Source organism: Primulina tabacum, chromosome 17, assembly GCF_025594145.1.
Source record: "Primulina tabacum isolate GXHZ01 chromosome 17, ASM2559414v2, whole genome shotgun sequence".
Lineage (NCBI taxonomy): Eukaryota > Viridiplantae > Streptophyta > Magnoliopsida > Lamiales > Gesneriaceae > Primulina > Primulina tabacum.
The window spans coordinates 19,913,237-19,985,325 of NC_134566.1; the positions used below are offsets into that span (position 1 = coordinate 19,913,237).

The following is a 72,089-nucleotide window of genomic DNA, read 5'->3' on the forward strand; positions in this document are numbered from 1 at the left end:
TTACCCTACCCACGATCTAGAGTTGGCCGCCGTAGTATTTTCCTTGTAGATTTGGAGGCATTATTTGTACGGAGAGAAGTGCTAGATCTTTAACGACCATAAGAGCCTCAAGTACTTTTTTACGCAGAAAGAGTTGTATATGCGTCAGAGGCGTTGGTTGGAGCAAGTGAAGGACTATGACTGTGACATTAGCTACCACCCTGGCAAAGCTAATGTAGTTGCGGATGCGTTGAGCAGGAAAGTCGCAATGACGGCTCATTTGGTGATTCCGAGACCCCTTCATTTTGAGATGCAGAGGTTTGATCTAGAGACATATCCTCGAGGTAGAGTTCCCCATCTATCTGCTCTGACGATTCAGTCTTCTCTTCTAGACCGTATTCACAGTGGACAGCCAACAGATGAGCAGTTGGCGTAGTGGAGGCAGAGAGATAAGGCCAAGGGCAGTATCTTGTATACAGTTAGCGACGGTATTGTGAGATATTGAGACAGAATGTGGGTTCCTAGCAGCGATTCTATTCGAGCGGATATTTTATCTGAGGCACATATGTCGTCGTACTCTATTCACCCTGGGAGTACGAAGATGTAGAAAGATCTGCAGTTATTGTATTGGTGGCCCGAGATGAAGAAGGATATCAGACGTTTTGTATCCGAGTGTCTGACGTGTCAGCTAGTGAAAGCGGAACATCAGAGACCAGCAGGTATGCTCAAGCCTCTTCCTATTCCTGAATGGAAGTGGGAGAATGTTACCATGGACTTCGTTGTCGGTTTGCCGAAGTCAGTCAGAGGGTCAAATGCTATCTGGGTGATTGTTCATCGTCTTACCAAATCAGCGCATTTCTTGCCTATTAAGACTACTTTCACCATGATTCAGTATGCAGAGTTGTATATCCGAGAGATAGTCAGACTTCATGGTATTCCCGTTTCGATAGTGTCAGACCGAGATCCTAGATTCATTTCCTCCTTTTGGAAGACTGTGCATTCAGCTATAGGTACGAAGTTGTTGTTTAGCACATCTTTCCACCCTCAGACGGATGGTCAGTCAGAGAGAGTTATCCAAATTTTTGAGGATCTTCTCCGTGCATGTGTCATCGATTTTTCAGAGAGTTGGGAGTCGAAGTTGCCATTGGTGGAATTTACATATAACAACAGTTTTCAGTCGTCTATATGTATGGCTCCATATCTTCAGTGTACGGTCATAAGTGTAGATCGACTATTCATTGGGATGAAGTAGGGGAAAGATCAGAATTGGGTCCGGAGATTATTCATCAGACTGCCGATGTAATGCCCGAGATTTTGATTATTGTAATCTGAAATGAATTGTTGATAATTGAGGTGATTATAGATGGAACGGATCAGACCGGGAAAGTCGGATGGAAGAATTAAATTATGTGCGAGGATGAGCCTCGCGCATATGCGCCACCCAGCCAGGCGCATATGCGCGAGGTAGGCAGAGAACCTCGCGCATATGCGCGACATGAACTTGCGCATGTGCGTGAGAGTGGTAGAGAGTGGTGAAGAAACTCGCGCATATACGCCGAGTGAGGGCGCGCATATGCGCGAGATGCCGTGAGGATGACGCGCCGAGACATAGTGTCTCGCGCATATGTGCCGAGGATAGTTGCGCATATGCGCGAGACGTGCAGAATGAAAAATAAGCCATGTGTCCTTGTCATGCATTTAGAAGTGTACACCTCTTCAGTTCCATACAATTTTTCAGTTGAAGAACGAGACTCCATGAAGAAAACCTCCTCAAGCTCCAAGATATATTAGAAACTTGGTTGTGCAACATCTAACCATCCGAATTGTGATCCGAGCTTAGATTCTTGCTCCTTGCATCATAAGCTTCTAAAGGATGTAAGTTTTATTGTTTTCTAGCATGGTTTGAAATTCAGATGTTGGGGAAATCATAGTTTGATTGATGATATATGTTCTTGAGTTTATGGTAAACGTATAATCGAAAACAGGTTGAAGAAAAGATACTGTATGTGATTGTTCTCATTTTCCAGCTTATATGGTATGAGTTGTACAGAATTTTGGGGTTATGATAGGCATATGATTGTTGTTATGGATTGGTGATATTGATTTTATGATGTTTAAGTTGCCGGTATATCAAGACTACAACGTTATGCCGTAGAAATGCATCGAAATTTTATATCGATATTCCTACATTGAGTTGGAGGTTGATATAGTGCATCTTATACATGTATTTCAGATTTGTATTGAAGGTTTTGAAGATTGGGATTGATTTCATCCAGCCAAACACCAAACAAAAAAAGGTATAAATCAATGTTGAACTGGGAGATACGACTCGAGTCAGATTGGACTAGAGTTCCCTAAACCACATACTAGATTGTTTATGCATTGATATGTGTATACATTGTTTATTGAGTATAGAAATGCACTTGAGATAGATGTATCATTGGAAGAAGTACCAAGTTACTAGATGTTCGGTGACATCGAATTGCATAGGAGAAGATCGATTCCAATTGTAGATGTTCGATACAGAAAGGACCGAAGTCTAGGAATAAGACGTACCGCCACCCCGATTGGGAGAGTAGTGGGAGATTTGTTACGTCTTATTCACACTGGGATCCCTAGACTTAGATGTGAGTCGAGTCAAGAGTTTTATCTGCATTCACTAATGTGTCATAAAATCATGATTCATGTTCTTGATACATGGTTTATGTCTTGTATATGATCTTATGCATTGCATGTATACATGTTTTATACTGGGATTTATTCTCACCGGAGTTTTCGGCTATTGTCGTGTTTGTATGTGTGCATGGCAACAGGTGGGACATGATCAGTACCGAGAAGAGTTTGAACGAGTGATGATTAGCGTGGTGATCCGGGCTTAGATATGAAACTGGTGGTTTATTCCTAGACGTGTATTGATGGAAACAAACATTAGTTAGATGTTTTGTAAATGGAATAAATTTGCAAGTTAATCATGTGTTGTAGACTTTACATTTGATCTTGTACAATAAATAAACTTAACTTGTTGTATGCTTGTATACACTTTTAAATAGCAATGCTTGGATATTATAAATTTTATTTTATCAAAGAAGCATACACAATTGATCCATTTAGTCCCAAATGATTAAAGAAGATGAGTTAGCACCCGGGTCCCACAACAAGTGGTATCAGAGCAATAGGTCTGTAGACTGAGATAGAAGAGAGTGAGCGGGGTAGATTGAGTCTTTTCCTTGCTTACTTGTTGATACTAGCCTGAGAATATTGTATTGTTCTTATACTTATGTTCTATGCTAACATGAAAGCATGTTTTATAGCTTTGAAAGTACATGTTTGCTTGGTTTATTTAGTAATTGCAATGTGTACTTGTAAAGAAAGAATCAGAACCGATTCTGGATCAGAAGTAAGATGATCAGAGGAGGACTGAGACTGGTTGTATGTATTGGAAAACTAATCATTTTGATAATCAGATATGCCTCCTCGAAGAGCAGCAGTCAAGGCGCCAGAACAGGGCAGTACATCCAATGATCCTATGGATGTGACAGCTACACCAATGGAAACATTGCTGAAACGGTTTTAGTCATTCAGACCACCGACACTGAAAGGCACCGAGAATTCTGTTGATTGTGAAAGATGGTTAGATGATATCGAGATGTTGTTTGATTACCTCGACTATACAGATGAACGAAGAGTGAAACTGATTGGGCATCAATTGCAAGATGTTGCAAAGAATTGGTGGATTACTACCAAGAGAGCATTGGAACAGAAAGGTACAGAAGTTACTTGGAAATTTTTTAAAACTGAGTTTTATCAGCGTTTCTATCCAGTGTCATACCAGAAGGACAAGGGGGCAGAATTTGCAAACTTGAGGCAAGAGCAGTTGAACATTGAAGAATGTGTTGCCAAATTCTCTACATTGCTACGTTTTGCTCCACACGTGGCAGAGAATGACGAAGCTGTGGCTGATCAGTTTATTAACGGCTTAAATCCTGACATTTTTACATTGGTGAATACGGGACGACCAAACAACTTTGTTGATGCTTTGAACAGGGCGAAAGGTGCTGAAGCTGGCTTGATTAAGCAGCGAGGGGCATCGTATATTGCTCAGACCCCAAGAGCTCCACAGCCTACCCCACAGTTTTCACAACCTCCTCCTAGATTCGAGAGAGGTGGTAGCAGCAGTGGTAAGAAAGATTGTTTGAAAGCCAGAGGAAAACAGTTCAAGAGATCAGACAGTAATTCATCCAGTTCCAGTGGCCCGAGACAGAGTGGTCCTAGCCAGCGTTACACAGGTGTGTATTGCACTACTTGCGGTGGAAGGCATCCCACAGAGCAGTGCCAAGGAGTGGCTGGTAGATGCAACGTCTGCAAACAACCGAGACATTTCGCTAAAGTCTGCCCACAGAGAGGTGCACAGCGATCTCAGAATGTGGGATCATCCGGTTCAGTAGCTCAGACAGAGAGACGGGCATCTTCTGTACACTCTTTTCAGCTGGCACCTGCACAGTCCCAGTCAAGGCCAGGAGGAAGCTAGACGGCGAGCCAACCTCCGAACAGCAGGCCCGTGTGTTTGCATTGACTGAAGAACAGGCTCAGGACGCACCTGATGAGTTTATTGCAGGTAACTGTTTCCTTTGTGGTTACCTTGCTCATGTATTAATAGATACTGGTGCATCCCATACATTTATAGCTGAACGATTTGCATTGATACATGCATTGCCTGTAGAATCATTATCTACTGTAGTATCTGTTTCTTCTCCTTTGGGGAGTGGTTTGATATCAGTGACTTCTGTTAGAAATTGTATGCTACAGTTTGAGGGTAATGAGATTGAGTTAGATTGCATTGTACGTGGGTTGTCTGATTTTGACTGTATTATCGGTATTGATATGCTGACCAAGTACAGAGCTACCGTAGACTGTTTTCACAAGATTGTCAGGTTCAGACCGGAGATGGCTGATGAGTGGAAATTCTACGGTAAAGGTTCCAGATCTCGGATTCCTTTAATATCAGGGTTAGCTATGACTCGATTACTGCAGAAAAGAGCAGAGGGATTCCTTGTATATTCAGTATATGTACTGAAAACGAGCCCCTCATTGGCAGATTTGCCAGTGGTGTGTGAGTTCGCTGACGTTTTTCCGGATGAGATTCCAGGATTACCTTCAGCTCGAGAGATAGACTTCAGTATTGATCTCATACCAGGTACTGTTCCTATATCCAGAGCTCCGTACAGAATGGCGCCAATAGAACTAAAAGAATTAAAGACTCAGTTAGAAGATCTTCTGGCCAAGGGGTACATCAGACCGAGTGTTTCTCCTTGGGGCGCTCCAGTATTATTTGTTAGAAAGAAAGACGGTTCCATGAGGCTCTGTGTAGATTACCGACAACTGAACAAGGCTACGGTAAAGGATAAATACCCTTTACCTCGTATAGATGATTTATTTGATCAGTTACATGGTTCCTCTGTTTATTCCAAGATCGATCTGAGATCTGGATATCATCAGCTGAGAGTCAGAGATTTTGACATATCGAAAATAGCGTTCAGAACCAGGTATGGACATTATGAGTTTATTGCCATGCCTCATTTGATTTGACGAATGCTCCAGCTGTATTTATGGGTCTGATGAACCGTGTGTTTCAGAGGTATCTCGATGATTTCGTAATTATTTTTATCGATGATATTTTGATATACTCAAAGAATATGATTGAGCATGCTGAGCATTTGTGAACTGTGTTACGAATTTTAAGGGCTGAGAAATTGTATGCAAAACTGTCGAAATATGAATTCTGGTTGAGACAAGTTGTATTTTTGGGTCATATCATATCCGGAGATGGTATATCAGTGGATCTTAGCAAGGTTGAAGTCGTGATTTCTTGGCCGAGACCGACATCCGTGCCGGAGATTCGCAGTTTTATGGGTTTGGCAGGATACTATCGACGATTCATCAAGGATTTCTCCAGTATTGCGAAGCCGATTACACAACTGACTCAGAAGAATGCTCCGTTTGTTTGGTTTGAAGATTGTGAGTCCAGTTTTCGTGAATTGAAGAAGAGACTGACCAGTGCACCGATACTGACTATCCCCTCAGGTACTGGTGATTTCATTGTTTATTGTGACGCTTCTCACAGAGGATTGGGTTGCGTGTTGATGCAACGAGGTCATGTTATCGCTTATGCTTCACGACAACTGAAGACACACGAGACTCGCTTCCCAATTCATGATCTTAAATTGGCGGCCATTGTTTTTTCTTTGAAGATATGGCGACATTATCTTTACGGTGAGAAGTTTGAGATTTATTCTGATCATAAAAGCCTGAAATATCTGTTTTCACAGTCTGAGTTGAATATGAGACAACGAAGATGGCTTGATTTATTGAAGGATTTCGATTGTGAAATCTAATACTACCCAGGAAAGTCCAATGCAGCAGCTGATGCATTAATTCGTAAGGTATGTTCTTTATCATTATCGACTATTGGCGTTTCGAATTTGATAGAAGATTGCTATTTGTCTGGGATGGTATTTGAGACAGATCGTAGACCAATGCAATTATATGTTGTTCAAGTCGAACCCGAGTTGATATTGAGAATTAAAGAAGCACAGAAAAGTAATCAAAATATTCAGAAGTCGATTGAGATGGTCAGATCAGGGCATCAATCTGAATATCAGGTTCGTGATCTTGTGTTATATGTGAATAACCATTTTGTGGTGCCAGATGTTTCAGACTTGAAGGAACAGATTTTGACAGAAGCACATTGTAGTCGGTTTAGTATTCATCCTGGTTGCAAGAAGATGTACAATGATCTGAAGAAACAGTTTTGGTAGAAACAAATGAAATCAGACATTGCAGAGTTCGTGTCTAGATGTTTGAATTGCCAACAGGTGAAAGCAGAAAGGAAGAAACCCGGGGATTTACTACAGAGTTTATCCATTCCAGAATGGAAATGGGATCACATTTCCATGGATTTCGTTACGAAACTACCACGTTCTTCCCGAGGCTGTGATGCGATTTCGGTGGTGATTGACAGATTGAAAAAATCAGCATGCTTTATTCCGTAAAGAATGACGTACAGATATGATCAAATGGCAGAAATCGATGTCCGAGAGGTAGTTCGATTGCATGGTGTGCCGAAGTCTATCGTATCAGATCGCGATCCGCGATTTACTTCACATTTTTGGCACAGTTTACAGCAAGCTCTAGGTACGAAGTTACATCTGAGTACCGCATATCATCCACAGACAGACGGACAGTCAGAGCGGACTATCCAGACACTGAAGTATATGCTTAGAGCTGTAGTACTAGATTTTGGCACTAGTTGGCAAGATTCATTACCTCTTTGTGAATTCTCGTACAACAACAGCTATCAGAAGAGCATAGAGATGGCACCATTTGAAGCATTGTACGGCAAAAAGTGCAGATCTCCTCTGTATTGGGATGATATCTCCGAGGTACCTGATATTGGGCCTTATATGATTCGAGATATGACGGAAAAAGTGAAGTTGATTCAGCAGAAAATGAAGATGGCTCAAGATCGACAAGCCAAATATGCGAATATTCGACGTAGACCGTTAACGTTTGAGCAGGGGGATAGAGTATTCTTGAAGATTTCTCCGTTTAGAGGTATTGTCAGATTTGGCAAGCGAGGAAAGTTGTCTCCTCGTCATATCGGTCCGTATGAGATTCTCGAGAAGATAGAAGATCGTGCCTATCGACTCGCATTACCGCCTTATTTATCTGCGATACATGATGTCTTTCATGTATCTTTATTGAGGAAATATCTTCCCGATGCTTCACATATTATTCATCCAGATAAGGCAGAACTTGACAACACTCTGAGTTATATTGAAAAACCGATTCAGATTCTTGATCGTATGGAAAAACAGCTCAGAACGAAGACTATTCCGCTAGCGAAGATTCAATGGAGTCGTCATGGCATTGAGGAAGCTACCTAGGAGACTGAGCCAGATACGAGACAGATATTCCCAGAGTTATTTCACTGATGTGAGTTTCTATTCATTTTCTGTTATACCTTCTTGTTGATATATTTTGATTGCCTGTGATTTCGGGGACGAAATCGTATCTTGGGGGGGAGAAATGTAATGCCCGAGATTTTGATTATTGTAATCTGAAATGAATTGTTGATAATTGAGGTGATTATAGACGGAACGGATCAGACCGGGAAAGCCGGAAAAAAGATTTAAATTATGTACGAGGATGAGCCTCGCGCATATGCGCGACCCAGCCGGGCGCAAATGCGCGAGGTAGGCAGAGAACCTCGCGCATATACGCGACATGAACTCGCGCATGTGCGTGAGGGTGGCAGAGAGTTGTGAAGAACCTCGCGCATATGCGCCGAGTGAGGGCGCGCATATGCGCGAGATGCCGTGAGGATGACGCGCCGAAACATAGTGTCTCGCGCATATGCGCCGAGGATAGTCGCGCATATGCGCGAGACGTGCAGAATGAAAAATAAGCCATGTTTCCTTGCCATGCATTTAGAAGTGTACACCTCTTCATTTTCTTACCATTTTTCAGTTGAAGAACGAGACTCCATGAAGAAAACCTCCTCAAGCTCCAGATATATTAGAAACTTGGTTGTGCAACATCTTACAATCCGAATTGTGATCCGAGCTTAGATTCTTGCTCCTTGCATCATAAGCTTCTAAAGAATGTAAGTTTTATTGTTGTCTAGCATGGTTTGAAATTCAGATGTTGGGGGAATCATAGTTTGATTGATGATATATGTTCTTGAGTTTACGCTAACCGAACAGATTGAAAAAAAGATACCGTATGTGATTGTTCTCATTTTCCAGCTTATATGGTATGAGTTGTACAGAATTTTGGGGTTATGATAGGCATATGATTGTTGTTATGAATTGGTGATATTTATTTTATGATGTTTAAGTTGCCGGTATATCAAGACTACACCGTTATGCCGTAGAAATGCATCGAGATTTTATATCGGTATTCCTACGTTGAGTTGGAGGTTGATATAGTGCATTTTATACATGTATTTCAGATTTGTATTGAAGGTTTTGAAGATTGGGATTGATTTCATCCAACCAAACACCAAACAAAGAAAGGTATAAATCAATATTGAACTGGGAGATACGACTCGAGTCAGATTGGACTAGAGTTCCCTAAACCACATACTAGATTGTTTATGCATTGATATGTGTACTTTGTTTATTGAGTGTAGAAATGCACTTGAGATAGATGTATCATTGGGAGAAGTGCCAAGTTACTAGATGTTCGGTGGTATCGAATTGCATAGGAAGAACATCGATTCCTATTGTAGATGTTCGATACAGAAAGGACTGAAGTCTAGGAATAATACGTACCGCCACCCCGATTGGGAGAGTAGGTGGGAGATTTGTTACGTCTTATTCTCACCGGGATCCCTAGACTTAGATGTGAGTCGAGTCAAGAGTTTTATCTTTATTCACTAATGTGTCATAAAATCATGATTCATGTTCTTGATACATGGTTTATGTTTTGTATATGATCTTATGCATTGCATGTATACATGTTTTATACTGGGATTTATTCTCACCGGAGTTTCCGGCTGTTGTCGTGTTTGTATGTGTGCATGGCAACAGGTGGGACATGATCAGTACCGAGAAGAGCTTGAACGAGTGATGATTAGCGTGGTGATCCGGGCTTAGATATGAAACTGGTGGTTTATTCTTAGACGTGTATTGATGGAAACAAACACTAGTTAGATGGTTTGAAAATGGAATAAATTTGCAAGTTGATCATGTGTTGTATACTTTACATTTGATCTTGTACAATAAATAAACTTAACTTGTTGTATGCTTGTATACACTTTTAATTAGCAATGCTTGGATATTATAAAAAAAAATTTTATCAAAGAAACATACACAATTGATCTATTTAGTCTCAAATATTTAAAGAAGATGAGTTAGCACCCGGGTCCCCACAGCAGACGTAGTAGTCAAGATTCGTGATAGAATGAGGACTGCTCAGAGTCGTCAGAAGAGTTATGCGGATCAGAGGAGGAGAGATCTAGAGTTTGCCGTTGGCGACCATGTTTTCGTGAAGATAGCACCTATGAAAGGTGTCATGCGGTTCGGGAAGAAAGGAAAGCTTAGTCCGAGATTCATTGGACCATTCGAGATCCTTGACAGAGTTGGGACGTTAGCTTATCGTGTTGCTCTTCCGGCGAATCTGGCCGGAGTACACAACGTGTTCCACGTATCTATGCTGAGGAAGTATATGGCGAATCCTTCGAATGTCTTGAACTTCGAACCGTTGCAGCTCACTCTGAACCTGTCTTATGAAGAAATACCAGTGCAAATCTTAGACAGACAGGAGAAAAAGCTTCGAAACAAACTAGTGAAGCTAGTGAAGGTCAAATGGCTCAATCATTCGGAGGAGGAGGCTACGTGGGAATCGGAGCCAGAGGTGAAGAGTCGATGCCCCGATTTATTGGTAATTTTTAATTTCGAGGACGAAATTTCTTTTGGGGGGGGTGGGGGGGGGGGAGAAGTTGTAGAACCCGAAAAATCATATTACTTATAAGCCATGCATAATTGCTATTATTTAAATTAAAAACGATTTTTATATTTATGAAGGGTTTATTCCATTTTAAAATTTGTTAAGTTACGGTCATTTATTTTAAATGCAGAGGTCTAGTTTTATTTTTTCGGTTAAATACGCGAGGCCGGACTGGAGTTTGGAGTGTGGAGATAAAATTAATAATAAGAAAATATTCCTAAATTTAATTTAAGCCAAAGAATAATTTATTGTAACGTTAAAGAAGATTTATTAAGTTAATTGGAGTTAAGTTATTAAATAAGTTCTTCTATGTCAATATTTAGTTAAAAGCCTAAATTAGAATGTGCAATCAATTGGGATAATTTAATCTAGGCCTACAATATTCAAGAAATTATAACCTAACATTTTAATAATTTATTTTAAATACTAGCCATGTCATGCAAGAAATTGTTGTACTAATATAATTTATTAATTTACTAAAATACATTATGGATGTTTAAAACTTTGAAAATTTAAAATACAAGACTTAAGCAATATTTTACCTTGCAATTAATAGTAAATTTCGGCCACCCCCATAAGTCAATTCATATATGTTTGGCAACTCTCCATTCTAGACTACTTTCAATGACCATTCATGGTATGATATCTCCTCACCTTTAAATCACCAATTGGTGATAATTCAAACACCATTATTCACGTAATTTCCCTCAACCTACTAATCTAGCATACCAATCCCCACACATCTCGTGCAACAAGAAAGGGAAGGGAACATTTCAATTGTCATTCAAACTCCTCACTTGTAACCTCCCTCTAGATGCATTTCTTGACTCATTTATCACCCCTAGTAACCTCCACCTCCATTACTAATATCCCTTCATCATATCTTCGAAATTATCAGCATAGTTTAGCAGCATAATCGTGAATTAGCAGCAAGAAAAAAAGAGAGAAAAGAAACTCCGACTCCGCCGTGACGTGTTCGTCGTATTGGTTTCTTTTCTCCAAAAACCGATTTCCGAGCATGTATATATTGTTCATTTCTCTTCATTCAAGTCCTATAGATATTTTAAAACATTATATGTTCATGATTTAATGAGCAAAAAACCGAAAATGACAGTAACTTTGAAAAAATTATGTATAGGCCTTCTCGGCCATTTCTTCTAAGCTTCACGATTTGGGTGTTTTTTGTGATTTCAGGAGGATGACTCGGTTCCAGGCACTCAAGGCTGAATCTAGGCATGTATTAGAGTGTGTTAGAGTCATGTTGGTTCATTGGTTTCAGCCCATGCACTCAGGGTAAGGACTTGACAGCAAATCTCCCCATAGATGCAAGTTGGGGTCTCGATCTTGTTGTTTGGTCGCCTAAGATGAAGGTTCGAATCTTGGTTGGCCCAGGGCCTGTAACCATGGTTGGAACCCTCCCTTGGCATGTCTAGGATGTGACCAAGACAACCTTTCAAGGCTTGGTTCACGGATCCATCAAGTTTATACAACAACAATGCTTAGTGCCCCACGGTTTCCATTTCTGATTTCTGTGTGAGTTGGCTTTCGGTTTTGGGTGATTGGGTCGATCGTGGCTGGCTTTTAGCTCTTAGCCATGGTTCATACAATACCTCATCCTTTCTAGATCGAGCCATGGTTGATCATATGGCCACTGGAACGATGCAAGACAACAAACAATTCGATACATCACGGTACAGAGTTTTAGAGTTCTCGGTTTGAGCTTTGTGTTGTCCTAGGTGTTTGCTTGAATTGTGGTTGGCCTAGTGCCCTTAGCCATGGTTCACGCCACATCTTAGGATGTTGGTAAGAGACTCTGACCGGTGGTTAAATCCCCAAGGGCCATTGGTTTCATAAATTGATCAAACAAGCACAGCTGCTGCCACTGTGTTATGACAGCAGCATGTCTTCGGTTCAGAGGTCATGTTTGAGTTCTTGGTTGGCTTTTAGCCTATGGTCTTGGACTGGACAGTACCTCAATGAGTTAGGAAGGTCAAGTTTTTGGCCGTTTGTGATTTTGTTAAGTTTAGAGGTCGTACGATAATTTACGGTGCAATGTGCCAAAGTGATTCTCGAAAGAGCGTTTTATGATTTTGGCCTCCATTCACTATTTTCGTGTATTACAGTTTTTTGAAACATTATTTCATTATGTTAGGTGCATTTTGATCATGACTAAACGATGGTTCGATGTTGGTTCGGGTTGGTACGAAGTCATGGTTGGAAATTAGATTGTTGGTCTCGGTTGTCTCGTTTTTGGTTCGGATATGAAGTTTTTGTCAAGTTGAGATTATTTGCATTTTTTCTCATGTTAGGATTAGGTCGCAGCAAGCCTGGGAACGATCAAATAATGCATATTATTTATTTAAAGAGAAAATTTTTAAATAATTCCGCAAAATTTCGAATACGAAATACGGACCTTTACACCTGTCACCTGCAATCACACACAATATATGATTTTGGTACCCATATCTATTTGGGTCCTAAACTGATTAGTCCTTTAGGAACCCAGACTTGGATCAGTCTAACTGACTTTCCAGTTGTTGTGTTCCAAATGGTTTTTCCCGGCTTGTGAGTGCTTAGTGTGTTGTGTGCAGATGAAACAATATGTGCTTTAGCCTTGTTCAACTGGTTGTTCAGCAGATATCTTTTCTGAATTGATTTACAATTATAGCAATTGGAATAGACACTTGGGGAGTTCTTGTATTTATAGCTGAACCTTTTTGGTGACCAGCTTCGCGTGTCAGTTGAACTCTTAGGACTGTAACCAATTCCACACCTTTTAGATTTGCTCTTATTTTCAATAGGCTTCTCAACTGGTTTACTCGACTCAGGTTGTTCTTGTACCATAACTGATTTGACAAAGTGAATATATTTCCCTTTGCACTTTTTTAGTTCTGGCTTTGTATCACTGGTAGAAGTTTCATCTTGGCTGCTAAAGCCTAAAATAGTTTTATTGGTAACTGATTTTGTATATACTGCATTTCAGCTAGTGAAACTGATGATTTATTTCATGCTTGAATAAACTCAGTTTCATTTGAATTCTTAAGCGTTAACTGTTGAATTGTGGATTGATTCTTGCTTCTTTCAGCATTCAGCTCAGCAATCTCCCGTTTAAGACTCAACAATTCAACTGATTCATCAGTTTCATTCTTATTATCGTTGGGATCAGTCTTCTTTGCTTTGGCCTTCTCAAATGAGAGGGAAAGCTTGTAATACTCATTGACCATGGCATGCAATGTAGAGATAAGTTCTTCAGGCGTAAATTCAGTTGAACTGAAATCGAATACATGTTCACTGGTTGATTCCAGTTTTGTGTCATTAGCCACTAGACATTTCACTTCCTCGTCATCGCTGGAGCTGCTCGAGCTCTCAGTTTCTGATTCATCGCTGTCAGTTTCTACCCATTTGGATTTACTTTCCTCGGCTGGAATAACTTCGTGTTTCTTTCTGTATGATTCTTATCATCGTTATCTCTTCTCCTTTGCTCAAATGATTTCTTTTCCTTTTCAGCTGAGCATCGACTCTCCTTTGGCTTAGGACAATCAGTAAAAAAGTGTCCAGTTTTGCCACAGTTGTAGCAATCATTTGGTTCTTCCTTAGTGTGTTATTCCTCTGATATTATCTTTGAAAAGAACCGATTTCACCTCATGAATCTTCCAAATTTTTTGACAAATAATGACATAGCGTCATTACTTAACTGATCAGCAGTTTTCTCAACTGAACCAGTTGGTTCCAGTTTGACAGCACTAAGAGCAGTTGTAGCTACTGGTATAGAAGGTTCTCCTTCTCTTGTTTGCAACTCAAACTCATAGACCTTTAGATCAGCAAATAAATCATGTAGTTCGAACTTATTCGGGTCCTTTGATTCTCTCATTGCCATGGTCTTAACATCCCACTCTTTGGGAAGACCTCGGACCACCTTCAGCGTGATTTCTTTGTTTGAATACACTTTTCTAAGTGAATTCAGTTCATTTATGATGCTGATGACTCTCTCATCATATTTGTTCATAGATTCTCCGTTCTTCATTTTAACATTATCAAACTTCTGAACAGCAACTGAGAGTTTGTTTTCTTTGATTTTGAAACGTATGCTATTCGTTTTCTTTGATTTTGCTAGAATTTTTTTTTAAACCTCACTTAGCATCGGCCGAACAATAAAATATTCTTAACATAACTTAAAATCATAACTAATAACTAGTGCGAAAAACTAGCATCGGTTCTCGGGTTATGTGCACCTTCAGTCCAGCAAAGTCAACCATCAAAACCTCCATTAACATTATTATCATAATCACTTGCATCAATCACACCTAGTGAGTCTAAAGACTCAACACATCATATCCTTGATAACAAGTAATACGTAATACAGTTCACATATAACGGTGAAAAATACTTGTACTTAAAAATATCATTTTCATATTATTGCATAAATTTAAACTTAAACATTTTCATGAACATGTAAATTGATAGGTGTAGTTTTTACGTGTTTTATCGCATAAATTTTGTGTCTGTTTGCATTGTGCATACGTATATTTCATTTACATTTTGTTCGTTTTAGAGTAAACCATGCATATGATTTAGTCTCACTTGTGCGTGGTGAATTTGCAGTAAAAATGACCGGAAAACTGAAATCGAAGCAGAATGTGCAAGAATGGGCAGAAAGACTGGCGCCCGAGTGGTAGAATTTACCGCTCGGGCGCGAGAGATGATGTGAGTAGCTGAATTCCAGAGAACATGGCGCTCGGGCGGTAATATTTTACCGTCCGGGCGCGAGAAGCACCCTCCAAAGAGTAACATACAGAAGGTTCGACGCTCGGGCGGTGAAATTCTACCGCCCGAGCGCGACTGCCGCATTCCTCGAAGCAAAATTACAGAATGTGTGGCGCTTGAGCGGTAATATTCTGTGATACTCTTGTCCCACATCTGAAAAATGAAAGATTTAAAATGAGTTTATAATGACTTACAATGGACTTCTATAGCAACTTGGATTAATCATTTTCGTAAAAGCGATGACGAATACGAAGTAGTTGCTATAGGGGCTCATTGTGCAGTCACACAGCCGCGGGATCGGGCTCGGGACGTGACAGAATGGTATCAGAGCCGGTCACCGGCATGGAACACCGAGAAATAAGTGCTATGCGGGGCAAAGTGCTACGTGCATGGGAGCCACCTCTTGAACCTGCGGGGAAAAGTGCTACATGACGGGAGCCACCTCTTGAGCCTGTAGGAGCCACCTCTAGATTCTCGGCGCTGGTGGATCAAGGGGTCAGGCCGCGACGAGGACTTCGCGTTCTGAAGGAGGGATGATTGTGATACTCTTGTCCCACATCTGAAAAATGAAAGATTTAAAATGAGTTTATAATGGCTTACAATGGACTTCTATAGCAACTTGGATTAATCATTTTCGTAAAAGCGAGGACGAATACGAAGTAGTTGCTATAGGGGCTCATTGTGCAGTCACGCAGCCGCGGGCTCGGGCTCGGGACATGACATATTCGATCGCCCGAGCGCCACCTATTTTTGGAATGATTTCTTGGCTGATTCCTTACCTTATTTGCTGGAGGTGTTGCTGGAGGTGGGTGATATGGAAGGGGATTTTGGACATTTCTGAGATTATTCAGACATAATTCATCAGCCACCACAAGCCTTGGAGAGAAGTTTGCGCTTGGAGTTGGAGATTCGATGATTTTTTGGGCGTCGTTCCTCGCACTTTCGTCACGAATAGTATTTCTGATCTAGTTTTTATCATTTAAACATTGTTGTGTTTATTTCTACCATGAATTCTAGTAGCTATACCAAAATATTTGTTGGGATTTAATGGGATCCTACCCCAAACTTTGATTTAATTAATTTATATTTCGATCGTTGCTTTGTTCTTGAATGTGCTACTGTTTTCATTGTGTTGTTAGAGCGTAGCTAACTTTAAAAACGTTTTTATATTGCGAGTGAGTTCGAGAGAATAGCTTGTGATAGGAACGAGTAGCATAGTCCGTGGATCTACAATTTACATAGATATATGAAATTGGATACGCACCGATAGTCATAATCCGGTAGGGCGAAAACTAGGGCATTTTAGAGATCGACATGCGATTCACTCTTGATAAATAATTAAAAACATTTAATTACTTCACTGAGTAGAATTAGTTTGGCATAACTCGAGAGACTGTGTTCAATTGAATATAAAATCCTGTCGGAAGCATACAATGAATATCGAACGAATTAATTAAGAACGAGGGGTAGGTGAAATGAAATTCCTAAAAAATTCATTTCTCATTGAATTTTAAATCAACCATCCTAGATATCATATCTCATTATTTAATTCCTGAATATTTTTATTTGCATGTTTATTTGAGCATAGTAGTAATAATCAATCAATCAAATTTTTGTTGCTAAATTCGTTGCTCGATCATAAATCCATAAAATTTTTCATATTATCATAAACATATATATATCATCATCAACATATACATATCCTTATTCATTTTCGTGTTTTGTTGAATTCATATCGTTGATTGTGACTTTCGTGTTCATATACGTGTTGGGCGATGGATCCATCTACATGTAACCACAGTACTGGGCGGCGGGGGACACCAGCAACACTCTCACCGATCAACTAGGCCCTGGCCTTACGTATTAACATATCATCGTAAACGTGTTCATATCCGGATCCAAGGAAATACGATCGTCGGGCTCCCACTGATACTATGACCCTCACAATATCTCCAACATATCATCGTATTAGTCACAATCCCTTAACGTCCTTCAACGTATTATCATCACTAAAAAAATCATGCATATACTTATCGTTTTCATTTTTGAAACCAACCATGCAACATTTCTTTTAAATGTCCAATAATTAATCCATAAAAATCCATGAACATTTAAAAATAATGATTTAACATATAACAATTCAAAAACATGCATATTCATTGAAAATAATCATATTAGCCTATAAAATAGTATTTAGGACACTGCCATGCACTTTACTAATTTTCAGGTGTAAATTCACCGTTTTACCCTTGAACGTGACGTTTTACGTTTTTGACTTTTTCTTTATTTCTTTGACTCTAACATGTCCCAATTAATTATTTAAGCATAAATTAAAATTTTCATAATTTTATTTAGCTTAACATCTAGGCTTTTTAATTAATTCGTAATTGGGCGTTTTGAAGGCGTTTTAATCCCGAAAAATCCCAAACTTTAATATAAAATTCCTAAATTCAAAACTTAGTCTTTTTATATTATTTTAGCTCTCATAAACTATGACCCAACTCCCATGAGCCATTTTTTAATTTATTTAAGGTTAGAAACCCAAATATGACCTATAAAGTTCGACCCCAAGCCATCTTTCGATTTTCTCGAGCCGCCCCTGAACCATGTTGATCCAAACTCTGACTAACTCATTAGAGCACCCTACTAGACCCTTGGATCCCTTAGAAAGCTCCCCAAATAACAAAAACGATGCCCCATCCCTAACCCCCTGCATGGTCGAGAAACCCACTTGTGTTAGGACTCTTCTTTTTAGCTTCCAGGACCCTACCAGTGAGCCCAACCCCTGAACCAACCTGTTGTGCACTCCCTTAGGACCCTAAGGACTCATCCAAACCCAGCCTTTGAACCCCAGGCCAAGTCCCAAGCCCCCGAGCAAACGCTGAACCCTGCGCGCCACTCATTACATATCTCGGGTAGGAGTCCTTGCTGTCAAGGACTCCTCCCAAGCCCCTTAGCTCGAGTCCTAACCATTCCTTTGACCCTCCCACGGCCCTGGCTAGCTCTGGAACCAAGCCAACGCCAAGCCCAGCCATGAAGACCCCAAAGCCGAACCCTATTCTTCCCATGACAGCATGTTGCTTTTCCAATTGGTTCCAGTTCGTGTGTGGTGTTTAGGTGGTGTTTTAGGAGTCTAAATTCATGTGAAACAATGCTTAATCAATACCTATATCATGGCAACCCCTTTAACACATATAAAACATGATTTTGGAAATCAAAAACACAATTTTAGACACATAGGCATGAAGTTACGAAAATTCCAACTTGTGTGCTATGTTTTTCCTTTAAAATTATGCATAAACAATTACTATGGTGTGATGATGAGTAAAAATAGAATATGACGTGCCTTTGCGTTTTAAACGCATGATTATTCGTTGACGATTGACGAAGAACGGAGCAAGACCTTGGCTTGAACTTCTACCTTGAGCTACTCGATTTTTCTTCTCAAAATATGGTATATGTGGTGTCGTGTGTTTGGAGAATTGGGGTGCCTAATTCTGAAAAGTGGCATGGTTATTGTGTAGGGTTTAGGGTGTGTTTTACATATTATATACTAATCTATTCACTAATCAAGGCTTTAGGCCTATTAAGCATAAGTTTAGGCCCATTAGTGCTTGATTAGGATATAATTAAAATATTAAAATCTAAAATTAATTTTGTTTAATAAAGTTTGTAAATTTTTTAGCCGGGTTGCCAACACGTTCGTATGTTTGTTGAAAATCCAACACCGATAAAAATTACGTCACAGCGTATAAAATCACCTCAAAACTCCTTATTTTCAAAAATAAGAAAAAGCATCACACATATTTTAATAATTAAAAACAAATAACCAATAAAAAAATTTTCTATTTTTCAGTCATCGGTCTCCGTCTCTCGATCGCAACTCGAATAACTTTTAAAAATATATTTTAGTGCAACCATTAAGAAAAATATATTTTAAACATGTCAATATTAACAACATAATTAATTAATGTAATTAAAACAATTACTTAAAATACAAGGAAATTTAATAATTTGCGTGCATTTGGTTCGCGTAGACTTTCGAATTTTCGGGGCGTTACAATCTTCCTCCCTTAAATTGAATTTCGTCCTCGAAATTCGCTTACTCTAGATAACCCAAAGTTTATATTTAGTATAAATATCCCAAAAATCCACGCTTGCGCTGCGCTACTCTGATAAAACTTAAGCTCTAGAATATCCTTACGTCTCCTTGATCCCAATTAATTTTATCTTCTAAATCCTTATTTGCAATTTGCAACTTAAAAAAACAAATAATGACTTTGTAATATACTATTATTACCTCGAATTTCAAATTTTCTTAAAATTCCCAATATAAAAATATGGATGACTATACTTATGATAAATTACTTTCCTTTTTTTATACCCAAAATATTAGTCAACCTATAAAATTTCAACCTTAAAATCCCAAACACATTCGCTAACGCTTAGATTTTTCAAGCTTAATATTGATTCATCCTTACTAACCCTTGATTAACTTTCCTTATAACATTATAACTAAGATATCCCAAGGTTCCAAATATTTTTAAAAGTATAAATCGTCGAAAATTCTTATTATTTAACTCATTCAATTCTCGCTTATTGCTAAACTAGTCCCCAAATTCCTTAAAAATTGCAAAATTAATTCTTAATTTCCTAAAAAATTATCCTAATTAGTCCTTAATTTCGGAAATACTACGATTAACCCATAAGTTCTTATCATTCTTAATTTCCTTATAAAGGTTTCCCATAACATAATTTCAATAATTTAAACTTATTTACCTAAAAAAATCAATTCCTATAACCAATCTTACCTTTCATAAAAACTTAAAATCTCAATTTATACATTTCTATACTCTCAAGTCATTGCAAATCATCGAATCATTAATTCTTAGGTGAAATTCCCAAAAATTAATTCAACTAGTTACCATGAATCATAAATATTTTCTTAGAAAATTTATGTGTTCCAAAAGCATTCATAATATTCATGATTAACTTATGGCCCAAAAATAGAACGTCAATACTAAAACCAAAAAATCAACATAGTCTAATTCCACCACAAAACCAATATAATTTCTTATTTCATATCGTATCACGTATAGAAATTCTAAAGCATATAAAACATATATCCTCATAATGCTATTAAAGATGTGACGTACACATATAATTCATATACTTATCCATGTAACATCATAAAATCATATAAAGCATGTAAACTTACAAGTTTGAGGCTTGACGACTGAGCTTCTCGGCACTGATGGTGTCACAACCCATTACAGAACCATTGCTCTAATACCAACTAAAACATCTGCTATTCGTTTTCTTAAACGTGATAGAATTTTTTTTTTTATTTTTTTTGAACTTCACTTAGCATTGGCCAAACAATAAAATATTCTTAACATAACTTAAAATCATAAATAATAACTAGTGCGGAAAACTAGCATCGGTCCTCGGGTTATGTGCACCTTCAGTCTAGCAAAGTCAACCATCAAGACCTCCATTAACATTATTATCATAATCACCTGCATCAATCACACCTAGTGAGTATAAAGACTCAACACATTACAACCTTGATAACAAGTAATACGTAATACAGTTCACATATAACGGTGAAAAATACTTACACTTAAAAATATCATTTTCATATTAATGCATAAACTTTAAACTTAAACATTTTCATGAACATATAAATCCATAAACTTTTTCATATTATCGTAAACATATACATATCATCATTAACATATACATATCCTTATTCATGTTCGTGTTTTGTTGAATTCAGATCGTTGATTGTGACTTTCGTGTTCATATACATGTTGGGCGATGGTTCCATCTACATGTAACCACAGTACTGGACGACGGGGTACACCAGCAACACTCTTACCGGTCAATTAGGACCTGGCCTTACGTATTAACATATCATCGTAAACGTGTTCATATCCGCATCCAAGGAAATACGATCGTCGGGCTCCCACTGAGACCATAACCATCACGATTTCTCAAACATATCATCGTATTAGTCACAATCCCTTCACGTCCTAAAAAAAATCACGCATATTCGGATCGTTTTTATTTTTGAAACCAAAGATGCAACATTTCTTTTAAATGTCCAATAATTAATCCATAAAAATTCATGAACATTTCAAAATCATGATTTAACATATAACAATTCATAAACATGCATAGTCATTGAAAATAATCATATGAGCATATAAAATAGCATTTAGGACATTGCCATGAAGTTTACTAATTTTCAGGTGTAAAATGACCATTTTACCCCTGAACGTGACGTTTTACGTTTTTGATTTTTTCTTGATTTCTTTGACTCTAACATGTCCCAATTAATTATTTAAGCTTAAATTAAAATTTCCATAATATTGTTTAGCTTAACAACTAGGCTTTTTAGTTAATTCGTAATTGGAGTTTTGAAGGCGTTTTAATCCCGAAAAATCCCAAAATTTAATATAAAATTCCTAAATTCAAAACTTAGTCTTTTTATATTATTTTAGCCCTCATGAACCATGACTCGACCCCCGTGAGCCATTGTTCAATTTATTTAAGGTTAGAAACCCTAATATGACCTATAAACTTCGACCCCGAGCCATCTTTCTATTTTCTCTAGCCGCCCCCGAACCATGTTGATCCAAACTCTGACTAACTCATTAGAGCACCCTATTGGACCCTATGATCCCTTAGAAAGCTCCCCATCACAAAAACGAAGCCCCAACCCTAACCCCCTACATGGCCGAGAAACACACTTGTGTTAGGACTCTTATTTTTTAGCTTCCAGGGCCCTACCAGCGAGCCCAACCCCTGAACCAACCTATTGTGCACTCCCTTAGGACCCTAAGGAATCACCCAAACCCAAGCTTCCAACCCCAGGCCAAGCCCCACGCCCCCGAGCAAACGCTGAACCCTGCGCGCCACTCTTGACAGATCTCGGGTAGGAGTCCTTGCTGTCAAGGACTCCTCCCAAACCCCTTAGCTCAAATCATAGCATGGCTAGGACTCTTCCTTTGACCCTTCCATGGCCCTGGCTAGCCCTCGAACCAAGCCAACGCCAAACCCAGCCGTGAAGACCCCAAAACCGAACCCTATTCTTCCCATGACAGCATGTTGCTTTTACAATTGGTTTCGATTCGTGTGTGGTGTTTAGGTGGTGTTTTAGGAGTCTAAATCCATGTGAAACAATGCTTGATCAATACCTATATCATGGCAGCCCCTTTAACACATAAAAAACATGATTTTGGAAATCAAAAACACAAGTTTAGACACATAGGCATGAAGTTACGAAAATTCCAACTTGTGTGCTATGTTTTTCCTTTAAAATTATGCGTAAACAATTAATATGGTGTGATGATGAGTAAAAGGAGAATATGGTGTGCCTTTGAAACACACGATTATTCGTTGACGATTGGCGAAGAACGGAGCAAGACCTTGGCTTGAACTTCTATCTTGAGTTACTCGATTTTTCTTCTCAAAATGTGGTATGTGTTGTGTCGTTTATTTGGAGAATTGGGGTGCCAAATTCTGAAAAGTGGTGTGGGCATTGTGTAGGGTTTAGGGTGTGTTTTACATAATATATACTAATCAATTCACTAATAAAGGCTTTAGGCCTATTAAGCATAATTTTAGGCCCATTAGTGCTTGATTAGGATTTAATTAAAATATTAAAATCTAAAATTAATTTTGTTTAATAAAGTTTGTGAATTGGTTATCCAGGTTGCCAACACGTTTGTATTTTTGTTGAAAATCCAACTCCGATAAAAATTACGTCCCGGCGTATAAAATCACCTCAAAACTCCTTATTTTCAAAAATAAGAAAAAGCATCACCCATATTTTAATAATTAAAAACAAATAACCAATAAAAATATTTTTTATTTTTTAGTCATCGGTCTCCGTCCCTCGATCAAAACTCAAATAACCTTTAAAAATACATTTAATGCAACCATATAGAAAAATATATTTTAAACATGTCAATATGAACAACAAAATTAATTAATGCAATTAAAACAATTACTTAAAATACAAGGGAATATAATAATTTGCGTGCATGTGGTTCGCGTGGACTTTCGAATTTTCAGGGTGTTACAGGTTTGCTAATTGCCTTCGTAGAGCTGAATTAACTTCTCCCAAATTTCTTTTCCAGTCTTGCAGATCTTTATCTTGATGAAAGCAATTTTATCCGGCGTTTTGTACAAGATGTATTTAGCCACATTGTCCAAATTGGCTTTTCTTTTGTCTTCTGCAGTCCATTCTTCTCTGGCCTTTTCAATGCGGTGTGGTTCACCGTCAGTTATGGCAACAACAATGTTTGATTGGAGTATTTTCATGGGTCCGTTAGTGATAACGTACCACATATCTTCATCTTGAGCAGCTAGATGAGCCTGCATTCGAATCTTCTAATCGTCAAATTGTTATCTGGAAAACATTGGAATTTTGTTGAAAGAAGATATGGTAATCAGTTTTGTAGATAGAAATATTCAGGAACAAGATTCTACTGCTCTGATACCACTCGATAGGATCGGTTGGGAGTGAAAAATGTTTGGGGGGGTTGAATAAACACTTGACAATTCTCACAACTTCTTCGATTTATGAATCAGTTTGGTAATAAACTGAATTCACAAATCTTGTTGTCAATGTCAATCAATTAATTAGTAAAAGTGCGAAAACTGAATGACAGATAGAATAAAACTGAAGTTAAGGGACAAAAGATTTGTGGATGTTCGGAGATTTCAAACACTCCTATGTCACTCCTTCTATCTCGAAGATAGAATATTTACTAAAAGACTTTGATCTATACAAAGATTTGTACAAACCCACTTCAGTTTTGACTTAACACTGCCAAAACTAAAACTCTTAGTTCAATACAATATATCAGTACTCTCTTATATGTGACTTTCTTAGCACAACGGATCTCTACAAGATCGAATAATACAACAGTGAGTGTTCGTTCTTTTAAGCTCAATGTATAGCCTGAAAGCTATGAATGTATATATTAAGAGTGGGATTTTGAGAGATTTTGAACTGAAAGAGTATGCACAGAGTTCTGTTTGAACAATTTCGTAGCTTGATTACTTGATTACTCGATTGCACGATTACTCAAAAATTACTCTTCTTCAGTTGATCTTCTCGACTATTTATAGGCTTTGCTTCCAACGATAAAAATGAATACATTTGAATCTTTAAATCTGTTGTATAGTCACGTCAACATTCTTCTGACAATCATACACTGTATCTTTTCTGAAAATTGCGGAGTTCCCACTACATCTTGCAGTCTGCTCTTGTATAGTTGTCAATTGATAGCTACGTTCCTTTACTGATGAAGTGTTAAGCTGATTTATCAGTTGACAAAGTCGATAGGATTAACTGATTGCTCTCAACTGAGTTCAGTTGCCTTTGACTATATGCGCACTAATCTTCAGTTCAGGCAACTTAACAATTTACGAATTTTTAGTTTAGTTATTCTCAGTCTTTTTGATCAGTTGTTCAACCTTTTCAAGATCAATTTGTAAAACTCCAAAATTAAGTTTCCAACATGTATGATACCCAATGTAGGACAAATTGGGGTAATCATTGAGTCACAATAGCTCTGTTTTTGAAATATTGAACACTGAGAAATTAAAACAAGTTTGGTTTTACAACCAAGCAAAAAGAACTCAAAAAAATCCCTATAAAAATCGATTATACATTTTTGAAATGAATTTAAAAAATATATAAATTGAATGTGTAAAAACTTTTTGGTCGAACCATTTTATCAAACACTTGGTATGGAATATTTTGATATTTGAAGAACACATAAAATGATTCGATAATACATCTTAAATATAGTAGCAATAATTAAATATAATAAAATAAAGATGCACAAAATTGTTTATGGATGTTCGAAGAATAACAGCTCCTATGTAATGCCCGAGATTTTGATTCTGTTAATATGAGATTATTGATTATGAATTGATATAATTATAGACGGGCTATTACGAGACCAGATTGGCCAAAATATATGAAGGGTGCAATTTTGAGACAGAATTATTGGCGCCCGAGCGGTAGAAAATAACCGCCCGAGCGCCAATGTGCAACGGGAGCACGCTTCGGGCAGAAGATGTGGCGCCCGGGCGGTAGTTTGTGACCGCCCGAGCGCCAATGTGTAATCCGAAGGAGCTCGGACAGAGAATGCCGCGCCCCAGCGGTAGTTTAGCACCGCCCGAGCGCCGACCGAGATTCAAGAAAAAGAGACACGTTGCCTTAACATGCAATTGGGATATATATATAACGTCTATCCCTTCGAAATCATTCAGCCAAAAATCGAGAAAGGGTCTGAGGAATTGTGTTGAAAATCCTTACGCCTTTTGCGAGAAATCCGTCCGTCTGATTTTGAATCCGACTTCGGTATTGAGTTCCTAGCAACGTAGGCTACAACTGGACGTAAGTTTTACTACGTTTTGACATGTTTTAGAATTATGATATTGTCAGAATTGAATGGAACTCATATATGTTGTTCTTGACATGTTAGACATCATAGAATCGAAGTCAGATCAAGAAACAGACTGATTATGGAATTGTTGTGATTTTCTGAAGTTAATTGATTGAGATATGATATCAGATTGTGTTAGTATCGATTATGAATTGAGAGAATTGTTATCTGGTGACGTGGTATTGACGGAGATACTGAGTTCGTACCGTTGTACCGTTGATTTTGAATTAAATCAAGATTGATCAGATTGTTATTGATTTGAAAGGTATATTGATATGAAATTATTGGTATTGTCATTGCCAGACAGGCTGTGAGTTCAGAACTTCGACTGAGCCAGAAACCGACGAACGAAAGGTATAAGTCAATGTGGTATTGGGACATCGACTCAAGTAGGATGTACTTGAGTTTCCCTAAATCACATACTTTACTTTATTGCATTGATATTGCATTGATTTGATTGATATACTTGTTCTCTTGATTTATAGATAGCAGGTATCAGACGAGAAATCTTGTGACAGAAGTGCCTGATAGTGGTAGGATCGCCACGGGCACATTGCACGATGTTACAGGATAGTATAGACATCTTGGGACGGAAGTGCCTGACAGTGGCGGGATCGCCACGGGCACATTGCACGATGTCTCAATAAGGGATATTAGCGATAGAGCTACAGTCTATGACGGTCAGATCAGGACACCGGATGTTGGTTATATCGAGTAATAGGATTGGAATTCTTCTATTACGGAATTCGATATAGGAACACCATATTTGGTTATATCGAGTAATAGGAACATAGTTCCTTCTATTACGGAATTCGATATAGGAATACCACATTTGGAAACCGGGATCCCTAGACTAGGATTGAGTCTAGTCTTAAATGTGAAGTCATGAGTCTAATTGACAGTTATATTGATTCATGTTGATTATGTTCCTGAATATGGTACATATTGATTTATGTTCCTGATGGTGGTACATGTTTAGAATCTGATTTATTCTTGATATGGATTTATATTCTGATTTGAATACATGTTAGACATATCGGTTATATGCGGTTACATTGTTTTTATGATTGCATGTATACATGATTTATACTGAGAATGTAATTCTCACCGGAGTTATCCGGCTGTTGTCTTGTTTGTATGTGTGCATGGCAACAGGTGGGATAGGATCAGTGTCAAGAAGAGAACGAGGCTGGACTAGATAGCGTGGAGATCCGGGCTTCGAAGCAACTTAGGATTCAGCATTGATATATAGTTGAACCTAGTTGAATTCTTGTAGATAGTACAAGATTTATATTTTTATGTTTAATATGTAATTTGAATTGAATTACATTACGTTTCCGCTTTGTATTTTAAAAAAAATTTAGACCCTGTTTATTATAAATGTTTGAATTATTCCTAAAGACGATTAAGGAATGAATTAGCGTCCGGGTCCCCACATCCTATGTCACCACTTCTTCCATCTAAGAAAGTATCATTTGAAGACTTTGATTTATACAACTCTTGTACAAAATTCTTTTAACTTATGATTTATATTTTGCTTAATTGAAACTCCCAACATACTCGATTATAGGTCGCAACCTCACAATTCACATAATTTTATTGTCTCTCATCCCAAGACTGTAAACACAACATTTAATGTCTTTGTGAAGACTATCACTCAAATAAAATTTGAAGTTTAACTCTCACGTATATGTGTGAGTGATTGTGTGTGAGGATTTAATACTTTACAATGTATATATATCTCAAATTTATCATCATACTTGGGTTTATTCTCATTTCAACTAGTTTTTCTTGTATAATATGCCCATGCTTTCAATCACATCAAAGCTTGTATTTGATCTTCAAGTAATTGTATTTATATCATCCAAGAATTATATAGACATTAAATATAATAATATGATCGTTAGTAAGGTTTTTGTACTATTTCTGACATTGAAACAGTCACATTCGCGCTTCTAGAAACTTTCCTCAGCTTCTGCTGATTTTCGTCTCTACTGGATGCAGCTACTATTGGTTGTCTACTAATTGCAGCAGCTACTAGTATAACGTTTGGGCTATGCTGTATTTCAGCGTCTACTGCTTTTCAACACTAATGATTTCAGGACTATTGATTTCAGTATCCATGTTTCTGATATGGTTGTTGTAATGTCCCGAAAATCGGAAAGTCCACGTGTACCACATGCATGCAAATTATTAAATTTCTTTGGTATTTTATTAAATTCTTTTAAAGCATAAAATACATGTTTATTTTATTAATTTGTGTTTAATTATTTTTATGCATTTTATGCATATCTATTTAATGGTAGGATTTAATTCATGAAATTTTAAAGGTTCATGCAGTAAAGATTTTTAAGTTTCATTTCGTGCTCGAACGAGAAACGGAGACCGGAGAATTTCCAGGAAATTATTTTAATTACATGATTTATTTTTATTAATTAATATAAGGTGTTTTTAAGTGTATTTTTCAAAAATGGAATTTTTGGGATATTTTACTCGCATGATATTATTTTAACCGGTACGCAAATTTTAGCGAATCGGGGGACTTTTTGAGGGTTCGGCTAATATTTTCAAAAACTTTCCAACACGAAATATTTTTCGGGAGTGTGTTTGGATTTAATGGGTCTATTTTTAAGCTTATTGGGCTTAAATATTTTTTAAAACTTTTAATTAAACAATTAGGGTCCATTATCTACTAATTAATCATATAATTATTATACTAGAGCTACCCTACATCTATTATGTACAACAACCGACACTCCATTCAGATTTAGGACCCTTGGTTTCAGAAAATTAAAGGGAGACACCAATTTAAAGCCACGGTTTTTGGTTTGTTCTTGCATCCAAGGCTATCTGGCGCTCCTCTCTTCTTCCTCCTCACGTTCTTACATCATCAAGGCACACTAAGTACTTTTTTTTCTGCATCATTTACGCTGTATATTTGTTGATGTGTGTTTATTTATGGGTGGAATTCTCGATCCAGCTTGTTACATAGAAATGGGTTTGGTTTTGCTTAAAAACATGCACCCTTTTTATTCTCTAATCATGTTTCTTCAAGTGGTTGTGCAAGGGGCTGTTGGCTGCGCTTGTTAAGGGGGCTGCGACATGTCATGTTCGAGGGAAATAGGGCTGGAGCCGGCTTTGGGTTGAAGCTTGGTGTAGATCGAGAGGGGTGTCTAGTTTTGACTCGGTTTTTGGGATAAGTTGAGTACAAGGATTAGCTAGCCACGCAGGGACCTAGCTGAGTCTTAGACCAGACTCTGGTAGGTCTGAGAGAAGTCTTGGAAGGGCTCGAAGCGTGCTAGAACCTCAGGCTTAGCAGACCGCAGGCTTGAAGATGGGAGCTCGGGTGTAGTGGTTTCGGGTTCTAGCGCTCGTTTCTGTTGTATAAGTTGCATGGGGCCATGAGCTTATGTTCTTGGGGTTCAGAGGGCCCTAGGGTGGTCTAGGGAAGGATGAGTAGTAGCTGTTCCCATCAGATTTAGGCGAGAGTCGAAATAAGGAAAGTTGGTGGCTTGGGTTTTCGGATTAGCACTTGCTGGCCTATTGTGCGAGTGACTAAGGGTCAGATTTTGAGGTTTTTAGGACCTTTTAGATGTTGGTAAAGCATGGTAAAAAGTTGGGAATAATTCGGTTAAGTTTCGAGTCGATTCGGATTAAAACCGGGACACCGGCCCAAGTTTTAGAACAATTCAGTTAAGTAATGAAATGAGCACGAGTTTACGTCTAGGAATGATTATAAATATGTTTTGGGATGTTTTAAGGAGTTTGGTAAGTTTCGGATCAAAATAATGAGTTTTGGTTTTATCCGTGATTTAATCGCCGCACGAAACATTAATTAAAAAATTAATTGAAATGCCTAGATTTAAGCTTAATAAAATTATGGAAAAATATATTTAAGCTCAAATAATTATTAGAAGTCTAATTTTTTAATTTGGGAATTTTATGCTAAGGTTTGGTTTAATTCGGGATTAAAACGCATTAATATGTTATAATTAAAGATTAATTTAAAAGTCATTGATTTAAACCAAATAAAAATATGGGAAAAATTCATGTAGGTTTAAATAATTATTTGGGACATGTTAAAGTCAAGGGAAATAAAAAAATGTCAAAAACGTGAAATTAGAGGTTCAGGAGTTAAACGATAATTTTTGGGTTCGAAGGGCAAAATGGTCATTTTGCACCCGAGGTGAGATTTTGGTCAAGGCAGCGCCCTAAGTACAAATTCATGATATTTTAAATTTTCACGCATCATGATTCACGATTTTTAAGTTTTATAAAAATATATGTTGCATGCTTGAATTTAAAGGAAATTGCATTTATACATGAGTTTTATAAGTGATGAAAATGACGATGTTTTGAATGACCGAAATTAGTTGTGGCTATCGAATTATATGTAAATGCTTATGACGTATATGTAAATGCTGATGATGAGGCCTAGGCATAGTGGATGGGTGATCCTGTCACTGATGTCCGACAGCCGCCGGTTACCGCGGTTCTATGTATGATGGATCCATCATAAATGATGATGTACGATAGTCACCTCTAATGAACTGAATTCAAAAATGATAAATGATGAACGATAAAGGATGAATGATAGATGATGAACAATAAAGAATGAATGATGAACGATAAATGATAAACGATGAATGATGGATGATGACATGAGATGACATGTTTTGACACGTCATGATTTTACACGACAGTTTATGTTCATATTTTTAAGTTAATGAAAGTTATGTTGAGTATGATATTTTTCACTGCTGTGTGCTATGTATATGTACTTGTTATTCCTGGTACAGGCGTATTGAGTCTTTAGACTCACTAGGCGTGTGTGATGCAGGTGAGCTTAATGTTGAGGAGACTGGAGGTGCCGAACTCTGAGTAGGCAGACCTGGTGCAGAGACACGACCCGAGGACCACATGTTTTCCGCATTACGATTTATGAGATTGAGAGAAGATGAATATTTTCATACGTTGATGATTTTAAGATTTTTATTAGTTTATGTTTTCGTATGATTATGGGTGAATTTTGTTATTTTTACTGTCAAATTATTACGATTTATTTTAAATGTTATTTCGAAAATGCGAGCTTTATATAAAAAAAATATTTCTGCACTTTTTAAAACGAGTAGACGTCACAGTTGTATTGCTGTCTATTTATTGAATTTGACTGCTACTGAATTCTGTGTTGTAGTATGTTGAATCAGTCTGCTGAATTCATAATTCTGAATTGTTCTGCTGATTTCTGTTGTAATGGATATGTCTGCTGAATCTTCGGTGCTGAATTAGGCGCTGGTGATTTAAGGTCTGCTGAATCCAGCTTTGCTGAATTCAACGGACTGAATTCACCCTTGCTGATTTCGGATTTCTGCATCCAAAACTTCCAACTCGAACAAGCTACTACACACTTGAGTAAATATGTTAGAAATACAATAACAAATTTTGTTATCATCAAATCAAGATTGTTAGCATTTCGAAACCCAACAAAAATAATTATTATTGTTCGAAAAAATATAAAATATTTAGCACTATTTTTTTGAATAAATTAATATATAGTGTATTACTATTTTTTGTAATTTAATACAATCAGCAATAATAAAATAATTTAATCGGGTAGTAATAAAGTTGCAGTGAACAAAAGATAACAAAATTTTAAATTATCTGAATTGTTTTCAAATTAGTAATGGTATCGATTATATATAAATATGTAGTTTGCAATGTTGTACTGTCCAGAATATTCTTTTAGCAATGGCCCATGAAAATATATTTAATATTGTTTACTGCATGGGCTAAACTTTCAAATTATTCATTTTATGGAATTAGTGGCTAAAAAATTGTGTTTGGAAATCTTTTTTTATGCTATCGATGCAATAAAGGCTAGAATTTCAATTATCCTTTTGAATTTTAAATTTACAAGTTTTAAAACATATTATAATTCTTGAAATAATTCTTTTTCATACTATTTTTTTCTTCTCCGCAAAAAAATAATTTATTTATAAATAAGATAAATAAATTAACAGCAGCTGTTCAACGACAAAGTGAAATGGTTTAGGTCGGTAACTTCTTATTTAGTCATGCATATTTTTGCATAAAGTCTTGCTATTTTAGTACATGCATGTGCAAACATGAAGTTCCATAAGGTTTAACATTTTATTATGTTGTTATTCATATTTTTCGAATTGATGTAAAAGACATTTATGCCTTTAGCTGGTTATAGAACCGTCAAAACCAAATTAGAATTCAAAAAACTAAAATAAGTTCACCATTCCAATGAAACTATGCAGAAAATTAACATCAGCCTAAGCAAAATATGAAAAACATTTCAATCGTTCTCCTGCTTGTTTACAACTTTCATTTTCTTATCTGGAGCTGGAAAAGAGAATTGATCAACGAGAGACCTTTTCAAAGTAGGGTCACTCATAGCTTCATTTTGCATGATTGGCTTGGTTGTTTTTAAATGTGCGGTCATATCATCTTCGAACGAACAAATCTAAAAAAAATATTAAAGAAGCATACAAAATTAAGATTTAGTTCAAAAATTTATTAGTTTAAATATCACATTAATTTATTCATTAACCTCATTTACAATATTGAGGGGATTGGAGGTGCTGAACTCTGAGTAGGCAGACCTGGTGGGACGACACGACCCGAGGACCTCATGTTTTCCGCATATTTATGATTTTAAAAGTTGAGAGGATTTGAGTATTTTATATACACTGTTTTATTTCACTGACGGATGTTAAGATTTTTTTGTTTATGTTTCCGCTATAATTTTATGGCAGATACTTATGATTAATTTTAAATGGTATTTTTGGTAGGACTGCATGCTTGCAAGATATTCAAATGCTTATTTTCAAGATGTGAGCTTTAAAAAAATATTTCCACATTTTAAAATAATAGATGTTTCAGTTGGTATCAGAGCAAGGGTCCTTATATGGTTGTGCCGCCGCCAGCTTCTGCAGCTCATCTTCCAACCTCAAGTCTGTAAGCTTTTATGTTTTAAATGTTTTAAATGATTTACTGTTATTACCTGCATGTCTTCATGATGTATGATTTACGAGGATTTCCAGTGCATGTTTAACTGCTTTTATGAATTAAAGACTCTTAATTTTGAAGAGCTAGATTAATTGCATGATGTGTTATGTTTATAAATTAGACTGTATTCAGATATGCCTCCCAGACGTGACCCCAGTGTTGACAGACAGGATGAGATACCTGGAGGTGGTAGAGGACCACCACCACCACCGCCTTTGGATGCAGCCACCCGAGTTCTGGAGGGTATGACTAGGCTACTGGAGCAGGTACAGCAGGCTTCTAGGCCTCAGGTAAACGTTTTTGAGAAGTTCAGGAGACTTAACCCGAAGGAGTTCGGGGGTACTACGTATCCATTCCTAACCGAGGGATGGATTCGTTCACTGGAGCTGCATTTCGAGTACCTTAAGGTGAGAGATGGTGTGGGGACCCAGACGCTAACTCATCTTCTTAATCATTATAGGATTAATTGGGAACAATTAAATAAACTGGGTCATAAATTTTTTTTTTAATGTTGGATACCTTATTAACAAGTATACAAAGTTCTACAACAAATTAGGTACAATCTCATTCAAATACACGATAAAGTTTAATATCTACAACCAGATCAAAGTACAAGTCTTGTACAAATGAAAATCATAACGAACTACTGTTCATCGACTACATATCAAGTGATGAAATTCAACTCTACTTCTGGGTCCGAATCTCCACTCTAAACTCAATTTCTCATCCTCTTCTCGACCATGATCATGTTCCACCTGTTGTCATGCACACATACAAACACAACAGCCGGATAATTACGATGAGAAATATATTCCCAGTATAAACAACATATACATGCATTTCATACAAACATATATAAAAGCATAGAATAGTTGTCAATAGCATGTATCATAATCTGAAAACATGAATCGATATAAAACTGTAAATCAAACTCTTTGACTCTTAATTTCAGACTCGACTCTTATCTAGGGATCCCGGTTCGAATAAGAACGCAACAGTCTCCTACCTACTCTTCCCAGCTAGATGGTCGTACGTTCTTATTCCCAGACTTTGGTCTTCTATATCGAATCTCTGCAATAGAAGTCGATCTACTCCTAAGCGCCATCGACATAAACAAAAGGTCCAGTGACTTGGCACCTCTGCCAAAGACATGGCACATCTGCCAAAGACTCAATACATGCTTTGCTATAAATCAATAGAGTAAGCATATCAATCTCATGAATTGCAAACATCAAAGCAATTACAATAAAGTATGTGGTTTTGGGAAACTCAAAATATCTCTTACTCGAGTCGTATCTTCCGGGTTTAACATTGATTTATACCTTTCTTTTGTCGATCTGACGAAGTCGAAGTCTTGAATTCGAAGCTGTCAATACTCAATCTGGCAATGACATTCGAATATACAATATCACCATTCTATTCAAAGCAATACTGGATATGATCAGAACGCAATCTAATTTTGTTTTGACGGCATAACATCACAATCTCGATATACCCAGCAATACAATATCAACAGATACAAATCACAATTCATAATCAATCAATAAACACAATTTCAATACCAAATCTATATATTCTCAATCAATTCAAATCTGAAAATGATAACAATTTCATACAATATCCGTTCTTCAATCCGATTTCGATTATACGATTACCACAATCTCACGAACACATAATAACAATCATATCATGATTCCTTCGATATCAAGTTTTTGAATCATACAAGAACATAACAAAACTTACGTCCTTTTGAAGCCTTTGACGAGAGGAACACAGTACTAAACTCAGATTGAAATTCTGACGGTTGGATCTTACAAAATCACAAGTCTACATCCAAGGAACTTGAGGAGCAACTATGGCAATTTCAATTCTTGCTCTGCAGGATTCTGATGGAATAAAGGATTTGTTTACGTATTATATGCATGGCAACGCCAAGTGGCTCAATCTTTGTACTGCACGTCTCGCGCATATGCGCGACCATCATCGGCGCATATGCGCGAGACCTACTGTCTCGTCGCATAACACTTCAACGGACCTAATGTCTCGGGACTTCTTCTCTTCACATGCTCGCGCATATGCGCCTATGCGCGCCTAGTCTCGCGCATATGCGCGTGGTCTTCTGCCTCGGCACTTGCTACTCGCACATATGCGCGCCTCGTCGAGGCGCATGTGCGCGATACCTACTGTATTCCAAAAATACGATACTCATGCTTTATCAATTCTTGTCTTGGAGTGGTTTTCTATAATAACATTAATTCATCAATTAATAATTTCAAATTAACAGAATAAAATCTCGGGCAATACAGATGGCGATCGAGCCAGGTGCTCCATTTACGTGCTGAGAGATGATGCATCCCTTTGGTGGGAGGGAGCCGCTCATGCAGTGGACTTGTCTACCCTCACCTGGGACGGGTTTAAGGAGTTGTTCTATGGGAAGTCTTATCCAGTTGACTTCAGGGGCCGTCTGACAAGGGAGTTTATGAGTCTCTGCCAGGGGGACACATCTGTGGCGGAGTTTATCCGCAAGTTCGACAGGGGCTGCCATTTTGTGCCCATGATTGCGAGAGATGCCGCCCAGAAGCTGAGGCATTTCTTAGATGGACTGAGACCCACTCTTCGCCGGGATCTCATGTTGATGCGGCCGGCAGGTTATGATGAGGCCACCGCCTACGCTTTTCAGTCGGAGGAGGCTCTGCGGGACATAGACTTTGAGATGCAGAGGAAGCGGCATCAGACTCAGTCCAGCTCCCAGTTTCAGAAGAAACAGTTATCAGGGCCATCAAGACAGCATAAACCCAAAGTCATTTTAGGAGGCCTCAGCAGCAGAGACCTCCTCAAGCGCCAGGGGTGCTTAAGCCAGCTGACAGGCAGCCATGCCCACACTGCAATAAGTTCGATGTCGGCAAGTGTTTGTGGGGTACCTAAAGATGCTTCATTTGCGGGCAGGAAGGTCACAAAGAGGCGGACTGCCCTAAGAACACTGGCCCCCTACTGGCCGAGCTTATGTAATGCATGCCGAGGAGGCCGAGGCAGAGCCAGACTCGACATTGATTACTGGTAACCCTTGCATTTTAGATTTTACTTTATCGCATGATTGCATGGATTTATGAATGCATGAGAATTAAATTTATGGGATTGATAACTTAGAAGGATTTAGGACGCATGCTCTACCTAGTTGGGATTAAGAATTTAATTGTTTGATTTAAGAAATTTTAGGACCCAATTGTAATAACCGATAATTTGAAGACCTAATTGTTAAATCGAGAATTTTGGTATTAGAATTCTAAAATGGGGAAGGGTCGTCTTGCAATTTCAAAATTTTTATCGGGGTCATGTTGCAATTTTTGAAAAGTTGGAGGACCAAAGTGCAATTTTTGAACTTTAAAGGGGCTAATTTGCAATTTTTGATTTAATTTCGAATTTTTTTTGGAACGATGCTAGGGTTATTACTTGATTTTTCGAGGATTTTGGGTTAATTGCCGATAAGAAATTCCTTAAGTTCAACACTATTAGATTTGATGGTATGTTTTGTCGCAGGGAAGATATATATTGTAGGTGTAGCCATGCATGCACTGCTATATTCAGGGGCTACACATTCGTTTATATCTGAATCTTTCATCAAGCGACTAGGAATCATACCAGTAGCGATGGATTCAGGGTTCGAAGTATCGATCCCATCCGAGGATAAGATGTTCACTTTCTAGATAATGAAGAGATTGGAGCATTGGTTACAGAAGTATACGGTGCACGCAGATTTAATAGTACTACCCTTACCGGAGTTCGATATCATCTTGGATATGGACTGGCTATCTTCTCATGGTGCAGTCATAGATTTCCGACAGAGGTCAGGGACGGTCAGACCGGCCAGTGGGAAGCCGTTTGTTTTCGATGCAGCTAGACATCAGTAGATGATGCACGTCATTTCCTGCTTGTGTGCGAGGAAGCTTATGAGGAGAGGCTGTCAGGCGTTTTTGGCCAGCATCGTGTCAGTGTCTGAGCCAGTCAAGCAAAAGCTAGAGGACATTGATGTGGCCAGAGAGTTCTCCAGTGTTTTCCCTAACGATGTTTCATGTATCCCACCAGACAGAGAGGTGGACTTTTCGGTTGAGCTTATGCCTGGCACAATGCCGATATCTAAAGCACCCTACCATCTAGCACCTACCGAGATGAAAGAACTGAAGGATCAGATACATGATTTGCTAAATATTGGATTCATTCGCCCTAGTTTTTCTCCATGAGGTGCACCAGTTCTGTTTGTCAAGAAGAAGGATGGCATCATGTTATTGTGAATTGACTACCGAGAGCTGAACAGGGTCACAATCAAAAATAAGTATCCGTTGCCGAGAATCGTTGACTTGTTTGATCAGCTTCAGGGAGAATTTGTGTTCTCAAAGATAGATCTTCGATCCGGTTACCACTAGCTGAAAGTGAGAGATTATAACGTGCACAGGACAGCTTTCCAGACGCGTTACGGGCACTACGAGTTTATGGTGATGCCTTTCTGTCTGACGAACGTGCCAGGGATCTTAATGAATCTCAAGAATCGCGTGTTTCAGCCATACTTGGATTAGTTTGTCATAGTTCTCATTGACGATATCCTGATCTATTCGAAGAGCAAGGAGGAGCAAAATCATCACCTGAGGACAGTACTGTAGACTCTACAGGATAGACGGTTGTATGCCAAGTTCAATAAGTGTTAGTTTTGGCCGGACATAGTGGAATTCTTGGGCCACATTGTATCTCAGAGTGGTATAGAGGTCGATCCTAGTAAGGTTGAGGCAGTCATAGATTGGCCATTGCCCAAGAGCGTGACAGATATCCGTAGTTCCCTGGGATTAGCAGGTTACTACATAAAGTTCATTCAGGGCTTCTCTTCTATTGTGGTGCCTATGACCGCATTGACGAAGAATAATGCCAAGTTTATCTGGGACCTGAGTGTCAGGAGAGCTTTGATAGACTAAAGCTAGCATTGACCACTACACCAGTTATAGCTATGCCATCATGGCAGGGAAAGTTTGTGGTTTATACAGATGCATCGAAGCTTGGTTTGGGCACGGTTCTGATGCAGCAAGACAGAGTGATAGCCTACACGTCCAGACAATTGAAGGTCCATCAGAAGAATTATCCGACTCATGACCTCGAGCTAACAGCAGTGGTATTTGCTCCGAAGATCTGGAGACACTATTTGTATGGGGAGAAGTGCAGGATTTTTACTGATCACAAGAGCTTGAAGTATTTTTCAGACAGAAAGATCTGAATATGCGACAGAGGAGGTGGCTTGAGCTGGTGAAGGATTATGATTGCGACATTCACTACCATCCGGGTAAGGCTAATGTGGTTGCAGACGATTTTAGCAGGAAACACGCAGTGATTGCTCATTTGTCAGTGTAGAGACCGCTACAGGTTGAGATTCAAAGATTTGAGCTTGCAGTTTATGCGAGGATAGAGGCCCCGAATCTTGCTAGTCTGACATTACATTCGACTCTGAGAGACAGAATTCGAGCAGAGCAGACTTCTGACGAGCAGTTACAGAAGTGGAGACAGAGGGACGAGGCTAAGGGCTAGAGACTATATACAGTTGTGGACGACATAGTCCGATATAGGGACCATCTATGGGTTCTTGACACTGTTTCCTTTAGAGCAGATATCCTGAGCGAGGCCCACAGCACCCCGTACTCCATCTACTTAGGGAGTACGAAGATGTATAAGGATCTACAGACTCTGTATTGGTGGCCGGGCATGAAGCTAGATATTCTGCGTTCGTCTCCGAGTGTTTTACTTGTCAGCAGGTCAAGGCAGAGAATCAGAGGCCTGCAGGGAAGCTGAGACTACTCCCTATTCCCGAGTGGAAATGAGAGAATATCACCATGGATTTTGTGACAGGGCTTCCGAGGACTACTGGAGGATTTAATGTCATTTGGTTGATTGTTGATCGTCTCACTAAATCAGCTCATTTCTTACCAATCAGGAAAACATTCACCATGACTCAGTACGCAAAGCTGTAGATAAGAGAGATAGTCAGACTGCATGAGATTCCAGTGTCCATCATGTCAGACAGAGATCCGAGGTTCACGTCTGCATTCTAGAAGAGTCTCTATCAGGCTCTAGGTACTAAGTTGTTGTTTAGTACAGCTTTTCATCCTCAGACAGACGGACAGTCAGAGAGGGTGATCCAGATTCTGGAAGACCTACTCCGATCTTGCATTATCGACTTCCAGGGCAGCTGGGAGCCAAAGTTACCTCTTGTGGAGTTCTCATATAACAACAGTTATCAGACATCATTAGGTATGGCTCCATACGAGGCACTGTGCGGGAGTAAGTGTAGGTCGCCAGTGTTTTGGGATGAGGTAGGAGAGCGAGCAGAGTTGGGTTCGGATATTGTTAGATAGACAGCAGAGTTAGCGGCTAGGATTTGGGGCAGGATGAGGACTGCACAGAGCCGCCAGAAAAGTTATGCAGATCAGAGGCGGCGAGATCTTGAGTTCACAGTATGGGATAATGTTTTCGTGAAGGTCGCATTGATGAAAGGTGTGATGAGGTTCGGGAAGAAGGGCAAGTCAGCCCTTGATTCATCAGACCATTCGAGATTCTCGAAATAGTTGGAACACTTGCATACAGAGTTGCATTACCGCCGAATCTGGATGGAGTTCATAACGTGTGGAGTTCCACGTCTCCATGCTGCGGAAGTACATATTGAATCCTTCACATGTGCTGAACTATGAGCCACTTCTGCTGACATCGCACCTGTTATTCGAGGAGAAACCCACCCAAATACTGGACATACAAGAGAAGAGGCTCCAGGACAAGGTTATCCAGATGGTCAAGGTTAGGTCGCTGAATCATTCCGAGGAAGAGGCTACTTGGGAGACTGAGACCAAGATGAGGAGTCACTACCCGGAGTTATTTGGTACGTTCTAAATTTCAAGGACAAAATTTTATTTAAGGGGGAGAGTTGTAAGGTCCAGGAATTTAATTCACGTAACCTGAGTTCATGCAACCTAGGATTTATTTAATTATGTGTTTAATTATTTTTATACATTTTATGCATAATTATTTCATGATAGGATTTATTTCATTATATTTTTAAAAGTTCATGCATTAAGATTTTAAGTTGCATCATTTTGGAATTCATCCATCTCACTCAACTGCAGTTTTCTAAAATCTCCCGAAGCTTGCAAGTCAAAGTTTAATTTCTTCACATCCCAAAATGCTCTATGCTCCAACTCCAACGGCAAATGACATGCTTTACCAAAAACCAGCCTATAGGGAGACATCCCAATAGATGTCTTGAACGCAGTCCGATAGGCCCACAATGCATCATCTAACTTAATGGCCCAATCCTTCCGATTTGTGTTGACAGTCTTCTCCAGTATTTGTTTAATCTCCCGGTTTGATATTTCAGCTTGTCCATTTGACTGAGGATGATATGCTAATGCCACCTTGTGCTTCACACTGTATTTTGCCAAAAGTGAGTTGAAAATTCTATTACAAAAATGCGTACCTTCGTCACTTATGATGGCTCTCGGTGTTCCAAACCTGGTGAAGATGTTCTTATGCACGAATTTAGCTACAACACGAGCATCATTAGTATTGGTGGCGATCGCTTCCACCCATTTCGAAACATAATCAACAGCTAATAAAATATAAGAATGACAAAAAGAAGGGGGAAATGGTCCCATGAAATCAATGCCCCAAACGTCAAAAAGTTCCACTTCCGAAACATTTGTCAGTGGTAATTCGTGACGCCTGGAGATGTTTGCTAACCTCTGGCATCTATCACATGATTTTACTAAGGTATAGTTATCTTTAAACAAACTAGGCCGATAAAAACCAGATTGCAATACCTTAGCTGATGTTCGTGACGTTCCAAAATGTCCACCATATGGTGAAGCGTGACACTTCTCTAGAATTTGACGTGCTTCGATACCCTCCACGCAACTCTTAATCACTTGGTCAGCACACCACTTATACACAAATGGATCATCCCAATAATAGAACTTGATACCATGGACGAATTTCTTCTTCTGATGATAGCTCAAATCTGGGGGGAGGGTTCCGCAAGACAAAAAATTAGCAATATCAGCAAACCAAGGAAGTACAGAATTTACCTCAAAAAGTTGTTCATCTCCGAATGTTTCTTGTATAGCTCCCTCTTCTTTCTTCTCCTCCAGCTCAAGCCTCGACAAGTGGCCAGCTACTTGATTCTCAGTACCCTTTTTATCCTTGACCTCAAAGTCAAATTCTTGTATTAGCAAAATCCACCTTATTAAGCGTGGTTTTGCATCCTTCTTGGCGAATAGGTAGCGAATAGCTGCATGGTCAGTGAAAACGATTATCTTTGTGCCAATCAAATAAGGTCTGAATTTGTCGAATGCAAATACTACTGCAAGCATCTCCTTCTTGGTAGTAGTGTAATTTTGCTGTGCAGCATCCATCGTGCGACTTGCGTAGTAAATCGCCCTAAATATCTTTTTTCTTCTTTGGCCTAAGACAGCTCCCACTGCATAATCACTTGTATCACACATTAGCTCAAAGGGCTCCTTCCGGTCCGGCACTATCATGATCGGTGCAGTTACCAATGCCATTTTTATCTTCTCGAATGCCTGCAAACAATTATCATCAAATATAAAATCAAAATCTTTCTCTAGCAAATTACAGAGGGGTTTAGTGATCTTAGAGATATTCTTAATAAATCTACGATAAAACCACGCATGTCCTAGAAAGCTCCTTATTCCCTTGATGTTCCTTGGTGGGGGAAGTTTTTCGATTGCAACGACTTTAGCTCGGTCCACTTCTAATCCCTTAGAAGACACATTATGTCCAAAAACAATACCCTCTTGGACCATAAAGTGACACTTCTCCCAATTAAGAACTAAGTTCTTATCCTGACATCTCTGCAAAACAAGGGATATGTTATGTAAACAATGATCAAACGACGAACCAAATACCGAAAAGTCATCCATGAAGACTTCCATTATTTCCTCCACCATATCTGCAAATATGGCTATCATGCACCTCTGGAAAGTGGCAGGTGCATTGCATAGCCCAAACGGCATTCTCCTAAACGCAAACGTGACATAGGGACACGTGAAAGTATTCTTCTCCTGATCTTCTGGCGCTATAGCAATTTGGTTATAACCTGAATAACCATCTAAAAAACAATAATGACAATAGCCAGCAAGTCTATCAAGCATTTGATCAATAAAAGGCAGTGGAAAATGATCTTTACGTGTAGCATTGTTCAACTTTCTATAATCAGTACATACTCGCCAACCAGTTACAATACGCGTAGATATCAGTTCATCATTTTCGTTTCTAACTACATTTATTCCACCCTTTTTAGCCACAACTTGTACAGGAGATACCCAACTACTATCAAAAATAGCATAAATTACACCAGCATTCAGTAATTTCAGTACCTCATTTTTCACAACCTCTTTCATTGCTGGATTCAATCTCATCTGATGATCCACATAAGGAGTATATGACTCCTCCATCAAAATTTTATGCATGCATATAGTAAGGCTAATTCCCCTAATATCAGAAATCGACCATCCTAAAGCAGTTTTAAATTTCCTCAATACTCTCAATAATTTATCTTTTTCAGTACAAGTAAGAGAGGAAGAGATGATTACTGGATACGTCGACTTTTCACCTAAAAATGCATAGCAAAGGTGACTTGGCAGCTCCTTCAAATCAGGGGAAGGAGGTATTACCTTTGTTTGCTCATGTACCTCCAATTCCTCAAGCGGTGCATCCGTTTTTCTTTCTTTCTCCAGTGCTTCAAAAGCCATCAGTTGCTATTCACTTCCCCATTGTCTTCATCAAAAGTTCATGCAGCACTTATCAAACAGCTCTCCAAAGGATCCCTTGTTCCTGCACATTCAAGAGACATACATGAGTCTATAACATCAATACTCTTACAAGTGCTTACCTCATTCGATCCCTTCATGGCGTGATAGATGTTAAAAATGACTGCTTCTCCACCAACTCTCAAGGTGAGTTCACCCTTATGCACATATATCAATGCCCTCCCTGTTTCCAGAAACGGTCTCCCAAAGATTAAAGGAGCATCATGATCTTCCTCCATATCTAAAATCATAAAATCAGCAAGAAAAATAAATTTATCTACTTTTACCAGTACATCCTCGGCTATCCCACGTGGATACGTGAGACTTCTGTCTGCAAGTTGTAAGGTGATCGTAGTTGGTTTAACTTCTCAAAGCTACAGTTCCCTGTAGATAGAAAATGGCATCATATTAATACTTGCTCCCAAATCACATTAAGCTTTAATACATTTAGAACCACCAATAAAGCAAGGAATAGTAAAACTCCCTGGATCTTTTAATTTCTGTGGTAGCTTCTTTTGCAGTATGGCGCTACATTCTTCTGTCAGTTTACAGTCTCAAATTCCTGCAGCTTCCTCTTCTTAGACATCACATCTTTAATAAACTTTGCATAATTCGGCATTTGCTCTAACGCATCAGCAAATGGTATGTTGATGTGTATCTTCTTAAAAATCTCTAGGAATTTTGCAAACTGATCATCCAAATTTTTCTTTTGAACCTCTGCTGGTATGGAAGAGTTGGCTTAAATACTGGAGGTGGTTCAACTTCAACTTCAGCTTTGGGGCCCTCAGTTTAAGCTTTTTCAACTGTCTTCTCACTTTCCACTCTCTCTTTAGGGATTTGTACCCCCAATTCCTTTCCACTCCTCAAAGTGACTGCCTTGCACTGCTCTTTTGGGTTAACTTCGGTGTTACTAGGAAATTGACCCCTATTATGATCTCTCAATGCAGTAGCCAACTGTCCAATTTGAGTTTCCAAAGATTTCATTGTGGCACCCATATTTCCCATGTGAGTCTCCATGTTATCAAGACGAGACTCAGTCCTTGCCATCCTCTTTCCCGACTCAGCAACAAACATTCCCACTAAATCTTCAAATGAAGGCTTTCCTTCCCCCTTTGATGTATTGAACCCCGGTGGAGGATTCAACACATTTTAATTATTTGCATAAGAAAAATTTTCATGATTTCTCGATCCTGGATGATAAGTATTAGGGGGAGGGTTACCTCGATATCCTCCGAATCCATCAAAATTTCGGTTGTTGATATACTGAGCTTCTTCAGGAAGAGCTTGTTCTTCAGCAACAATCGATGGACCCTCAGTCTCTGCTGTGCTCACTTTGTTCATAGCTGCGAGTTGTGTGGTCAGTGCAGATACATGTGTAGTGAGTGATGTAATAGGGTCCACAGCATACACTCCGGCTGTCTTTTTTACTCCTGCCCTTTCAGACGGCCACTGGTAGCTATTTATCGTCATCTATTCAAGAAAGTCATAGGCTTGCTCGGGAGATTTAGTAAAGATCGTGCCACCAGCTGCAGCATCCACTGTTCCTCTTGTTTCCCCATTTAGACCGTTGTAGAATAATTCAATCTGCACCCAGTCTTCGAAGCCATGGTTCGGGCACTTTCTCAACAACTCCTTGTATCTTTCCCATGCCTCATACAATTGCTCAAAATCAGTCTGCCTGTACATGCTAATCTCAATCTTCAACTGTGCAGACTTTGCAGGGGGAAATTATTTTGCCAGAAATTTTGTCGCCAGCTCCTGCCATGTCGTGATGCTTCCAAAGGGAAGCGATTGGAGCGATCCTCTAGCTTGATCCCTGAGAGAAAACGGAAACAAACGCAGTCTAATAATATCATCAGGAACATTATTAATCTTTACCATATCTGTTATCTCCAAGAAGGTCCTCAAATGAACGTGAGGATTAGAAGTGGCAGTCCCAGCAAACTGGTTTTGCTGAACCGTGTTGATTAGAGCAGGCTTCAGCTCGAAATTATTTGCGTTGATGGTCCCTCTTGAAATACCAGAGTAATGATTGTTGATCACTGGTCGGAAGTGATCTCTGATAGGTATAGCCTCTGGCGGGATGTGTCTGTCATTTTCTCTGTGTTCAGCCATTGCTTGGATCTCTTACCTTCTTGCTTTTTTAATTTTCTCACAGTTCTTTCGATCTCCGGGTCAAAAATCAGCAAGTCTGAATTTTGCGATCTTAGCATACACTGTCAAGCAGGAAAAAATGAAAACTCAATCAATATAAAATAAAATAAAAAATAAAAGCTCTAAATTAAAATCTAGACTAATTGGTAACAATACTGATATAAATTCAAATTTGACACTCCCCGGCAACGGTGCCAAAAACTTGTTGCGTTTTTTCTTAAATGCTCGCAAGAGCACGATGTCAAGTTATAGTAAAATGTAATTTTGAGTGCAAGTGTCGATCCCACGAGGGTGTGTATAAAAATATATATCAATGCTTGTAATTAAAATAGTCAAGACTTTATCTAGAAAAATCAATAACCCGATTGGTTTGTTTGAACGAATTAATTAAAAACAAAGGATTAATCTAATCACCGAATTGAGAAATAACAATGAGTGAAAATATCTAGAGAAATGATTTCACCAAGTTTCCACGATAATTATTCCCAATTAAATTTACATTCATGAATTCCTATTATTTAATGACCAAGAACACTTAATTATTTTATTCCCCCTTTCCCAGGTGACGAATAAATTGTACCAATCAAACTTCGATTCTAATATTCCTAATTAAAATCTAAGTTTCATCGATAAATGAAAACAATGTTCTTACCTAAGTCTCGCTAAAGTTATATGCCTTCCGAACACTATAAACATTCAACGATGTGTTTCTAATGATCTATAATCTTAGTCCCTCTCCTGAGTTATAGAATTAATCAAACAACATACAATTTATGGCCAGTAAATTGCAGTGAAATAAACACAGATAACACAATTAAACAAGAGCGAAATTCAATCAAATAAGCTACTGTATCAAATCATCGTATCAACAAGGCTACATCATTCTCTAAACTAGAAAATTAGTTCATCACGAAATCCAAGTGAAAACAAGACATGTTCAACGTTTTAGACATCGCAACACAGTAAAATAAAGAAGCGAAGGAAAAGATAACAAATCCGAAGCGTCGTCTTCGTCCCCATATCCGTCGTTCTTCGTATTTGTGACTGTTCTTCGCACTTTAGATCTTCGTCTCGTGTCCGCGTCTCTATCCCGTGAGCTTTTATCTCCAAATTGGTGTTTTTATCGTGTTCTTTTCTCCCACGGCGGCTCGATCCTTTTTTCTGACCTAACTCGCGCATTATATACGATTCTGGACTCTCGGCGCGCGTGGTGGCGCATGATCTCGCCCGACTGCGCGTGCCATTCTGTCGTTTGGCTTTCTGCTACGCGCGCGCGGTCGCGCTTGATGTCGCCCGGTGGCGCGCGAGCTACTGGTTCTTGCATGTATTGGTGCGCGCGCGCCTGCGCGTGATGTGGCGATGCCGCGCGCAAGTCTCTGGCCGATTCTGTCATGTAAGTGCGCGTGGCTGCGCGTGATCTCGCGCAGCTGCGCGCGAGGCTCTGTTCGACAGTGTGTTGGTTGTGCACTTGTTTTCTTGGCTCACTTGGCTTTGTGTCCGCTATTTTCTCCATTCCTGAAATGACAACAAAAACAAACAAAAAATGCATAATTCTATTCGAAACAAGCATAATTCAAAATAGATTCTAATATAAATTAAGTGCAAATCTTGCACTTATCAATAGCCCATACTATCAATCTCTCCAAAACCACTCATAAACATAAGTAAAAGTCATAAAATATCTTTAACATAATTTAAAATCATAAATAATAAACTAGTGCAAAAAACTAGCGTCGGTCCTCGGGTTATGTGTTTCTTCAGTCCAGCAAAGTCAACTATCAAGCCCTCCGTTAGCATTATTATCATAATCACATGCATCATTCACACCTAGTGAGTATTAAGACTCAACACACCATAATCTTGATAAAAACATAATACGTATACAGATTACATACAACAGTGAAAAATACTTGTACTTAAAATATCATTTTCATTATGATTCATAAACTTTAAACAATAACATATTCATAAACATTTTCCATAAACTTTTCATAAACTTTTTCATAAACATTTTCATAAAATTTATCGTAACATTTTCATATCAATATAAACATATTCATATTCATCATATACATATTCATATTCTTATCCATATTCATATCAACATATTCATATTCATATCCATATTCGTTTTTGTTAACTTCAGCTCGTTAATTGTGACTCGTAATCGTATTCGTATTCGTATTGGGCGATGAATCCATCTACATATTACCACAGTACTGGGACATCAGCGACAATCTCACCCGTCAACTAAGCCTTGGCCTACGTATTAACATATCATCGTATTCGTATCAATGGAAATACGGTCGTCGGGCTCCTACTGGGCCTTCTCTCTCACGATATCTCCAACATATCATCGTATTATTCACAATTACTTCAACTCCTTCAACGTTTCGTATACTCATCACTTTATAAAATTAAACATGCATATAACATTTTTATTTTAAAACAAAGCATGCAACATATCTTTTATCGTTATCGTTTTATCATTAAAATTCCATATACATTTAAAATAAAAATTTTAACATATTAAAATCTATAAACATTTAAAATAAAAAAATTTAACATATTAACTCGTAAAAATCCGTAAATATTTAAAATCAACATTTTAACCTATTAAATCAAAAACATTTAAAATAAACATTTTAACATATAAAAATTCATAAAAATTTAAAATAAAAATATTAGCATATAAAACAGCATTCAGGACACTGCCATGACGTTTACTAATTTTCGAGTGTAAAATTACTGTTTTATCCCTAGACGTAAAATTTCACGTTTTTGACATTTTCTTAATTCCACTGACTCTAACATGTCCCAAATAATAATTTAAGCTTATATATTGTTTTTCATAATTTTATTCCACTTAAATCTAGGTGTTTCCAATTATTTTTTAATTAACGTTTCGTGAGGCGGATAAATCCAAAACTCATTATTTTGATCTCAAATTTTAAACATAACATTTTTATTATTTATTCTACCCTTGTGAGCCATGAACCTCACCCGTGTACCCATGGTTCCAATTTTTTTCTTATTAAATTCGAAATACGACCCTTCATCGTACAACCCGAGCCATCTCCCAATTACTTGAGCCATGGTCGAGCCATCTCAAGCCAAACCCGATCCAACCCATGTAGGCACCCTACTGACCACCCCTGACCCCTGGACCTAACCCTACTCTCTCAAACCCTCCTGGACAGAAGCCCTTTGCTGCACACCTTGAACCCATCCACGCTCACAAACTCCTAGCCAACTTAGGAAACTTACAATCGAGCTCCCACCGAGCCAACCTGACCCTAACCATCTCTGTACTACGCCCAGACACAGCCCAGACCAGCCCAAGCCCTTGAACTTGCACACGAAGCACTGCACATGACAGCAGCCGCGCGCGTCCCTTGTTCCCTCACGGTTCTTTCGTTTCCTCTCGAGCCAGCAGCCACCCAAGCTGCACCAGCCCTTTCCCAGATCCTTGTGCACCCTCTTAGGACCCTAAGGACAAAGCCTAGCCCACCTCCAAGCCCCCTAGCCGAGCATCTTCCTTCCCTGCGCGAGCTACACCCTGCTTGATCCCTTGATGCTTCTCGGGTTGGAGTCCTAGCTTGTTAGGACTCCTTCCTAGCCCTGGTGCTCGAGTCCTAGCATGGCTAGGAATCCTTCCCTGACCCAGGCAGGACCCTAGCTTAGCCCTGGTCTAGCCAAGCGAAGCCATGCACCAAGTCTCCCCCTTAACCGAGCCCCATGACACCAAACATCCACTTTCGGTTTCCAGCTTCTGCTATTCGTGTTGTGCAGCATATTGTTCATGTTTCTAGGCCCTTAAACTTATGTAAAACAATCCCATATTATTCCTAATCATGGCAGCCCCTTAGGTACATGAATTTCATGATTTTTGGATCCAATTTCATGTATTAGAAACCACATAAGATGCATGTACGAAAATAATAAGATGTGATTTTTTTTCATTCAAAACATGATCAAATAAATACTATGATGTGATAGATGTTTAAAAGAAAAATATGGCGTGACTTTGCGTATTTTATGCACGAATAAACGTTGGCGATTCGAAGAACGACGACGGACAACCTAGTCTTGAATTTCCTTGCAACTTTCGAACTTTCTCCTTCTTTTTTAATGGTGTGTCGTGTGTTAATTGGAGAGAAAATGAGTCTTGTTAATTTTTTTGAGGGAAGGGGCGTGGGTTTATGGCATGGGGTAGGGTTTTTAGCACTTTAAATATTAAATAAAACACTAATCATGGCTTAGGCCCATTAACAAATTTAATTAGGCCCAAATAGTCTATTAGTGCTTAATTAAAATATTTTGTTTAATAAAGTTTGTGAATTTATTATCCGGGTTGCTAAAACCTTCGCGTTTTTGTTGAAAATTCAACACCGATAAAATTTACATCCTGACGTATAAAATCACCTCAAAACCCCTCATTTTCAAAAATAAGAAAAAACATCAATCATATTTTAAATAATTAAAAACAATTATTTAATAAAAATATTTTTCTATTTTTCAGCCCTCGGTATTCGTTTCTCAATCGCAACTCGAATAACCTTTAAAAATATATTTTAATGCAATCGTGTAGAAAAGTATATTTTAAACATTTCAACATGCAAAACATATTTAATTTATGCAATTAAAACAATTAATTGAAAATACACAAGGAATTTAAATAACTTGTATGCATGTGGTTCGCGTGGACCTTTAAATTTTCGGGGCGTTACAGATTATGACTACAGTATCAATTATCATTCGGGTAAGGCCAACGTAGTTGCTGATTCCTTGAGCAAAAAGTCAAGGGGATTGGCGCAATTAACAATAATAGACCCTTATTAGCTGAGATGCAACGATTTGATTTAGAGGTGATGACTAGGAAGGTTTCTACTAGGCTGGTATCATTGACCATTTAGCCTACTTTGAGAGATAAAGTTCGAGAAGGGTAGTTAACGGATGAGCAGATAATAATGTGGAGACAACGATATGAGAAAAGAGGGAGGAATTTATATACAATATAGGGAATCATTCGATATCAGGGCTGACTTTGGGTCCCAGCCATCGATTCACTTCGAAGAGATATCATGGCAGAGGCTCATACGTCTCCGTACTCCGTACACACAGGGGCACGAAGATGTATAAAGATTTGCAATAGTTGTATTGGTGGCATTGGATGAAATGAGACATTCCAAGATTTGTCTCTGAATGCCTCACATGTCAGCAGGTAAAAGAAGAACATCAGAGACCAGTTGGAATTTTAAAACTTCTCTCGATACCCGAGTGTAAATGGGAGAATATCACCACAGATTTTGTGGTTGGCTTACCAAGAAATTTTCATTGACTTAACTCCATTTGGGTTATAGTGGATCGTTTCACCAAGTCAGCTCATTTCTTGCCGATGAAGATGACTTAAAATATGAACAATTTGTTGAGTTATATATCAAGGAAATTGTCCAATTAAATGTTGTTTAAGTTTCCATTGTATCTGTCAGAGATCCCTAATTTATGTTAGCATTCTGGAATAGTTTGCACGTGGCATTGGGTAAAAATTGTCTTTTAGCACATATTTCTACCTACAGACAGACGGAGAGTCTGAAAAAGTGATATAGAACTTGGAGGATCTATTGCGAGCCTGTGTAGTAAAATTTCCAAGAAGTTGGGATATGAGATTGCCACTTGTCGAGTTCACCTATAACAACAACTATCAAGCTTCGATAGAAATGGCTCTCTATGAGACACTTTACGACGAAAGTGCAGGACGCCCATTCATTGGGACGATGTGGGTGAACGAGATAAGTTAGGCCATGAGATTGTGAGGCAAGCAACAGAGGCTATTAACAGGATTCGAGACAGGATTATAATTGCACAGAACTGCCAAAAACGTTATGCATATAGACTTCGTTGAGATCTATAATTAGCAGTTGGCGGCCACATGTTCATAGAAATGGCGCCGATGAATGGCGTGATGAGATTTGAAAGAAAATGGAAGTTGATCCCGAGATTTATTAGACCCTTCAAAATTCTAGAACGGGTGATGAGGACTTTAGCCTACACAGTGGCGCTGCCACCCCACTTAGTGGTGCATAACAATTTTCAAGTATTCATGCTCTGTAAGTATATGTAAAACCCTTCACATATACTGAACTATGAACCATAACGACTGTCACTAGACTTGACCTTCGAGGAGAGACCGGTGCGAATCATTGAGAGGGAAGAGAGGAGGTTGAGGAGCAGGATCATTCCTATGGTGAAAGTCCAATGGAGGAACCATATGGAAGGGGAAGCGATTTGGGAGACCGAGTCAGACATAGGCAATAATTACCCAAGTTATTCATTAAGTCAAATTTTGAGGAAGAAAAATATTTTAAGGGAGATAGGATTATAACTACCGAAAATTTAAGAAAAATCCACCTAGATCACATGAAATTTTTTTAGAAGCTAAATATTAATGATTTAATTAAGTTGAAAGTTACTTAATATTTTTAACGATATTTTTATCTAGCCATGATTTTTCAAGCATGATGACTTCAAGATGCCCTTTTGACGAGGATACCCAAGCACGTGAGAAGTTTAAAATTTTATAAGGTTATGAGAAAAATCTTGAGATAAACTGCACTTTTAATATTTTTAGGAGAAATAGAATATTTGATTATTATTTATTCATTGGTTAAAATTTCAGTACATTTATTTTTCCTTCAAAATTCTCTTTAAAAATCGTTTAGTACTTCTCTTGTGACATTTAAGTTATCACTTTCAAAAGGTAATTTAATTTAAAACTTTTCAACATTTTATTAATTTTCATTGCACTTTTAAATGTGAGTAACACTTTTTAATTCTGAAAAAGGGATTAAAAGAAAGCCCTCGTCCCTCAAAAACTCTCCTTAAAAAACATCTAGAAAAAAATAAAGAGGACTTGGCTGCTAGGGTTTTCGGGAATGGCTGGGATTTTTGTTTGTATGTTGGCCTTTGGGTTACCTCGCCCCGCACGAGCGCGCACCACACTTGTGCTCGTCACCGGCTCATCCTTGCGGTCCTATTTTTTTTGAGTATTTTTCCACGTCTCCTCCGGGTCAGTTATCTTGTTTTCCTGTTTGATTATCCTCAACACTTATGCCTTCTTCCGATTCCTAGTCTAGTTCCCGAGTTATTCCGAGAGGTCTAGCGGGTCTAGCGAGTCTAGCCAGAGTTGGACTTCCCAAGCTGATCCTGAATTTATCCTTGATTCTCATGAGGAGGAAGTCACCACTCATAGCTGTACTGGTAAGGAAGTTCGCCATGTGACCTAACAGATGAACATATCTGACGCAGATAACTTATGGAGGGTCATTCGTCATCCCATATCCCTCCTGGTAGCGAGTCAAAACTTAGGACTTTGTGGTACATTCCTTCCTCCCATCAGATCATCATTCCGACCTCTGAGTACCGACCCTATCTAGCTCCCAAGGGGTGTTACACTTTCTTTCAGCACCACCTTGATGTCGGTCTTCGTTTTCCTTGTGCGATTTCCTCCAAGAGTTGAGCAAGTACTATCAGGTGCATTTATTTTTACTCACTCCCAATGCTTTCTGCTCGATATGCTGCTTCGCCCGTCTATTTAGGGCCTTAGACCTTCCCTTGAACTGCACCACTTTCTCCTACTTCCTGGTTTTAGCCATGTCTAAGGACGGATCTTTCTATGTGATCTCTCGGTCTAGTCATAAGCTTCTTGACAGGGCCCCCAGTCATGTGAAGGATTGGAAAAATATTTCTTTTTTGTTTAGCCCCCCAAGGAATTGACTTGTTTCACGGATTGGTACCCTATCTTTACAAAGCCTAAGCTTTCCAAGGGTTACAAGAAAGATGAGGACTATCTGCGCATAACGAGAGTGTTAGGAGATCAATGCTTTAGTATTCCCCAACTCCTATCTGAAGATATTTTATGTCATGTGGTGTTAAGTCCAGCAAAAGTTAAGCTGAAGGAGAATGCTGGTAGATTTCCTCATTTTTACATGTTTCTTGTTTTTTCTTTTGCTTATTACGTTCCTTGATAATATTCTCATCTGGTTCATTGTCTTTGCTTGCAGGTATTAGAGTTATGAATGCCGTAATGCTCCGTGAGGCTGCGAAGAAGAAGGCTGGGAGTTCATCTTCAGCACCCCAGAAATCAGTCGTCCCAACAGTTCAGACAATGATGAAGGGAAAATGCTCTACAACTGCGAAGAAAACTTCTGGCTCACCCACCACCGCCAAGAAAAAGAAAGCAGGCTCATCCTCTTCCACCCAGAAGCGAGCTTCCTCCCCGCCTCCTCAGGGTGAGTCCACTCCAAATTCTGGCCAAGAGAAGGCGTCTGCCGATCCTGGTCAATCCCTTCCACAGAAGGGTAAGCGCAAGATTTCTGAGATCTCTGTCACAATGGTCTCCTCTCTAGAAGCATTCGAGTCGGATGATGGACCTCCCACAGGGCCGAGTATACAACCCTTATGTACGCCGGAATCGGTCATCGTTGGTCGAGGTCCTTCTCATTTAGCTCATAGGGTATTATATCAACTTCCTTCCCACGTAGATGCAACGTTCATGAGTTCACTGGGATGGTCTGTTCTTACCCACCGGACATGCAGCAGTATCGTTGAGGTATGCTTCTCCTTCTAGATTTTTGACTGATATTAAATATATGCGTGATTTTCTATTCATCTTTTCACTCTTATCTATCTTATTCAGGGCATGATGTACTTAGGGTAGTTGGTGGAGCGTGCCAATGACATAAAGTCCAGCGCCTGCCATGATTTACGTGAAGGTAAGGCTCTTCGCGACCAACTCCAGGCGACCATCGATGAAGCAAAAATGAAACATGCCAAGGAGCTTGCAGAATCCCAAGCTCGAGGTGATAAGATTCAGCGACTGACATAAGATCAAGCAAAAGAGGTCCAGAAGCTGAAGGAAGAGTTAAAGAATTCACGAGCTGAACTTAAAGATGCCAAGACACGAAATGCTGCAGAAGCCTCCTCCTTCCGAAAAGAATTCCTCAAGTCTGATGAATTCAATGAGATTTACGGTCCTAAAGCTTATCATTACTTGGAGGTCGGCTTCGAGGGTGCGGTTGACCTCTTCAGAGCTCATGGCTACCCCCCACCAGGCGCGCCCACCAACTTCATCGACATAGAGGATTTCATAGCGAGTCTCCCTCCTGACCCCTAGACCGCACTCCTTTATTTATGTTATTTTCTCATTTATGTAGACAATGCAGACCCTCGGGCTATATTTGTTACGTACTGCACTGCATTACTTTCTGTACCACTATGCGATTATGGATTTTGTGAAGCTTATATTTGATTATTTTTTTTGTGCACTTTTGGCATGTATGGAAGTCGCTTCATGCAACATTGAGTATTTTACATTTGAATTTACTTCTTCTTCGGAGTTTATCCATGATATTATTAAACCACTAGGGCAAATAAAATCTCCGCCTCTCCTTCTCTTCTTCCGATTATTTAATTTTTTCCCTCCACTCTGCTCCTCTACTAGACGATGCCTTAGTAGGAAAATTTAATTTTCCTCTTTCACTCTGCTCCTCTACTAGGTGATGCCTTAGTAGGAAAATTTATTTTTTCTCCTGCATGTTGCTCCTTACTAGGTGATGCCTTAGTAGGAAAATTTATTTTTTTCTCCTTCACTCTGCGCCTCTACTAGGCATTGCCTTAGTAGGAAAATTTAATTTTTCTCCTGCACGCTGCTCCTCTACTAGGCGATGCCTTAGTAGGAAAATAAAATTTTTCTCCTTCACTCTGCTCCTCTACTAGGCGATGCCTTATTAGGAAAATTTATTTTTTCTCCTGCACGCTGCTCCTCTACTAGGTGATGCATTAGTAGGAAAATTTATTTTTTCTCCTGCACGCTGCTCCTCTACTAGGCGATGCCTTAGTAGGAAAATAAAATTTTTCTTCTTCACTCTGCTCCTCTACTAGGCGATACCTTAGTAGGAAAATTTTAATTTTTCTCCTTCACTCTCCTCCTCTCCTAGGCCATGCCTTAGTAGGAAAATAAAATTTTTCTCCTTCACTCTTCTCCTCTACTAGGCGATGTCTTAGTACGAAAATTTAATTTTTCTCACCCTCATAATACAACAACATTCATGAACTGAAAAGAAGAACTTGATTTTATTGAATCCTAACTGATTACATAGGAAAATTCAAAATAAAATACATCAACAAGAAAATCAAGAATAATATTTTCTAAGATGATAAGCGTTCCAGGGCCTCTTCAACGCCTTGCCTTGCGTATTCTCCAAGTAATAGGCTCGAGAGCTCAGCCTCTTGATAACTTTAATGGGACCCTCACACTTTGGGTCCAATTTTCCTCTCTGCTTTTCTTGCACCTTCCTCAGGACCAAGTCACCTACCTGAAATTTTCTCTTAATGACCCTACGATTATAAGAATGTGCAATGCGGTTTTTATAAGTTTCCATGTGAATGCTGGCAGCCTCTCTCTTTTATTCCAGAAGATCAAGGTCAATGGCGCGTCTTGCACCATTTTCCTCGTCATAAAACATTAACCTTGCCGATTCCAACCCAATCTCAGCCGGGAGCACTGCCTCATTACCATAGACCAAACTGAAAGGAGTTTCTTTGGTTCCTTCTCTTGGAGTGGTTCGGTACGCCCATAAGACACTTGGTAATTCATCCACCTAATTTCCCTTAGCATCACCAAGTAGAACCTTCAGACCCTGCACCAGCGTCCGATTAGTCACCTCCACTTGCCCATTATTCTGCGGGTAAGCTACAGATGTAAAGACTTGTTGGATCTCCATCTCTTTACACAAAGCTTGGACCTTAGCCCCTAGGAACTGTCTTCCATTATTAGATATCAATCTTCTACCCATATCTGCACACTATATTCTTCCACAAGAATTTCAGGACGTCATTCTCAGTGATTTTGGCCAAAGGCTCTGCTTCCACCCATTTCGAAAAATAATCAACTGCTACCAATAGGAACTTCTTCTGAGCAAGAGCTATAGAAAAAGGCCCCACAATATCCATTCCCCACTGGTCAAAAGGACAGGAAGCCGTGATAGCCTTCATCGTCGCGGCCATCCGGTGATGCAACTGGGCATGACGTTGACAACTATCACAAGACATCACTAACTCTTGAGCATCGTGCAGCACTGAGGGCCAACAATAACCGGCTAGCAGCACCTTCCTTGCCAACACATAAGCCCCCAAATGATTTCCACAACATCCCTCGTGAACTTTCCGGAGTACATAATCTGCCTCTCGATAACTCAAGCATCGAAGAAGCGGCCCCACAAAAGACGTTCTATACAACACTTCTCCGACCATCACATATCGTGAACATTTTATCTTCAACTTACGAGCTTCGTGAGGGTTATCAGGAAGCTTTCCTTCTTTCAAGTAATCAATTATGCCAGTCCTCCAATCCTCCTCCTCTTGTTCAACTGCGGTCGAACTCGTGTGAGGTGTGAGTTCAACTTGGAATACCACATATCTAGTCTTCCAACTCCCATTGTTCCAACCATTTTGGCTAGAGTGTCCGCCTTTTCATTTTCTTTCCTGGGAATCTGTTCAAATGTAATTTCTGTGAATTTTTCTCTGACTCTGTCCACTTCTTGAGCATACTCAATAAGCTTTTCGTCTTTCACATCATATATTCCCTTCATCTGTTGTGCCACAAGCTGTGAGTCAGAAAAAAAAAGCTCATGGGTAGCTCCCACATTTCGGGCTACTCGAAGTCCTGCCAACAGTGCCTCATACTCCGCCTCATTGTTGGATGCTCGAAAGTCCAACCTTACAGCTAACTTCACCTCCTCCCCAGCTGGCATAATTAGTACTACTCCCACCCCACTTCCCTCCTTCGAAGAGGAACCATCCACATATACTGTAACGCCCCAGATTTAACGATTGTCCTCACTGTATGAAGACGAGTCTTTCCAGCGTGCTTGTGTCCTCACTCACACGCACCTTGGGAAACTTCCCAGGAGATCACCCATCCCAAAATTGCCCCAAGTCAAGCACGCTTAACTTTGGAGTTTTTATGTGATGAGCTACCGAAAAGAAGATGCACCTTCTTGATATGAGTAGTACAAATCAAATCTTTTAAGCCCTCTTCAACTGTACAGTCCATTACATTGAACAGTCTCGGAATCCCTTTCATTCCGGTGTGGGATCGGTTCATTAATGTTCACTCCACCTAGAAGCCTGCTAGGAGCCGCTCATTGTCCGTGCAACCTCATGGCACCGGCGATCACCCCCCGCCCTCTTCGGCCCTCGGCCTCACATGCCCACCAGCTTCTGTTTGGTTCGTCCCCGAACCACACCGTACTAAGAGAGGTCGGCTTTGATACCAACTGTAACGTACCATACATTTAAACTATTTGAAATTTGCGGAAAATAAAAATATTTCTTAAATATGAAATAAACTTTCTGTATTGCGATCATCCATAATCCGTTCTAAAAAAAATAACTACAACCAAACGTTCAAAATTAAAAATATTGCTAAAGCATTTGACGAGGAATCATGACAGTAACATAAAATCATAATATCTTAAACTTTCATAAATTCTTAAAAATATGGCGGTCCTCGGGTTTAGCCTCCCGCTCAGTCCAAGCAATCTCACTAGTCCTCACCCCTCGTCTCCTCAAATGCATCCTCACCTGCATCGATCAAGTCTAGTGAGTCTAAAGACTCAACATGTATAAACTGGGAGTAACGAGTAATACGTAATAAAATCACATGCAACTTTAAAATAGAGCGTACGTACTTCAAACTTGAACTTACATACTTAGAAGCATGAACGTAACATACTTGAAACTTGTGCATACATACATGAACATAGACGTTCCATCATCATAAGACTTTTCTTAAACATGCTTGCATAGTTGTACATACTTGAGCATTCATAAACTTCATCATTTTGCGTAGAGGCATGTTTCAAAGCAAGTGACCCATACATAAATTCGCCTAATCAGACTAAACCACAGTACTGGGCTGACAGGGAAGATCCACTGCCACATATATGAGATCCCTGTTCATGCTTTAACGGGTGGATTAATCCCCGTTCAAGCTTTAACGCTTCCCAATCCTGATCTAAACCAGTTCATGCTTTAACGGGGTGGAGAGGTCCTCGGCCACGTTCATCGACTTCAAAACCCATTCATAATTTGGTCACGAGACATTTAGCATACCTAAAAAACTTAAAATATTTTCTTTTGCACTTCGAACATACTTAATTGGCGTTGAGCGATTCGTTGGATCTCGCTTGGGCTCGCTGCTGCAACATACTAACAAGAGTTCAAACACTTATCTTTCATAGCTTAGACGTAGGTACTCGTGCTCACCACCGAAGTAAACAAATAGCTTATGACATTCTAAATCTCTCGGGACTTGACCTCGTGTAGTAATAATCTTACTAAGCCATGATACAGAACCCAAAACAAAATCATATATTTTTACATAAATAAATTTTAACCATCGTACTAAACCATGATATAGAACCCCGAAGCAAATCTGTGAGAACCCGAGATTTTACGATCCAAAGCAAATCAAGTAAGTAATACGAACTTAAAGTTTTACTAAAACTAAGCTCAAAAATGTTTGTTCCAACTAAATAACTTGAATATTAACTTAGATTTTCATTAAATTTAACTCGAGGAAGCAACTTCAAAGCTCGGGAATGAGCTCATCAGGAGGCCAAGCTACAAGTAATCGCATCCATCAAAGTATTGTCACGGGAGGAGTAAAACCCCAGCTCAAGAACACGATCTGTCAGCTCAAAGCATCTCAACCAAGTTGTCCTAACAGGACCAAAAAGGGAGCTGTAAGTTGAGCTAAGGTTTGGACAAATTAAGTATGCAAGAAATAACCTTTGAGTAAAACCATGAAGGAGCTAAGGGAGGAGCTAAAAGACTAAGACACATTAATGAAGCAAGAAATGACCCTATAGAAGATCAAGGTGACGTTTGAAGAGTGCGTGAGATTTTGAACCACAATTAAGGCTAACCTTGGACTTGAGGAATGCATGGGAGTTTGGACTACATTCATGGCTAATCTTGGACCCCAAGATTTTGGCCAAGGGGCTAGGTGAAAGGGCTGTCTTTGGCCTATAAATACCACATCAAAGGGAAGGAAAAAGAGCTCCAAGAAAGACACTAAAATTTCGGTTCCCCTCACCCTTCACAAATCTCGGCCGAAGTCAAAGAAGAAAGAGGAAAAAATTTCGTGCAGACCAGAGTTGCTTTTCCGTGTCGAAGTGCTGCCCGACCGAAGACAGTGTTTGTTAAAGTTGTGCCGAAGTGCTGTCGAAATTTCAAGAGGAAGCTTCGTACAAGAAATCTGTAAGTGGGCTTTTGTTTTACGTATCTTCTTTCTATTTTTAAACCTTGATATAGATAACATGACATGCATGTTGGTATGTCTTTTTCGAAAATATTGGTTTGCTCCGTTTAAAAATTCGATCGATTATGTTTTCTTGCTATGCTTCGAATTCCTTTGATTCCGCTGTACATGTCTAAAAGTCTGAACTCTGAGAAATCTGATAAGTTCTGTCTGTTACCTCTGAACTCTTTGTTACACTATTACGAGTCAATTTGAAATGGGACGAGAATTGTGATTCTGTGTGGCCCCCAATGGTGGGTATAAAACCATTTCTATTTGCCCTCCAATGGTGGGTATAAAACCATTTCTGTCTGGCCCCCACCAGTGGGTATAAAACCGAGTTCTGGCCTCACCCCTTAGAGGAGTAACATATTGGGGACAATTTGACAATCGAAATGAGATGAGTAACAGTGTTCTGTTGGTTATAATCTGATCTGTTTCTGAACCGTTCTGAAAAATCTGATTCGTTCTGAATTATCTGTCTCATATTTGTTCATTTCGATATGATAAGTTAAAGGTAATAAGATTTGAAAGATTGTTAAAGAACTATTTTAAAAAATTAAGTTCTATATGTATTTTTGGATTCGATCGATCTCCACTTGCTGAGTGTTTTGCCAAAAACACTCAGCCCCTTACAATTTTAGATAAAAATGAGGAACAAATAAATGAGGAGGAGCAGGAAGCTTTCTGGGGTTTGTGATTGATGATCAAGAGCAAAAATCAAGTTATCCATTTTGTTTAAGTTTTCCGCATTTCGCAACTCTGATGTATTTTATTTCATTGTAATTGTAAGACAATACTTTATTTATGAAAAAGACTGGTTTGATTTGATACGAGGCTTTATTGTTTGCAATATAATTGTTAAACAATGCCGGATGTCACCGACGCTTCGGACTCGGGGCGTGACATTTTAGTGGTATCAGAGCCGCCAGGTTCATAATCCCGCTGGGATTTTGATAGCCAAAATTTGGCGAAGTCAAATTTTGGCAAAAGCCTAGTGTATCCCAATTTAAGTCCAACTTTCATCCGTTCTTGAAGTCTAACTTTCATCTGTTTCCTAAATTTCGAATAGACTTTAAAAATCTATCCCTTCGATCATTCCACAAACTCTGAATAACGAAAATTTTCCACAACAACTTTGTTTCTACTATTTGTGTCTTTCTATCCTTTATACGATTCTGATGCTTTGCTTTCGATATTTATCCTAGGAAATGGCTGCTCCACGTACTCGCGCTCAGGCTGCTCTTCGTATGCGTCAGCTTACCATAGATAATCAAGCTTAGGGAGATTGCGACTCTGAAGGCGCAACTGGCTAGGGAGAAACTGGAAAAACAGGAGCTTAGTGAAATTAGGCACATACTGGAGACCGACGTACAACAACTTACTCACCATCTGGATTTGGCTGAGAGCCAACTTCTACATATACCGACTGATTCAGCTCGCATCGCGCTCTTAGCTTCACTCAACAGGGATTTATTGGAGAGAGTGGAGATAGAGCGAGGATGTGCTGCTCAGGCCCGTCAGCGCCAGGAGGAGTACAACGCCAGGCAGGATCGGTACATTTCGAAGCTCCACGGCACTATGGACAGACTTCAGGATCAGAATAACTACCTACATTTGGTGATATAGAACATGGAGGAAGAGGAGGTAGCACCGATGGAGGTGGCCGGAGACGACAGTGCCAGTGACAGCGACGGCGGAGAGATGTTTGATTAGATTAGCATTATAATAAAGAATCTGGATTGTAGTAAACTTGTGACTAAGAAAATAATATGTGTACCAAACTATTTTGAAACTTTCTGTTATCTTATTGCATATTTAAGAATGGATGAGTATCTTATTTAAATGTTTTTATAGGAAACCAACATGGACTTTCAAAGCATTATAAATGAACTTCAGGAAAAGGAGTCAGAAATTAAAATACTGAAAGAAAAGAATGATAAACTTGAGAGAGATAACTATCAATTGGACGGAAATAACGTGTGCATGATGGAGGATCTTCGTGAGGCCAGAGTGGAAGAGAAGAAACTACGCGAAGACGTTAGACGTTACGCGGTTTATCATCTAGAGTCAGAGCGTCAGCACGAGATAACCAAGCAAGTGTTGAAGAAAGCGCAAGATAGGATTTTTACGCTCGAAATTCGGGAAAATAGTCTTCTCAAAACCCAACGTCGTCTTCAGGAGCAGATTGAAGAGCAAAAAATCGATGAAAAAGTGAGCCAATCAACAATACAAGAACTATAAGATCAAGTGAACAATCTCGATCACCACAACAAACAACTGCAGAATTACATTGAGCACCTACAAAATGAGATGGTCAATATGGAAGAACTCATAGAACAACTGGAAGAGAACCCTGTGGAGGAAGAAATTAATGAAGCAGTAGGGGACGGAGAAGTAATAGACAAGTAGGGAGAAGAAATTCCAAAGATGGAAGATATACCGATTGTTCAAGAATTTCTAGATGTTTTTCCCGAAGGGTTACCGGGTGAGATACCCGATAGGGAAATAGAATTTGAAATCAATTTGGTCCCTGGTGCTGAACCAATCTCAAAGGCACCATACCGAATGGCTCCAGCTGAATTGAAGGAGTTAAAAGAACAACTTCAGGAATTACTAGACAAGAAACAGGTTCGCCCTAGTGCATCCCCGTGGGGAGCCCCAGTGCTTTTTGTAAAGAAAAAAGATGGAAGCATGAGGCTATGTATTGACTACCAGGAGTTGAACAAGATCACCATAAAGAATAAGTACCCACTCCCAAGAATAGATGATCTTTTCGATCAGTTAAAGGGAGCCAAGGTCTTCTCAAAACTAGATCTGAGATCTGGTTACCATCAGTTGAAGGTCAAAGCGGAAGACATCCCTAAAACTGCTTTTAGGACAAGATATGGACATTACGAATTCACATTAATGCCTTTTGGCCTAACAAATGCTCCTGCAGCATTCATGGACCTGATGTATCGGGTATTCAAACCATATCTCGACAAGTTTGTGGTTGTTTTCATAGATGATATTCTTGTGTACTCACCAAGTGAGGAAGAACACAGAGAACATCTGCGTCTCACTTTGCAGACACTTCGAGAAAAAGAACTATATGCCAAATTCAAGAAATGTGAATTTTGGTTAAAAAGTGTGGCGTTCTTAGGACATTTTCTGAATTAGGAGTGTCAGTAGACCTTAAGAAGGTGGAGGCAATCAAAGATTGGCCACAACCAAAGACAGTGACTGAAGTCAGGAGTTTTCTGGGTTTAGCAGGCTACTATAGAAAATTTGTGGAAGGATTTTCTTCGATAGCCATTCCACTCACCAAACTTACTCAGAAAAATTCGAAATTTATTTGGAATGAGGAATGTGAAAGAAGCTTTGAAACCCTGAAGACAAAACTCGCATCCAAACCAGTATTAGTTCTTCCAGAGGATGGTAAGAATTTCACTGTTTACAGTGACGCTTTAAAGGAGGATTAGGGTGTGTGCTTATGCAAGAGGGTCAGGTAATTGCTTATGCCTCACGGCAATTAAAACCATATAAGAAGAATTACCCCACGCATGATCTAGAATTAGCTGCAGTAGTATTTGCGCTCAAAATTTTGAGGCACTACCTTTATGGAGTAAAATGTGAGGTGTTTACCGATCACCAGAGCCTCAAGTACATTTTCACTCAAAAGGAATTAAACATGAGGCAAAGAAGGTGGATGAAACTTCTCAAGGACTATGATCTGTCAATCAATTATCATCCGGATAAGGCAAATAAGGTGGCAGATGCTTTAAGCCGAAGGAACCCTGGGAAAGTGAACTTATCTTCATTGTCGGTACAACCAGGTCTCCGAGAGGACATCAAATTGAAGAAGAGTCAAGACACCTCCATCCTTAAAATTAAAGAACAAATCCAAGAAGGAAAAGCTCCAGAATTTCAAATTGATGAAAATGGAATACTTTGGATGAAAGGACGATTGTATGTGCCAAACTTCGATAGAATTCAAGAAGAAGTAATGGCCAAGGCGCATAAATCAAGATTTTCGGTACATCCAGGGAGTACCAAAATGTATAGAGATCTGAAAAATAATTACTGGTGGAACGGAATGAAGAAAGACGTGGCTGTCTTTGTTTTCAAGTGCCTAACCTGTCAAAAAGTCAAGGCAGAGCATCAACGGCCTGGAGGACTTTTACAGCCATTGGAAATACCAACATGGAAGTGGGATAGTATCTCCATGGACTTTGTAGTCGGGATACCAAAATCAAGACAAGGTCATGATGGAATTTGGGTAATCGTTGACATATTGACTAAGTCGGCACATTTCTTACCGGTCTTGACGACTTACAACCTGGATAAGCTCGCTACCCTGTATATGGACAACATAGTGAGGCTACACGGAGTCCCGACAAGTATACTGTCTGACAGAGATCCAAGATTTGTATCAAGATTTTGGAAAAGTTTCCAAAAGGCTATGGGGACCAAAGTTACTCTCAGCACGGCCTATCATCCTCAGATGGATGGCCAAATTGAAAGGACAATTCAAACCCTCGAGGATATGTTGAGGGCATGTGCACTAGATTTTTCTGGAAATTGGACTGAACAGTTACCCCTGATAGAATTCGCCTATAATAATAGCTATCATAGTAGTATCAAGATGGCTCCGTATGAAACTTTGGATGGTAGAAAGTGTAGGTCACCTCTATATTGGGACGAAGTCGGAGAAAAAGCCGTTACTGGACCAGAGCTTGTTCAATTAACCATTGACAAAGTAGCCATAATCAAGGAAAGACTCAAAGCAGCACAGATAGACAGAAAAGTTGGGCCGATCTGAAGATAAGACCCTTACAGTTGGAAATTGGTGAAAAAGCTTACGTCAAGGTCTCCCCCATGAAAGGAATAGTTCGGTTCAGTAAATCCAGAAAGCTAAATCCGAGATATGTGGGATGTTCGAGATACTGGAGAAGGTAGGAACCTTAGCCTACCGATTAGCGTTACCACTAGATATGGAAAGAATACATAACGTTTTCCACATTTCACAGCTGAGGAAGTATGTCCCAGACTCGAGTCATGTACTCAAGGTTACACCACTGATGATTGAAGGAAAACTCAACAAAGAACTTAAATACGAAGAAGTTCCAACCCGAATAGTGGACTCAAAAGACCAAATGTTGAGAAACTGGACAATACCTTATGTCAAGGTACAGTGGTCAAATCACTCTGAAAGGGAGGCAACTTGGGAACTCGAGGAGAAAATGCGATCACAATACCCTCATCTATTCGAAAGAACAAGTTAATGCAAGTTTCGAGGACGAAACTTTTAATAAGGAGGGAGGGATGTGAGAACCCGAGATTTTACGATCCGAAGCAAATCAAGTAAGTAATACGAACTTGAAATTTTACTAAAACTAAGCTCAAAAATGTTTGTTCCAAATAAATAACTTGAATATTAACTTAGATTTTCATTAAATTTAACTCGAGGAAGAAACTTCAATTCTAGGGAATGAGCTCAGCAGGAGGCCAAGCTACAAGTAATCGCATCCATCAAAGTATTGTCACGAGAGGAGTAAAACCCCAGCTCAAGAACACGATCTGTCAGCTCAAAGCAGCTCAACCAAGTTGTCCTAACAGGACCAAAAAGGGAGCTGTAAGTTGAGCTAAGGTTTGGACAAATTAAGTATGCAAGAAATAACCTTTGAGTAAACCATGAAGGAGCTAAGGGAGGAGCTAAAGGACTAAGACACATTAATGATGCAAGAAATGACCCTATAGAAGATCAATGTGACTCTTGAAGAGTGCATGAGATTTTGAACCACAATTAAGGCTAACCTTGGACTTGAGGAATGCATGGGAGTTTGGACTACATTCATGGCTAATCTTGGACCCCAAGATTTTGGCCAAGGGGCTAGGTGAAGGGGCTATCTTTGGCCTATAAATACCACATCAAAGGGAAAGAAAAAGTGCTCCAAGAAAGACACTAAAATTTCGGTTCCTCTCACCCCTCACAAATCTCGGCCGAAGTCAAAGAAGAAGTAGGAAAGAATTTCGTGCAGACCAGAGTTGCTTTTCTGTGTCAAAGTGCTGCCCGACCGAAGACAGTGTTTGTTAAAGTTGCGCCGAAGTGCTGTCGAGATTTCAAGAGGAAGCTTCGTACAAGAAATCTGTAAGTGGGCTTTTGTTTTACGTATCTTCTTTCTATTTTTAAACCTTGATATAGATAACATGACATGCATGTTAGTATGTCTTTTTCGAAAATATTGGTTTGCTCCGTTTAAAAATTCGATCGATTATGTTTTCTTGCTATGCTTCGAATTCTTTTGATTCCGCTGTACATGTCTAAAAGTCTGAACTCTGAGAAATCTGATAAGTTCTATCTGTTACCTCTGAACTCTTTATTACACTATTACGTGTCAATTTGAAATGGGACGAGAATTGTGAGTATAAAACCATTTCTTTTTGGCCCCTAATGGTGGGTATAAAACCATTTCTGTCTGGCCCCCACCGGTGGGTATAAACCGAGTTTTGGCCTCACCCCTTAGAGGAGTAACATATTGGGGACAATTTGACCATGGAAATGAGATGAGTAACAGTGTTCTGTTGGTTATAATCTGATATGTTTCTGAACCGTTCTGAAAAATCTGATTCGTTCTGAATTATCTGTCTCATATTTGTTCATTTCGATATGATAAGTTAAAGGTAATAAGATTTGAAAGATTGTTAAAGAACTGTTTTAAAGAATTAAGTTCTATATGTATTTTTGGATTCGATCGACCCCCATTTGCTGAGTTTTTTCCTAAAAACACTCACCCCCTTACAATTTCAGATAAAAATGAAGAACAAATAAATGAGGAGGAGCAGGAAGCTTTCTAGGGTTGGTGATCGATGATCAAGAGCAAGAATCAAGTTATCCCTTTTGTTTAAGTTTTCCGCATTTCGCAACTCTGATGTATTTTATTTCATTGTAATTGTAAGACAATACTTTATTTATGAAAAAGACTGGTTTGATTTGATACGAGGCTTTATTGTTTGCAATATAATTGTTAAACAATGCCGGATGTCACCGACGCTTTGGACTCGGGGCGTGACAAAATCTAAAAAAAAAAATTTTTAGAGGGGGGTACACGGACCCCATGAAAGGGTCCGGATAGGCACGAAAATTTCGTATTTTTGAAGGAAAAAGGACACGGACTCCGTGTCGAGGTCCGGGAAGGGGTCCGTGTAGCCTCTGGACGTGGAAATTCACTAACTTAATGATTCATTCTTCCAACCCAAGCCTAAGGACCATGAACCAACACCTCAAGACTCATCCTAGGATGCTATTACATTGATTCGAACCCGTACAAACACCCCAAACATCCCCAAGCATCGTCAAACAACTTCAATACACAATAACCCGTAATTCGACATCGTTTCGCTTCCTACGACTCCTATTACATCCCAAGCCAATCCCGACCCAAACGAACCACCAAATAACACCTAAACACATCTCACAACATATCTAAATGTAGTAGCACAAGCCCGGCGGTACCCAACGAAGCCTGCAACAAATAACTTCAAAACATGATAACATCATTTCATAAGATCGCAGGTTTGAGCAGTCACCCGAAAACAACCATAACTCACTCGTTTTTTATCCAAATATTTCGAATTTACTATAAAATCGAAGGTATCAAAAAGTTCTACGTTTTATTTGTTGAAAGATTTTCCAGAATATCGACCGAAAAGTCGCAGTTTTTTTTTTAAATGACAGCAAACTTGTGTTTTGAGATCCAAAATGTTTCAGAAATCGATTCAATGCATAATCACTAAAACTTTCTCATAACAATCAAACTTTTACGCATAACATACATCAAAATATCTACTATGACGAGATCAATGCATAAAACGAAAGAATATACATGCCTTTGATCTTTAAAACTCACGATACGGTGAATTTCGAAGCGACACGGTGCGGGAAATGATCCGGGCGACTTGAGGCACGATTTTTTTCAGCTAAATCAACAAAGGATTGTTGAAGGGAATTGGGAGAGGAAGATGGTGATATGAAGGTTGCTGAAAGAGAGTTTCAATAAAACTTCTCTTCTCCTCTTCCGTAATAAAATAAAGGTATGCGTGTGGTGTGTGTGGTATGCGTGTGTTAGTATAAAGAAAAGTGTGTGTGTGTTAGGGGGTTAGTGGGAATGACATTAAAGAATTTTAATTAATATTTTAAAAATACTAATAATCAATTAGTATACAAAATAAAATAATAATTCCCCACTAAAAATAATATCCCTAAATTTGAATAAAAAAATTACACATGTTTTAAACCTCAAAAGTTTAAAATCTTAAAATCACTTAATAAATTAAATTAGGCTTCTAAAAATGTTAAAACTTCATAAATCATTTAAAAGTGTCATTTTCTTGACTTGAAATAAACTATCACATTTTAAAATTGCCAAAAATCGTCTCGGGTCTCTTTTCCTCGATCCCGCATCGAATATTTGCCTGAAACATAAACTCGAGAAAACATTTTAACGTGCATCAAATAAAAATAAATAATTAAAATAATGAAATTTCATAAATCATGCATCTCTAAAATCATTTTAAACTTAAATAATTAATTTAACAAATTAAATAAATGCACGGGTTTTACGTATACTGATTTTGGGCTCTACATATACTTTCCAAGGGCCCTCATTTTCTTGATGCACAGTCTCAGCCAGAAAATTGGCTAAGGCTTGCGCTTTAATAGCTGTCCTTGGCTCACACTGGATCTCAGACTCTCCTAGCTCAGTAGTCCACTTAACCAAACGGCCAGACATATGTGAATGAGTTAAGATCCTCCCCAATGGACTGTTGGTGAGTACCACAATTAGATGAGACAAGAAGTAGGGTCTCAAACGTCTTGCTGTCATAACTAAGGCCAAAGACAATTGGCTGTTGAGTCGATCCCTCTAGCTTGACCAGGACCAAACTCACAGCTCCCTCGGTGGTAGATAGATATACCCGCAAAGGCTCGTCTGCTGCCGGTTTGGCCAGTACAAGGAGCTCAGCAAGATACTTCTTCAATTCCACGAAATCTTTCTCGCTATCCGGACCCCATTCAAATTTTTTCGCCTTAAGCAAGGTCCGGGAGAACGGTAAGATTCTGTGAGCAGACCTCGAGATAAACCTTGCCAGTGCGGCAATCTTTCCTGTCAACCTTTTCACATCTCTGGGTCCTTGGGGAGAAACCATCTCTTGGATAGCTCGGACCTTCTCAGGGTTAGCCTCAATCTCTCTCTCCGTCAATATATAACCCAGAAACTTCTCACTCATCACCCCAAATATACACTTCTGAGGGTTCAACTTCAACCCATAGGACCTGATGGTGGAAAAGGTTTCCACTAAATCAGGTATGAGCTGGGTTGAATAATTTGACTTTACCATGATTTCGTCCACGTACACTTCGACATTCCTTCCCACCTCCTCAGAAAAAACTCTATCCATCAACCGTTGATACGTGGCTCCGGCATTTTTGAGTCCGAAGGGCATGACCACACAACAGAAGGTTCCTTTAGAGGTAATGAAACTCACTTTATCTTGGTCCTCCATATGCAAGGATATTTGGTGGTACCCTGATAGGCATCCAACATGCACAGATATTGGTGTCAAGCTGTCAAGAACACCAACTGATCTATCCGGGGCAAAGGATAACAATCTTTGGGGCACGCCTTATTGAGATCTCTGAAGTCCACGCACATTCTCCACTTCCCTGAATTCTTTGGGACCAGGACAACATTCGATAGCCAAGTAGGAAATTTCACTTCCCGAATGTGCCTAGCCTCAAGCAATTCTCTCACTTCTTTCTTTATAACTTTATCCTTCTCAGGCCCAAAATGTCTCTTATCAGGCGGGCATTCGGCAAGATGTTCAACCGATGCTCTGCCACACCCGGGACCGTCCCGGTGAGCTCTTGAGCTGATCAAGCAAACACGGAGAGATTGGTCAGTAAGCAAGTAATGAGTTCCTCCCTAACCCTTGGGTCAAGGTCAGGGGCTATTCTGAGCATCTTCTTCTCGGGTCCCAGTGCTATGACCTCTGGTTCTTCATCCATCACCTCTTGAACCTCCTTCCTTACCACAGGCAACCCGCTCCTTCCCCTCCTAATCGTATTTATCTCCACCCGTGCCCTCTTTCCCTCTTCTTTCACTATTCTTTCATAAAACCGACATGCAACTTTTTGGTCCACGCACAAGACTCCAACCCCCTTTCCTATAGGAAACTTCAGCTTCTGATGATATGTGGATGCTACCGCTCTGAAATCCTTTAGGGCTGGTCGCCCCAGAATTCCATTGTACGCTGATGGGGTTTCCACCACGGTAATTGTTGTCATCTTTGTTACTCGCCGAGGCTCATGTCCCAAAGTTAGAGGAAGGACAATCTGACCCTGCGACGGAATGGCATGTCCTACAAATCCATAAAGAGGAGTAGAGATCAGTTCGAACTCAAATCCTTCCACCTTCATCTTATCCAAAGTGCTCTTGAACAAGATATTCACAGAGCTTCCAATGTCAATAAATATCCGTGCCACATCATAATTGGCAACGGTGGCTGTTATCACCAAGGCATCGTTGTGTGAAGCCACGATGCCTCGGAGGTCTTCCGGCCCAAATTTGATGACAGGATCCTTGGGTAAGTCCACAACCCTATATATTTCAAAGCTTTCCAACCTCCTTCCATGCGCTTTCCGAGCTCACCCGAAATCTCCGTCAGTAGCACCCCCTGAGATCATATGAATAATTCTTCTCGTAGGGTGGTTATCCTCATTTGTTCTCCTCCTCGGTTCAACAGGCTCTTGAGGGACATCCTGACCTAGACCTTCCCTCCTTGGCTCTTCGCCCCACTGATTTATCCATAGAGGGCCTTGACCCCGCCTAGGAGACGGGCGAGATCTTGGCTCATTCTCAGATGAGGATCCTTCTCGCCTGCCTCTTGGTGGAAACCTAGCATTGCTCTCCATCCTCTACGACTTCTCCCCCCTCTCTCTTGACTCTCTCACTTTCATCACTTTATCCTGATTCCTATTCAAAGGAACATGCGATGAGAATTGTCCTCTACCTCTAGTCTTGTCCTCCTCTCTCTCACCCGCACCCCTATTCCTTCCTTCTCTCTCCGCTCCCTCAACCCTACTTCCTCCTGGCTGGTGCTCCGTCCTTCGGTACTGTTGGGAATCTTCAAAATTTACATATTTTTCCGCCCGAACTAACAGATCATCATAGCTCGACGGAGGTTTTTTGACCAATGACTTGAAAAATTCTCCTCCCCTCAGTCCTTGGGTAAATGCACTTATCATAATGTCAGGGCTAGCCACTGGTATTTCCAGCGCTGCACTGTTGAAGCGCTAGACAAATTCTCGCAAAGTTTCATCCTCTTGTTGTTTCATCACGAACAGGCTCAAATAATTTTTCTGATGCCTTTTGCTGTGGGTAAATCGGTGTAAGAAAGCATTGCTGGGCTGACCTCACCAACGTGCCCAGAAACACCCTGCACCTAACTCTATCCGAATATTGATGCAACAGAGCCGCATTCTCAAATCTCCTCAAGTTTTCCTCAGGGTCAATATGTCCGTCGTACTCTCCCACATTCGACTGTCGGAAATTTGGAGGAAGGCCTTCTTCCAAAATGGCCAGTGAAAAAGGACTTCCTCTCTTGGGGGTCGGTGCTCTGCTTCCCACCTGCTGCCTCAACATCCATATTTCCTTCCACATCTCCCCCATCTCACTAATTTCCCCACTTTGGAGTGGTTGTGTCTCTTCAACCCGGCTTTGGTGGCCCTCAACATTTTCCTCTCGCTCTTAGCGAGTGGCTTGTTCCTCAACAAATAGAGATTCTTGGTTCCTCTTCATGGCCTCATCCACTGTCCGGGTGATAAACTGGTCCAACTATTCCAGGGTAAAATTCCCCACATTCTCATTAGGACAAGGTGGCTCGACCCTTGTTTCCTGACGGGGTTGCTCAACTCTTGGTTCCTGACGGGGTTGTTCCTGCCTCGTCTCAAGACGCTGTTGTTCATGTCTTGTCTCAAAACGAGATTGTTCGGGTCCCATCTGAGGACGCGATGATGCTGTGTTAGTTCTTCTGCTCCCTCTCCTAACTATCATCTCTACGTCTCAGCTCAAATTTCCCACAGACGGCACCAAGTGATACTCACGGGAAATTTAGGGTCCGATTCCAACAAGTGTCACTAGTCCATACGCAGGTTTTGGAATTTTCCTGAGCCTGAAATCAAGAATAAGACCGTTAGAAGGGGGCCAGGAGGGTGTCCTGGTGTAGCCTCTCCGACGCTCAAGTCAGAGACTGAGGATATAAGTGGCGAGCAGCTAAAGGTGCTGCCGAAAAATAATATATTGAATGAATTAACTACACACTCAAACCTGGTATTTATAGGAGAATACCTGGGCCCTTGATGGGCTTGTCTTTCATTTGGGCTAGGGATGGGCCAGGGGTAGTGGGCCCATCCATGGGGTATCAGGATTCATAAAAAATTTACATCTCGTTCATGGAAAATTCATTCCTAGCTGAAAATTGCATTGTTTTCAAACGTAGGTAATTCATAGTATTGAAACAAACGGATCTTGAGCGCCAATGCATTTTCGATGGGATAACATCCTTGATCAAACTGAATAATGGTTTCATGGTTGATAAAACTACTACTACTGTTGTTTTGAATATAGTTAAAATTATTTGTTGTTTTGAATACATTTAAAAAAATTGTATGATCAAATTGAATAATTGTGTCATTTTTAGGAGTAGACTGCACATAACCCAAAGAGGCATCCAGTAGGCATATAATAATTTGTGAGCTTTGCTTGAAATTTAAGGACTTTTAATTTTTTTTAATATTTGAAATATAATGTTTGCTGAAATCGATCAGGCGTCAGACTGTAAGACCCTGAAATTAATTATCCATTAATTTAATATAAATAAAATAATTATTAAGAGGTTAATTAAAATAATTAATTATTA

General features: G+C 39.3%; 3 protein-coding genes across 3 annotated transcripts; 2 read left to right on the plus strand and 1 right to left on the minus strand.

The window, feature by feature from the left end:
* Nucleotides 1-32,893: 32,893 nt before the first annotated feature.
* On the plus strand, nt 32,894-37,720 carry LOC142530561 (uncharacterized). Its single transcript, XM_075636392.1, has 4 exons — nt 32,894-33,166; nt 35,044-35,709; nt 37,210-37,329; nt 37,505-37,720. The coding sequence occupies exons 1-4, from the start codon at nt 32,894-32,896 to the stop codon at nt 37,718-37,720; spliced, it is 1,275 nt and encodes a 424-aa protein (XP_075492507.1).
* A 6,360-nt stretch (nt 37,721-44,080) lies between these two features.
* LOC142530562 (uncharacterized) lies at nt 44,081-44,725 on the minus strand. Its single transcript, XM_075636393.1, has 2 exons — nt 44,363-44,725; nt 44,081-44,314 (listed from the first exon to the last, which is right to left on the minus strand). The coding sequence occupies exons 1-2, from the start codon at nt 44,723-44,725 to the stop codon at nt 44,081-44,083; spliced, it is 597 nt and encodes a 198-aa protein (XP_075492508.1).
* An 8,147-nt stretch (nt 44,726-52,872) lies between these two features.
* On the plus strand, nt 52,873-53,631 carry LOC142531958 (uncharacterized). Its single transcript, XM_075638244.1, has 2 exons — nt 52,873-53,375; nt 53,463-53,631. Exons 1-2 carry the CDS (start codon nt 52,932-52,934, stop codon nt 53,481-53,483), a joined length of 465 nt encoding a protein of 154 aa, XP_075494359.1. The 5' UTR covers nt 52,873-52,931; the 3' UTR covers nt 53,484-53,631.
* The last annotated feature ends 18,458 nt before the right edge of the window (nt 53,632-72,089 follow it).

What these genes read in the sequence shown, in the direction of transcription:
- LOC142530561 (XM_075636392.1), top strand. Translation starts at nt 32,894, where the DNA reads ATGCCTCCCAGACGTGACCCCAGTGTTGACAGACAGGATGAGATACCT. An exon ending in CTTCATTTGCGGGCAGGAAG is followed by an intron (nt 35,710 to 37,209) that starts GTCACAAAGAGG and finishes TAACGTGCACAG; the next exon opens with GACAGCTTTCCAGACGCGTT. An exon ending in TTTCAGCCATACTTGGATTA is followed by an intron (nt 37,330 to 37,504) that starts GTTTGTCATAGT and finishes ATTGTATCTCAG; the next exon opens with AGTGGTATAGAGGTCGATCC.
- LOC142530562 (XM_075636393.1), bottom strand. Translation starts at nt 44,725, where the DNA reads ATGGCTGAACACAGAGAAAATGACAGACACATCCCGCCAGAGGCTATA. An exon ending in TCACGACATGGCAGGAGCTG is followed by an intron (nt 44,315 to 44,362) that starts GCGACAAAATTT and finishes AAGTCTGCACAG; the next exon opens with TTGAAGATTGAGATTAGCAT.
- LOC142531958 (XM_075638244.1), top strand. Translation starts at nt 52,932, where the DNA reads ATGATGAAGGGAAAATGCTCTACAACTGCGAAGAAAACTTCTGGCTCA. An exon ending in CATGCAGCAGTATCGTTGAG is followed by an intron (nt 53,376 to 53,462) that starts GTATGCTTCTCC and finishes TATCTTATTCAG; the next exon opens with GGCATGATGTACTTAGGGTA.